General features: G+C 43.8%; 1 protein-coding gene and 1 long non-coding RNA gene across 2 annotated transcripts; both read right to left on the bottom strand.

Annotated features, from left to right (window-relative positions):
* Window positions 1-2612: 2612 nt before the first annotated feature.
* On the bottom strand, window positions 2613-37704 carry LOC138265133 (prosaposin-like). Its single transcript, XM_069212675.1, has 11 exons — window positions 37689-37704; window positions 26151-26278; window positions 23269-23451; window positions 22433-22601; window positions 16953-17098; window positions 10423-10632; window positions 9223-9409; window positions 6643-6800; window positions 5041-5121; window positions 3388-3439; window positions 2613-2798 (listed from the first exon to the last, which is right to left on the bottom strand). Exons 1-11 carry the CDS (start codon window positions 37702-37704, stop codon window positions 2728-2730), a joined length of 1401 nt encoding a protein of 466 aa, XP_069068776.1. The 3' UTR covers window positions 2613-2727.
* An 860-nt stretch (window positions 37705-38564) lies between these two features.
* Window positions 38565-59139, bottom strand: LOC138266669 (uncharacterized). The gene is made up of 3 exons (XR_011199608.1): window positions 59008-59139; window positions 43398-43522; window positions 38565-38700 (listed from the first exon to the last, which is right to left on the bottom strand). It is a non-coding gene; the product is annotated as an uncharacterized lncRNA (long non-coding RNA).
* Between the last annotated feature and the right edge of the window lie 12950 nt (window positions 59140-72089).

A 72089-nucleotide genomic window follows, 5' to 3' on the forward strand; every position in this document is an offset into this window, starting at 1 on the left:
AGAAAGTGACTGCCATAAAGACATAAAGGGCCAGATTACAACCTTGACAGAGGGGATTGCTCTGTCCCAAAAGTGACAGATATCCCATCTGCCGTTTTACAAGTTTCATAGGATGTAATGGAATTTGTAATACCGCAAGCAAGATTCCAGTCACCTTTGGAACGGAGTAATCCCCTCTACCAAGGTCATAATGAGGCGCTAAGTGCCTGATTGCAAGATTGGCAGTCTCCCCAACTTCCCAATTACAGATTGTCCACTTGGCTGACCGGCACAGTGAAAAATGTGCAGTAGCATTGTACTCAGCTCCACATGGAGCCAAGTGCAATGCCGTCGCACAGGGGGCCTCCCTAGTACATTTTGAGGGTGCTGGGGAGAGGGTCCCCTGCACTGCCCATGGCAATGTTTCATATAGAGTTACATAGCTTGGGTCCTCTTCTTTTTAGAGGCAAAGAGCTCCAATTGGAGGGAATTTGTACTGCATTATGATATTACCTGCTTGAGATGATGCGATTCAATGAGAGATTATTTGGATTTTGGAATGGAGCGATTTGAAATTGCCCAGAAATACGTTTGTTGGGGAACAGAGGGTGTTTAGAACCAATCCAGTCATTTGCCCCACAAAGGTTTTTCCCTGCCATGTGTTGCTGTGATTTTTACACATTCCTTCAGTGATGATCTCTCAGACCAAGGAAATATGGCTTGAAGAAAGAAGTTCCAGACAGCAATGTTGCTGCCGAATTTTGAAGGGTTTGAAAAATAGCTTGGGCCTGACATGATTGGCTAAATCATGGCATAGGGTTAATCAATCAAAATTTGGCAATATGAACTTAGTATTGCTATAGGTTTCTAACTACGAACACCTATATATTATTTGCAATGCTCTTGTGTGTAAATCTAACATACATACTCAATTTAGTAGGCACAATCGGGCTGAACTCTGATTACCTCTTTTGCTTCAAGGCTTCAAATATACAAAACACATATTTTAAACACATAAAATTCCTTCGATTTCAATCAATTCGTATTGTCAGTAAAGCACCATTACATCTGAAGAAGAGATCTTCCCGTTCTCAAAAGTAAATGTACTCTTCCATGTTGCTATCAATTTATATCAGTCAAATTTAAAAAACTGTCACTGCATTACACTCTGATGATTAGAGGCAATAGGTACTATTTAGTCTAGTTTTCTAATTTTTCAGCACAATGTGAAATAATCTTGTATATGTTTCATGAAGTTGATCTATAACGTTCAGGAACAGATTACTTTCTATGGATTTCAAGCATAGATTGAATGATTTATCTGCATTTCAGTGAAAGGTTGGTTTTCCCTATTTTGGTTGGAGTGATTTGTATATACCTTTCAGGAAGATTAGATTATTTATATAACCTGCAAGGACGAATGTGGTAATTTCTATAAATTCCAGAGTGATAAAAGGCTATAGATGATCTTCTCAGACTTAGGAAGACATTTATAGACATTGTCGGGCAATTTGTATAGATTTTAGAAAGATAGGTGGCCAGTTCTATACATTTTAGGAAGGCAGTGGGCCCCCTGAATATGTTTCATGTAGTTACTAGGACATTTCTAAATAAATGTTTATTAGCTGTGGGGCACATACTTCCTACATATTGCAAGTACATAACAGTGAAGGGTTCTTAAAATGTTTTGTAATTTGCAAATTCATTTGGATATTAGAAAAATGTGCCGATTCGCTTAACTGAGAAAGAGTTGAGTGTATGCACTGGCTTAAAGTATGTAACCTACCAAATGTAGAAATTTGGGTGTTTAGTTTTTAAGAACATATTTACATTGTTACAAAATAGTGATATTTTTATGAGTAACTTTGATTATTGTCATAAATTATTTTGTTTTGAATTCCCAAATCATGCATTTTTGTACAACTGTGTGAAAAAATGGGGCAATTCACAACTTGCTGAGATCTTAATTTTGAGCTGTTTTCAATACGATTTGCTTTGGGGTGAATTGTCCTACTGACATTTTAGGGATAAATGGTGTCATCTTTATTTAAACGAGAGGGTAAATTCCATGAATTTCAAGGGACGTGGTTGTAATATGTTTGCACTTCAGAACTATGTCAAGTATCTGATCTGTAAGTGGTAGGATAAAAGAAGATATTTAGTGCTTTTTATAAATATCAATAACATGTTGGTAACGATTGTCAAATGCAAAGACGTGGCCATGTATACATATTTCCGTAAAATGTGTCTAACTTATTTGCAATTCAGGAGGATGTGGGCACCTCTATTAATTTCAAGAGATATTTGTGTTAAGATCTAAATGTTCATGAAAAATTGTCTAATTTAGTCATCACTGATCTATGACTATTTCTGTTTAAATTTTTGGAGTATGGGGTGATTTCTGTGTAAATGACAATCATGTTGGTTAATGTTTTTACCAATGTTGGAAATCTGTGGTTAATATAAAAATTTGAAAAGTGTTAAAGGAGGCATGGGCTACTGTATCATTTAAGGAGCTGTCCAACTAGTACTTCTTAGTTCCATTAACTGATGTGCATGATGTATTCCACTGTACCCTCCTCCCACAGACTGCATCAAATAACAGGGACCACAGTACAAGTGCTCAAGAAGAAACTTTATTTCTCTCCATTGTGAAAGCATCAGCAGCACTGCAGGTGATAAGGTGTGTTTCCACTTGCGAAGCTTGAGAGTAGCTGTTCATGAAGCTCATAGAAGGACCAGTTGCCCTCAGTCATTGACAATTGCCAGCTGAGTGGAACGCATATTTTCCAGGCCTTTACGTAGTGAGGCAGCACCAACTGAAGCAGGAGAAATAGATGGCCATCAGTAAGGATCAGGGTCTACAATTGCTACATCAAGGCCGATAATATAACATAACATGTAATCAGGCACCCCTTTTTCCACATCAAGTTTCCCATGTCTACCTCACTGTAATCAAGAACTTTAGTTCAGTTGAGGTGAAGTAGAACTACATGCAGTCCATGCAACCTAATACTGCCTAATCTCCTCTTGGTGATCTATTAACCCAACCAAACAACTACATGAACTTAACCTAACCACCTTTCTCCAATAATGATCACACATAACTCCTATCTCTATAATGCACCCCAAAAGAGCTGGAGTGAATGCATGGAATGGTTTGCTTGAGTGCACTGGACTAACCACTAAACCTTGAGTTCTGGAGCAGTGTGCTGCCCACCTGGTATTAAGTGCTTCAATGCCTCTTCTGGAGTATTAAGCGTATATAAATTCAGATACAATAAAGAATCCTACAATTTACTTCATCATTCATATATTGTGGTGCCCCAGTAGGACGACTGTTTGCCACCTCTGGATAAGCAATGCATTGAAGGCTGTATGTACCAGGTTAAGGCATGTGTTACTCACATTTCACACCAAACTGTGGCTTCGGGATTCTTGCCTCACATGCACCAACCTCCTGTAAAAGCAAAATTCAGGTCATTATTCTGGCAAGTGCACTCCCTCACTAGCAGTCAGTGAGGACAAAAGAGTCTTTGGAGGGGTCAGAAGAAAGGGTGCTTCCACGTCATTCATATTTTATCCACAGCTTTTGAAGTATGAAATGGAGAACTAGTAGATTCATATTTTGTGGTGCTGTAGGGAAAGAACACCCATGGCTGCAATCCATCAATGACAATAACCTCTTTACAAATAATAAACAACGAGTACACTGTTCCAAAGTGACAACTCCTCAATACCAATTCAGAAGAGGGGCAGGGGTCACCAAAGCAGTTGCTTGTTAGGAGCAAGGGCTCTCACCCACCATTAGATGACATGCTTCATCCTGGGTTTGCTCCTCATCGGGTGCGGCACTATAGTGCCTGACGGGACCCGCGAGAGGACTCTTTGCTGGAGATCTTTTGTTGAAAGTTGCCGATAAAAGTGGCATGGCTGTTGAGTGTTCCCTTGTCAATGACTGGTGAGAGACTGGAAGGAGTGTGAGTATAGTTAAAATTGACTATAGATACCAGTGCTGTAACTTTACTCTAAGCTGATGGAACCTATGTCAAGGTTAAAGACAAAGGGTGGGAATTGACAAAAGTGATGATTTGGTAAACTACAGGGATGCAATATAAACACATCAAACTGTATGTAGGATTACCTACACTACAATGATGTGGTCCACATGTTTCACTCCCTAAATAGTCACCAAGGATCTAACGGCGCTGCATCAGGACATACAATTGTGACAACCTAGTCCTCACTTAGAGAGTACAGCTCCTATAAATGTGTATGCAGAGGCTGTGGTCTACTGACCTACCCGTCATCCATAAACCCAGGTATAGGAGCTGTAGCATCGTCGATATCCCAAGGGCTCCTTGTCTGAATCTAGGAGGGTTACTTAAATTAGGCAATACATAACACCTATGTAAGTGCGATAGGTTGTAGGCACACATTACAATGAGAGCACCCTTACTCTCTTAGTGAGGACTAGGTTGTCCCAATTTTAGGTACTGATGAAAAGCTGTTAGGAAATATAAGAATGACTTTGTTGTCACTTCAGAAAAGTGAACATTTAAGCTATCACAATATCTGAAATACATCAGTTCTCAGTCCCACATTAGCCAAGGTACGGTCCTCTGTCCATAAGAAGGGGTGAGCAGAGTAGTTTCTGCTGGTAGATCTATTTCATAGGCTGCAGCCTCTGGTCAGTTAATTGTTGGATTTTGGGGGGCTAATGTTTTGCCATGAACAACCTTTAATCTCAAGCTCCAGGTGCAGTTCATTCCAGCCCAGTGGTCCCCAAAGTCACTAAAGTTTGATGTCTTGATCCAAGCAGCCTGGGAAATGTAACAGGACTCGAATGATGGAAAGATCCTTAAAAGCAGCTTAATAGTGCATTGCTTGGGAAGTGACACCACCATGGGAGCCTCCATAACAGCCCATGGTTCTGAGGCAGGCTTAATCAGTTAAGAGAAGCTCACCGACCATTCCCTCATACTGTTTATCTCTGCACTTCTGGAGGTCTCAAGCATACCACAGTACCCTGATGGTCTCTTTCTGGACACTAGCACTTACCTGACAGGTGGAGACTTTGTCCCAGGGCTTTAGTAGGGCATGCTTCAACATTGTGCCATAGGTTGATAGGAAGTTGTTGCACTGTGGGGGAAATATAAAGTGGCCGAATTAAACTTTAGTAGAGAGTCGAATGAAGAAACCTATATACATAAGAAACACAAGAGGAACATAACATGCAGAGCAAAATATGGAGAGATTAAATGAACAAGTCTAACTGCACACTACAAAATCAGTGAATCTCAATTGGACCACACTTCACACGTTTCATGCCCTGGAATTCTCACAGTGATATTCACGGAGTCTGAGCCCCTCAGCCTGACCATACATCCCAGTCTCTGAGTCACATATTCTGGCCCACACACCCATCTCAGAGCCCCTCACCTTGACCACACAATCAGTATCATAAACCCTTTTTCTGACACCCATACACCCTTCTCAATGCCCCAGAACATGAACATACACCCCAGGCTCAGATCTCTGTATTCAAACTAGTCTCTCCATTCTTAGAAACTGCTTAACCTAGTCCATTCTGCCCATCTTTGGGCCCTTCTTCTGAGTGCACCCCAGAGCCCCTTAATCAAACAACACTCCCTGGTCTCAGGGTGCCTTATTCTGTCCAAGTTCCCGGTACATTACAAGTCCCAAAAATCATTATCTTTGTTCATGGGTTTTATTCCGTACTCCCAGGTTCTTCTTGGCACAAAAAGTTGGAGCTATTCAAAGAGTACACTGGACATTGACTGTGGACATACTTGCCTAGTTTACCAAAACACCTGACTTGGGCATTTTCGCCAGACTCCTTTATGATCTGTATACAAATGAGTTAATGTTCCTCATCGTTTTGATGATGACTTTGCTTATGCTAATACAAGAGCCAAAACTCATTGACATTATGCACAGATTTAGAAGTTATAGTATGACTAGCGGATTAAATGGTAGGACACTGTTTATGATGTCACAACAGTGTTGCACAGAGTGGTAAGAAACACCAACAGAGCATTTATAGATAAATGTGTAATAAAGCATTCATATTTTCTCCCTATTTCTTCCTGCATATATTCTGACTTACGGCTATATTCAGACTTCTTTATTCAATTACAGATGTTCAGATTCATACCTGTAGGTGTTTTTCAGTTTTATAAATGTGTATTATGTACATTTATATATTTATATCTATGTAGAACATATCACTTGTATTCATGAAACGTTTTGGAAGTAAATATATCAGATTTAATGTACATAGCTTGGTTCTCCAACTTATTCAGAAGGAATATGTTTTGAATGAAGCCTATCATACCACACATTTCTTCTGTGAAAAGCTTTTAGATGGCTAGTTAAATTACACCATTCTCAATGGGAAAATCTAACCTTGATGTATGCTACCTGGCCTGAGGTTTATAGGAGTCCCATTGAATCTTTTAGTACTGGCCGCAAGAGCTGAAATATTAAGTAAAAAAGGCAAGGGGCACATGGACACCACGGCTGGCATTCTGTATGTATGAGGAATTATTTCCACATTGAGTCATCAACCCATCACTTCCCACCAACAAGCACATTTTCCCTTGAAATACTGAGAGGGAACACATTTGCAGCAAAACTTACCATAGTCGAATTGCCAAAGTGTCCAATGCAGACATTTTCCAGCACTTGCTCAGTGTCTTTCTTTTGCATGTTGTCAGTAAGCAGAGGTTTCACAAAGCTGATGAATGCTTGACAAAAGATGCAGGTTGGACTAACACTTGGAGCAGGAACAGGGGTAACTGCGACAGGAGACACAAGGACCATTCCAAGTGAAAATACTGTAAACAAAAAAAACGCCCACAAGGCGAGCCCCCACATTGCAGTTGGTCCCATGAAGCGCAACATTATCTATCTATCTATCTATCTATCTATCTATCTATCTATCTATCTATCTATCTATCTATCTATCTATCTATCTGTCTATCTATCTATCTATCTATCTATCTATCTATCTATCTATCTATCTATCTATCTATCTATCCTATCTATCTATCTATCCATCCATCCATCCATCCATCTATGTTTCTATCCACGTATATAGATGGAAGTGTATGTGTGTTTATGCATGTTATTCTATAGATAATTACCTAGCAATAGATAGATAGATAGATAGATAGATAGATAGATAGATAGATAGATAGATAGAGAGATAGATAGATAGACCAATCACCCAGAATCCTAAGTTTTGTTGGCTAAGAGAGCCAGTGCTAACTGAAGGGAACCATCTCAAGGGGGAAATTAGCAGTTATGTGGACCCTAATAAAAGAAACATGTAATATCGACAATAACAGTTCTTTCTGGTACCACTGTGTTCATTTTCACTCAGAGTGGTGGTCCCAGTAACAATAACACTTCAATATACAAATAGTGTAGCTATGTTGAGTACTTGAACCTTAGTTCAGATGGAATCTTCTCTTATATGGCTCCTTAATCTTAAAACAAAATATTCACCAGAATCTTTCAGGAAAACTTTTAATTTGGGCGATAGTCACAAATCTCCACATTTTCCCATTGAGTGTTATTTTTTTATTTGAGCAATAGGTAGGAGTATTTTAAGCAGAAAGGCTTCTTTAAATATTGTGAGTAAACACTAGTGAGGAGAGAGAAACTGAATAGTTTAGCTTTTTAGAGAGTACTGAAGACACTTGAGGAAAGAGCCAAAGATTTGATAATTTGAGAAAAGGAAACTTTTGAGAGGGCAAAGAAAGGTTCTTGGTTTTAAGGATAAGAAAGATCCTGTTAGAGAGTGTGGTGGTGGTGGAGTTCAAGGTGCACGGGGGCCTGGTAAAATGGCAGCGATTAATAGTGCGAACAAAATCTTTCTGATATTGGTGATATTATTAATATTATTAGCAAAAAAATTAAAATGCTGGATGAGGTGATGGTGGTCTGTGGAAGAGGATCCGTCTGGGAGGGTGTGTGAGGGCAAAGAGTGTATTGACTTTGTGGGTCAAATGTATTGTGAGGCTATAAAGAGAGATAATTATGTCTTGGCAGCACCTTGCCCTCATCAAGGGCAGCATTGTTGTTAAGTGCAGATCTGTACAATTCAGAATTAACAGTGGTGAGTGTTATTCTCCACTTACAAAGGCATGTGCCCAGCATGGTTCTTGGCAGGAAAATATAGGAAATCATCAATGGTTAAGGATGGGGTGCATCAGGTGAAAATGAGAAGTGGCTTTAGGGAATTGTGGGTGGAGTGCAGAGTGATTTTGGAATTTTGTTTGGTGTTTTGAACCACCTAGAAACAAAGCCTTGCCAGCCAGAGACTCCTTTTTCAGAAGAATATAGAAGTCCAGGCAACTAGTTTTGTAGTCATTCATAGGTTCTAACTTGCCAAGGAGTCATTTAACACCAGAAAATACCCAGGACAGCAAATGTTAATTAGATAACGTGTCTTAAAAAAACAAGGACCATCTTCACAATAGGCAACTAGATCTTGACATCATGAGAGCATCTTCTTCTCAGAGTAGGCATTGGGCTCCAGCACCGATAGTATCCAACTGGAGGCCCAAGAGGAGAACTTTCCTCTAGGGGCAGAGATTGCAGACCAAGGTGGTAGTCCTATATCCTTATCAGGTCATCATCTACTGGAAGAAGGAACCTAAGGTCAGGGTACCAATCAAAGATCCTTATTGAAGCACTCTCACCCAGAGATCAGACATCATCCGGGAAACCCCAGTTCGACATATAATAGCACCATTCAACCTCCAACAGAAGGAAACAGAGATGATGGAGACATCAGTGATGTTGATGCAAGTACCTGCAACCTAAAACACAGAGGAAGCAGCCTAGGACTAGCTGTCCTTGATTCGTGTGAGCCTCTTCACAAAGTGAAGTGAGCAGAGGCCAGATCAACAATCCTAGATCTAAAAGAACCCTACTCTTTAGAACAAACATTATAGTATAGGCTTACAGTGAGAGACCCATAACAGCACCCATTCCCACGGACAGGAAGCAAATGCCAACATGGTATCAAAAGGCCCATGAGAGCATACTCTCTCTGTAGTAAACGGCTAATCTCAGGAGGCCATGCTCCATAGGTGAAGTGCACAATGATGTGAGAAGATCAGAGCCCACGGGCTCTGACTTATCTCTTTGAGGTCTAGATTTGACATAGCAACTTTGAAATGCTGGATGCGTCCCACCTCATGGCCGTACCTACAATGTCCTCCAACTCTTGGCCTTCACACATCTGAATCTGTGTGCAGACATCTTTAGGGATATCCCCATTCTTCACAGCTTCCATAACATCATCTCTATTGTTCTCCTTCATGGTTGTGCAGATTTCAAGGATACTCTCATACACCTCATCGCACATGGAATCAACAGCTCTATTGATGGTATCCTATAAAAATATAGGATGTGTTAAGCAAAAAAATGAAAAGGAATCTGGAGAGTGTAAAAGACTTTCTATAAGGTGAAGAGTGAAAAAGGGAAACATATAGTGATCAGAAACTGTCAATACCACACATAACATTTCGTCACTGATTCCCACCACCATTGGCTATCGATTATAGATTTACAATTCATGCATGTATATTAGACAGCTGTAGTTTTAGGTCTTCTCAACTACGGCTCAACTAAAAATCACCAGAATTGGAGAACACACTGAATGAGGATAAGCTGTTAGTGCTTTCAGTTTTGGGGGGTTGTCATTCAGCTGTTTCTAGTGAAATCTCACTGTGGAATTTCTCGTTGTGACATTAAAAATAACGTTTTTAGACCCTGCTTATAACTTTGCAAAGTTTGGTACATATATTAGGCTGCATTACTTTGGACATTTTGTAAGCGCTGCGCTGTTTTCAACAGAGAAGGGAAAAAGCATATGCATAGGTAATAGGTATCTTTCTGTGTGTAAGTGAGGTAGCCCATCATAAATTTAGTTTGTGCTATGACAGCGTATTTAATTTTCTGAATTAATGTGTTTGATGGCTAAAGGTAATATGTGATTTCTAGTGATTCGAGGAATTAGTCTGTAAAGAATAAAGGATTTCTCTTCTGTTCTAGCAATCAATTTCTAGGGATCAGCTATTTATCCATTTAACTATGAAATTCCGTAATCCAAACTGCAACTGTTTGTAGACCATCTTTGAGTTGTGGAACAACTTTCCCCTTTAATTCTGCTTGCCCTCCACCTCACCCACCCACAGTTCTGTGTAGTTACTCTGCCTTGAGAAGAATGGAGAAGAAATGGGGTGCCCCTGGTCTCTCGCTAAAGAGAAAAGGGTAGTAGAAGCAGATTGCTGTACCTGGCGAGAGGCTTCCAAACACCAAGGAGATAGTGGTGGAAGTAGAAAGGTATGTTTTTGTGCAGTCCTAGAGCCCAGACCTGTCTGACATCAAGGTTAAGTCACTCACGTCATCAAGATTTTCCCCAACGTAATTCTGTAAGTTTGTCAAAATCTTGGTGCAGCCTGAACATTTCAGGTCACTGTTGTCTTTTCTCTTCTTGTTTTTCTTGCCCTTTTTTCCTTTTTTGTCCTTCTTCCCCTTCTTGTCCTTCTTCTTCTTTTTTTTCTCCTCCTCCTTGGTAGCATCTTCAGGAGCACCATGTGAAGAGGCCTTGTGCTGTGGAGGTGATGGAAAGAAAAGTACAAATCATTGAGACATGGACCTCAATTTAATAAGGGTTTCCTAGGGACTTGCTCTGTGCTGCACAAATTGGCACTGTGCAGTAGATATTTTTAATTGTAAGTTGACCTAATGGTTTACATCATATTCCATTGCTCCTGTCACTTGCTCCACATGCAAAACATTAGTAAATACCTCTAATAGAAAAGTCAGGGGTGAGCTAGAAATGAGGAGCTAGGGTGAAGGGCAAATAAGCAGTATAGTAGGCTTTGAAGAACTCCTAATGACCCTGTGATGCATTAAAAAAAAACAATTTGTACTTGATACACTGGCTTTGTCTTACACACACACACAGACACACAGTCCCCAACCTTGCCCAGCCTGATTGAACTTGTAGCAGGGTCCTTGGTACTAGGGCCTTCTCCTTACAGCCTGACCTGGTTGTAACGAATGATCCAGGCACATAATAGTTTTTTCTCACAGGAATGGTGTAATCCAAACCACCCTAAGATATCTTCAGCACTCAAAGTCCTTCTCTATGATCCCTTTTATGTGTAGGGAGTGGCGGTGAGCACATGCCTCTCTGAAGGGTTTCTCTCAGATCAAATGTAAACCATAAAAAGTCATTTTTGGTCAAAGACATACGTAACTGAAAATGGCTAGATTTATCTGTTACTTAACACAAAAGAGGTATTAATCCATATAGTCTTCTATAACTAACAATAACCAATAAACCTAGACTAACCACTAACCTTAGGTTCTGGAGCAGAATGCTGCCCCGCGTAAAGTGCTTCAACACCTTGTTAGGAGTAGTAAGCACTAGATAAATGCAGTTACAATTACACTATAATTTCAGGTCCACTGCAATAACTCTCCTTTAAGGGGTGGAAAGTGGTCGTTACAAGACATGGTTCAACTTTGTGAATGCCCAAAGACTTCTCGAGACTTTCTCACCTTGGAAATGGTCAGCGATTACTTAAGTCCCATTTAAGGGTATGAAGGGGGCAGAACACCCTTTTATGTCATTGCAAACTTCACGAAGATGGAGGGAAGGGCTTTCTCCACAAAACATAACTAGAAAACAAAGTACAACTGTACATAGATGCTGTTTATCTGTGGGAATACGCAACCTGAAAATGCCTAATTACTGTTTAAGTAATACACTAGTAAAGCTTTAACTGGCACAGCTTTCCAGAAGTACATCTAGGAAATTGTGTATATTCCCAAAAGTTATACATCTGTACCCATGAGAAGAAGTGCATTTAGGGGTTCAGATGTACGACTTGTTTTATGAGTCATAAGTGAGAGTGGAGCTGTTGGAGCTGTGAGCACGTATGCATGTGTCTGCATCTTGCATGGATGTAGACAAAGTGATGCATTCCATAGCTGTCCTTGTCTTGCTAGGAACGTGACTTTGTGGTCTCCACCTTTTCTTACAGGATATGGTGCACCAGCATCCTTTGACTTTAGATCCCTCTCCGGGTGAGATCATAGGTGAACAATGGACGCCGGCATCCCTAATTATATTTTTGGCCCCAACCACTTCTGTTGTTAGACAGAAAGATTTAAGGTGACCATGTGCACAGAGACAAATACAATCCCACGTGTCTTGCTGGTTATGAAGGTACAATACATCTTATCACCATAGAGAGTATTCTCTCTGGGAGTTTTACATGTTACTTTGGTTGTTGGCTGACTTCAAAATGTATGTCCTTTTGTTGACTAACACTTTTTTGTTCTGCAATCTGTATTTTACTGTGCCAGCAACTCCTGCAACATGAAATACAAAGGTTGTATCACTTCAGAAGATGAGTTTCCATAATTCCAGCTGCACTGAAGGTAACTTGGTGGCCCGAACGCTCTTGTTCTATACATGCTTCCATTGTGGAGCAACTTTCAGCCGCCAGTCACTTTTCTGTTGCTCTTCTGGGACCATTTATACTACAAATGTGAGGGAGTAGATATGATTGGATAGTTTGAATGTTAGACAAATCATATTTGAGCAGCCCATAAAACCAGAGCATTCCATAACATTTTCCCTTTCAGGGCTGAGGATGCTTGTGGTTTATATATATAATGGTGACATTTGAATGTGTGTTCTAGTACAGTGTTGATGCATGATGCACCAGGCCCCTCCCAATTGTGGAATCTAATGGCTCACAGAAAGTATTCAGGCTATTTGTGAAAAAACTGCAACGACTACATTCTTGGGAAAGGCACTGTGAACATTGCACTGCTAGGCATCTTGAGTGCCAAGCCTTCAACTCTGTCACTGCGCCATGCTTGCTTGTCCACAAGTGATCAGGCAGAGCTCAATGGAATTGTATGCACCAAATACTACTGCTTCAGTGACCTGTCAACAGGTGTGCACTGTCCAGGCTAGGATTTTAAATAGGCCTGGGCAGAGTTGTGACCCAAAAACTTTTCCGCACTATGTGGAGTTCCTCAAACGGAGGAGTGTGTTGTATCATGCCGTTCGCTCTGATATTTAGCGCCAGGTGTTTATCCCACACTGAAAAATCAGCACAAACTGCACCCCATACAGCGCAAGAGGGCGTTGCTTCTTTTCTGCCGCTCAAGCAGCAATTTCAACACGAAAGGAAGGTTTCTCAACTTAAGAGGTCGCGACCATATGCGGCCGCTTGCATTGAGAAATCTCGTCAAGAGGTGGTCTGGAGTAAAATTTTCTCTACTCTTTAAGTCCACTTCCTTAGTGTGCGTTGTTTTAGCGTCAAGAGGTAAATATGGCGCTGGAGCGCTAGCATCATTTTTAGGAAGGGAACGCCTACCTTGCATATTATTGTCGCTATTCGGCCCAAGGTGGGTTTGCGCTTCCTAAAAATTATGCTAACTCAGATATGTGGACGCTAGCCAGGTCAAAATATAAATCTGGAGTTAAGAGCTGCTTTAACATAAAAAAAATGATGCTAAGGCGGTGCTAACTTTCCATAAATATGGGCCTTGGTGCCTGTGTATATTTATCTCACGGGTAAAGTGCCTTGGGTCCAGATACATGAAAGCATTTATGAGGTTGCAAACAGCCCGATTTGAAAAATCAGGTGACTGCCACCGTAAAATGCTTTTTTGAAAATGTACATAAAGCAAATTGGGATTAACAATTCACAATTTGGGATTGTGAATCAGTATTTAAAAGAGCTGTTTTAGGGTGTCCCTCCTAAATACCATTTGCAGTGGTATGTATGAATGTTTTGCAACCAAAATCCAGTCGCAAAACATTAGTATTTTACCAACACTCCAAGAAGGTGGTAACCCCAAGGGACCACTTCCCTTTTGAGAATGTAAAATAGTCTATTTTTTTAAGAGCAGACAGTCATCCAATGATCCCATGGTCCCAGGGACCACTGCCTATTCTTGAAAAATGAAACTTAAACTTTTCTGGTTTTTAAACACATCCCATTTTCTTTAGGGAAAATGAGATACATTTTTTTTTTAAAATGCATTATTTAAAAAAAATCACAGACATCACTAGGACACTCTTCGGAACATCTGTCGCTCTTTATAAATTCTTGTTGTTGTTGCTGCCCCCAGCAGACCACCATTCCTGTAAAGGCAGCGTTTCCCAGTGGTCACACATTGTGACTGATGTTATTAATATTCAGGAGGTAGGTCGATGTTCAACCCCACTATGAACCACTAAATATGAAATAAAACTTTCATACATTTGGAGTAGTTATTACCAAATAGCGATTCGGAAAAAGTCACTATTTGGAAATCGATATCTTAAAGGTACATACGCCTGGCCCTAGGTTTGTTGTGATCCTACTACGATCTTTGTTTCTATCAAACTTCAGAATTAGAAAAAGCAATATGCCTCATTTGCTACTAAAATATTTCTAAGTATTTGCAAAATTTAATGACAAGTATTTCAATTTTGTGTGTTGAAATCTTTTGACATATTGCTGCCTTCTCCTTTCACACTCTCTGGGCTCCATGAGGATTGCCACTTGGTTGCAAAATTCACTGCTTTGCACTAGGAGAAGGGAAAAGTAAACACCAGTCTCCACATTAGAGAAAAACAAGCAGAAATTTGTCAGAAGACATTACCTGACATGTGACCTTTTTTTGAATGCATAAAAAATTCTACAAGATAAAAACACAAGGCCTCTCTATTGATCATTCTCCTCTGTGAACGGGGCACCATACATAGCCATCACAGCCCTGGTTGACACCGTCAACACGCTAATTAAGCTGCCCCAATCTCACTCAAACTCACTCATACTCACTATCAACATCCTCGGCCTTCTCCACAATGCAATTTCGCAACACATTAGGACACTTTCTCTGCGGTCAAGTCTTCATGCAACCCATACCTAGTTCACTTAATATTACTCTTGCCCTGTATCCCGTCAAACACCGCAAAACATAATCCACACCTCAGTTGTGACACCCGTCTTATTCATACATATTAGCTGTACCCCTTCTTTTCTCTTCCCCCACCTTCGGTTGGGGATTGTCTATACTAGCAATGACATTAATAGCGATTAGCTGCATCTTTAAATGTCAATTAGTTAATACACAGTTTTCAAGCTGAATGTTGCTTTATTTTTTTATTTTTTTGTATTTCCATGTTGTTTTATATTTGCTTTTTTCGTTTTTCCCCGTCCCTTTTGACACCTTATTGTGTAATAATGCTGTGCAAGTTTATATAAGTAAGCAAATGGATCGCAAAATGATTAACAGCCACTGTACTATTGTGTGAATGTTACGATTAATAAACAGATAAAAAAAAAAAGTAAACTTAAAAAAAAAAAAAAAAGTGTTACCTGCCATATACTGGACAAAATACGTTTTGCCCGTGCTGCATATTATTTAGAGAATTTTATCTTTAGAGAATTCGGGCCATCTGTATCAGTTAAAGTTGTGCAACGTTTTACACGTTCAAAGAAACATATCACAGACAACCATTAGCAAAACCACTGTCTGGTTTTGGGTATTAGCCTTTTGACTTTGTCAATGCTATTCTTATAGTCATGGTTTTTACAAAAACCTTATTGTTGGGGATGCTTCTTGGCCCTCGTCAATGTACAAAAGAAAATTGTCTAAATGCTAAAAAATGTTTTGGTCTCAAAAAGAACACATTACCATAGCATTCCCTGGCAATTAAGGGAATTACTATGTTTGAATGGAAGTGCTCTTTGGGAAATGGCAGAATGATGTCACTTCCACTGAAGTTAGCCAATAGATTAACTTGGCTGACCTGCTGCACCATGCTATGTGCTGCAGTGAGCAGGAGGAACACTTGCAAACAAAGCAAATGTATGAAGAGGGCTGGTGGAAAGACCCTATGAGTAAATATATTATACACATGATTTTAGTAAAATTTAAAAGTCATAGCTAGTGCCAGACCTAATGAATTGCCTTAGCAGATGTATCTGTTAATCAGCTACACCATCCTAGAATGGTTTGATGCATCATATGCCAGATACATTGCTGAATGGAAAAAATGAACAGAAAGCAGCTCCATTGAATACTGTTCCGGGGTATAGCAGTGTTCAGCGTATGACAACAGTGGCTTTCAAAATTATATTGCGGTGGCATGCCAAAATTGAACAGTACTAGTTTTGTGGCTGTGAGTTGGAAATGTGAAACTAGCATGCTTTGTTACTTATTTACTATTCCTTTATTGTTTATAGAAGAATAACACATTTTAATCTTTGTGTCAACATTGAATACATTACAGTAAGAAGAAACACCAACGCTTTTTTAGTGAGCATTGTGTACTTCTTACGTACTTCTCACCACATAGATCATAGAAGTTTTGGTCGCCATGTTGAAATAAGCCCCCTTGACAAATAAGAGTGACAGGAGTTCTTTTATATGTCTTTCGTCTTAGTGATACTGCATTTCATTCACAAGCAGTATAGAGTAGACTACAAGTCAGAATCTTGAATCAATCACCATCTTAAATCACACCACACCACAAAATCACAAATGTCACTTTAACAAATTCCACATACCCGTGTAAAATATCAGAAAACAACAGCCCCTTTATAGCTGTGGCAGCAGGTTCAGGGAGAGGTGGGACTGGTCTATGGAAGGGGAGAGAAGGAGGAGTGGAGTCAGTGCACTAAGTGCGCATATCAGTTTGGCCGTTTTTATTAGGCCAGACAATCTGACATGTACACATAGGTTTCTCCAACCTGGCTGTGTTGTACAGCCGGGTTGGAGAAACTGTACAGACTCCCACGTGGTATCTGAGTGGAAGGACAAGCCGCTCAGACAAATCCTAGTGCTGCTCTCATGCTAGGTATAGCATCAGAGCATTTCAAGGTGAGAATTGTTTTGTGAAGGCTTACCTCTGAAGGGACGTTCTGCCAGAGCTCCATGCAGTAATCGTCTTTCATGCATAGTGAGGCTGTCTCTTCACTTTGGCACCAGTATTCGGAGCCTTGCAGGCACAGCTTTGGGTCACCTAGATGGGACAGTTCCAGATCAGGTTCCCCTGCATCAAGACAAGAGGAACACAAATAAGTGATCCACGATTGTGAATTCAGAAATAAACAGCATGATTACCGTAAAACTTAATTTAATTGTTATCTAGCAAGGTAAGATTCTGATCAAAAATGTTTACCTAGCAGAAATAACAGTACATAGATTGGTGAGGGAGGGGTGGCTAGCATAATTTTGTGACTAAGGGCCTGATTAAGAGTGGGTCAGTTAATTGCAACTCATGCAGCAACACTGTTTACAAATGAGTGAAAATTATAAATTTGAAGGTCTTTAACGTATCCGATAATTATCAAATGCATTAAATAACTCAAGCTTTGTTAAATATTGGCAGGTCAATTCTGCTGAAAATTAACATGGGAAATATGTACATTATTTACCATATCATGCGATGTTTGGTGCATTAAACACAAAAATCCACGTTATTCCCCACAAACTCTTAATAGGGGCTATATATTGCACATGAATAAGCACCCCGTGGTATCGTTATTTAACAAGTGTGCTAAATAGCACCTACACTTATAATCAGGGCCTAAGTAGGTCATGTGTGGAATGCTTGCAGCATAATTATATATCATTGAGATCTGCGGCGGCTGCAGCTGGTCCTAAGGTAACTATAACTTGCACCGCCGCCATGCACAGTTATCTTATCAATAATTTTACTGCAGATGTTACACTCACATTATCAATGATGTCATCCAAGATGTCATACGTGCTGTAATTTGTGAGGTAATTTGCAGTCCATGGCAAGGGCTCGAGCTATAGTTACCTTAGGGCACAAGGTGTAGTTACTTGAGATAACTCTAACTAAAACTGAAGAATTTCTATAGGTTGACACATTTAAAATGTGAGTCTAACTATAAGTCCCTGTAACCTTTGTGTTTTTTAAGTGAATTTCTATGTTTTTTAACATCCCTGTATCTTTTGTTTTTTTCAGTGAATTTCTATGGTTTATTTTTACCTAAAGTGGTTTTCATTACTATACGTTAATCCAACCACTGATCCCCATGGCGAAGGCCAGACCCTGCAGCCAATCACGCTAACCACCCAACCCCATGCTGCGCACAGCCCTTTGGTTGTGTTCAGCAGGAGTTGGCCCGGCCTGTCTCTCTAGGTGACAGGGTGTATCTGGGTGTGATAGTGGCTGTGAGAGTGTCTGGGTGTGAGAGTGGGTGCATCAGTGTCTGTGTGTGTCTTTGAGTAGGTGTGTGAGGGTTTCAGTGGGTCTGTGAGTAGGTGTGTGAGAGTGTGAGTGGGTGCGTGAGGGTCTGAGTGGGGCTGTGAGTGGGTATGTGAGTGTCTGAGCGGGTCAGTGAGTGGGTGTCTGAGTGTCTGACTGGGTCTTTCTGTGAGTGTATGAGTATCACTGTGTGTGTGAGTGGGTGCATGAGTGTGTCATCCTGCCTGTGATTGGGTGTATGAGTGACTGAGTGGACCTCTGGGTGGGTGTACAGGTGTCGGTCTGGGTCTTTAAGTGGGTATGGGAGTGTCTGAGTGGGTCTTTCAGGGGGTGTAGGAGTGTTATTGTATCTGTGAGTGGCTGCATGAGTTTTTCAGTGTGTTTGTGAGTGGGTGTATGAATGACTCAGTGGACCTCTGAGTGGGTGTACACGTGTCCTGGTCTGTGGATGGGTGTGTGACTGGGTCTGTGAGTGGGTGCATGACAGTCCGAGTGTGTCTGTCGGCGGGTGCGTGAGTGTCCGAGCGGGTCTGCGAGTGGGAGTCTGAGTGTCTGGGTCTTTCAGCAGGTGTATGAGTGTCACTGTGTCTGTGAGTGGGTGCATGAGTGTGTCATTGGGTCTGTGAGTGGGTGTAAGAGTGACTGAGCGGACTTCTGAGTTGGTGTACAGGTGTCTGTCTGGGTCTGGAAGTGGGTCTATGAGTGTCTGGGTGGGTCAGTGCATGCACCAGTGTGTGAGTAAGTGTGTGAAAGTATATATATATATATATATATATATATATATATATATATATATATATATATATATATTCTTTTTCACTGTTTACAGCCCCTATTTCCATACCCCAGGACTGTGCACTGGTTGATAAGATGGCGGATGCAACTTTCTCCACAGGTTGTGGCCAGCCAATCACAGTACTGCCTTGTGTCGCGAGGAGCCGCAGCGCACTGTGCAGCAGCCACAACAGAACCGGGTCCCTAAATATGCAAATTTGGGTTTTCTTTAAATTCTTAAAAATACTGAATGGATTTACACCAAATAACAAAAAGGGCTCTTTTTGGGCCAACAGCTACCTTTCTACCAAATTTGGTGCAATTCCGTCCAGTAGTTTGGGCGCTATGGCTGTCCAAAATCCCTAAGAAAAAATTAATAGGGAAAACTTGTTTTGTGACCCCCCCTCCTTTTTCTCGGTCCCTGCTTGACAGGTCATCCCAAAACTTTCCAGAAAGCAGCTGAAGTCAGAGTTGTATTTTCTTGGAAAATGTAATTAAGATTGATCAAACAGTGCCAAAGTTATTACCAAAACAAAAAACACTTTTTCTATAGAAACTAGGCCCTAACTATAACTACCTAGTAGCAATCGCCACTACGGAATATCTATATATGTATGTGTATATCTAAAATGTGTGTGTGGGTGTGCGTGTGTGTGTGTGTGGAGAGAGATATATATAGAGAGAATACATTATACATATATGTGCAATATGGTAATATGGTCTAATATTGCAATGGAGGTGTTCTGGTGATATCATAATAACCGAGAAGGCGAAATGATCAGTGGTCTGTAAATGTCACCAGAACCCCATTATGGCAGTATAGAACCATAGTATACATGGGACCAGTAACTTAATTTTTAAATCACATGTTTATTTTGGGATTGGTTAGAATTAAAAATCTGTTTAACAGGGCCCCATACAGATTTTCACTGTCTGCTTTGCAGACAGTGAAAATCGCGACGGGTGCCACTGCACCCGTCGCACCCCTGCAACTCCGCCAGCTCCATTCGGAGCCGGCTTCCTTGTTGCAGGGTCTTTCCCGCTGGGCCGGCGGCCGCCCTTTTGGCAGTCGCCCGCCGGCCCAGCGGGAAAGTTGAAATGACCCCCGCGGTCTTTCGACGGGGGAACTTTGTCGGGCGGCCTCCGCCGCCCGCCAAAGTTGGAATGACCCCCTTAGTGCAGTTGCCTCGTAATTTACCAAACTTGCAGATTTTACCAACAATTTGTATCCCATTTCGAATGGGTACAAATGATACTGACAAAGAATGTAATGCAGATTTGCATTTTTTGCCACACCGTTAAATTACCTTGCTGCATAATTTGATCCTCCACACTGCCTAATCCTAGTAGCTCTGGCAATGTTAAAGCTCTGCGGAGTGGTTTTGGTGATGTCTTGATGATGAAATCTGTATTTCACAGGCGACAGTGAAATGTTTCCCATAATTTTCAGTTCCCTGTAAAATATTGGTTTGAATGGCATATGCAGATGAGCCGAGTGCAACTTATTACCATTGTTGAGTGTGAGGAGGAGTCGGTATTTGTGAGAGGCAAAGCCTCTTCACATCTGCAAAAACGGGTTACTCCAAGATGGGTTTTGATGTGTGCTTATTCTCCCAATTTACATTTTTAACTAATACAATAGGTAATTTTTAATTTTATATCATTTTTTACATAAAAAATATACATTTCAGTTAAAAGTCAAAATAATGTATGTATTTTAACATTATTTCCTATGGTGTGATATTTCAAGTCTCTAACTCCAATAGTTCCTATGGTAGTGTGTTGCAGCACCTGTGAGCGGCCATGTGTGGTGCGAGACCTACCTCAGTGCTGGGCAGCAGTATATTTACACCTTATTTTAAGTCTGTAGTAACTTTAGAAGTGGAGTTTGTGCATAGCGTGACCTTTACTCTTTTATGGGTGCGTGTCTGTAGTATCATGCCACCCCCTAAACCTTGCTTTACGCTTACCTAAACTACTCCTATTTTTGAGTAATTATTTCCCATTTTCCTACCACTCCCCCTTATCAAGCCCACAAATACATGTAAATCACAAACTTATGTGTGGGATCTTTACCTACTTGACACATATGTGAATAGCATCTTGAAGTACATAAGTAGTACTACTTCACATACTTCAAAATGCATTTTGTGATTAGTACCCTCAGCATCTTGAACAAAATGCTGCATGATTCCTCCCTCATTGCCTATGCATGGGTCTTTTAGGGGTTCAGGATTGCACCCCCGGGCTGTGATCTTTCACAGAGCAGTACGTTGATACAGCCAAACACAGGGGTTCTGGAATCATAACATTAATTTAACCAAAAACCCATCATATGAATAAGAGGAAAAGGTTGACATAGTAGCTTCACTGACCCAGCTTCTCACCCACACACACCTACCATGCTCACATTAAGACACTGGCTTTCTCCTCCCAGGAGAGACAAATGTACTCTGTACCCATTTCCCCGAGGCACCCTGAGTGGATCTGTTCAAAATATTGACAAAGCTAAAGTTAAAGAAAATACAGTGCTTATAGGTGAGCGGGTGTGATGGGTGTTTGGACTGGTGACATGAAAGAGATATGAGAAAGTGCATTCAGGATACAGTTCAAAGAGTGTGCAGAAGAAGAAAGGGATGATGTGTAAAAAACGCACATGGTTGACAAGTGGAGACAAGTATGACGTACATGTCTAACATGAGTGAACATAAGGGGAGTGACTTCTACACTCTGAAGCCCATTACCGCTTCCATAGGTCTCAGCAATATTTCATTCACAGTCCCACAATTACAGAATTGAGATATTTGCCATAACAATTATTTATAACAAAATCATTGTTGTTACTCATTTAGCATAACAAACAACTATTGACAAAGCCAATAGCCCTACTTGGTTTTAGATGTATATCCGTTGTTGTGGTATATCTGGAAGCAAAAACTGAAAGCTCAGGAAGGAAACAAAATACCAGCTGGGTGACACACTATGGGAATAAAAGAAATGTAGTTTACGTGTTTTAAACTATGCTCATAATTTCATAGTCCGCACCCCTTATAGAGACAGCCTACTTTTTATCATCCCACTTAAAGCCCTGCATAAACCACATGACCGAAGATCTGGTGGTTTGTGTATTTCATCAGTACCCAGATGTTTTGCAGTTATTAAGATAACTGAGTAGCTATACTTGTGCACACTGCACCTACTTCTGTCATCATCCTTAAGTGGTTGTTACCATGCTTATAAATGAGTGGAGGAATACAAGCACCTGTTGCTTCAGAGTAATCGTTTTGTGACACTACACACCTAGTCAATGTTTTATTTGACACACCCGTGACTCTTGGAGGAGAATCACTTCCAAGTTCCATGAATGATCCTCACCTGGGTTTTTGCACATGTTTATGCTGGCACAGAATGTTGCTGGATCCTTCTTCTTTTCGAAAGCCTGTATAATCTCCTCCCTGAATCTTCTAATCACCTTTTCGCAGGGCCACTTAAAAATAAATGCTAGATTGTTGCACACTTTGTCCAGTGCACTACTGATCTCTTCCTACAGCAGGTGCGAGAGAGTCGGGGAAATAAACAGACAATGAACAAAAAGATGGTTTAATCACATACATGTGCTCATATATGAAACATTCATTTTATTTGTTAAATACTGAAGGGGAGGAGGTTTAAGATTAAATGAAGAGAGGCAGAACCTGTACCCTCCTGGGGTGGATGGCTCATGAGACTGGCAGTGGGATAGAAAGCTAGTCATCTTTAGAACTAGACTGCGCCTATTATTTGATACAAGTGAACAGAGGCAGCCTTCTTAGACTATATGAGCCCAAGGTCTTGGCGTACAGATTGTATGTGCCATATCCTATAGGGCTGACAAGATCGGGACACGGATATTTGGTTCAGTCATCTTTAGAGCTGGACACACACACGCACAGAACCAGTGCTGTTTTAAAGATTTTGGGGCCCTCTGCTCGTAATGTTTCTGCTAATAAAAGCCCTCATGATGTCAAACAAACTTTCAGAAAGAGGTTCACACAGAAACAGTTGAACTATCCCTTTCCACAGCCCACAAAAATCCTTGCATGACTGTAGCAGGAATCCAGAGCTAGTCATCCCCGAGAACTACATGACACGAGGAATTAGACTCATCCTGCTATTCCTATGGTGACATTTTTGAGGGGACTTCACACACAGTTTCACGCTTTAATACTCACATCGTTGTGGTCATCAGCCACTTTTTGTTTCAAAACCATGAATAGAAATTTGCAGGCCTTGCACTTGATTCCCCAGCCGTCACTCATCTGTTTTGTTCCCTGTTTCCTCCTCCACTCCATGTTCTCCCAGAAGGGAGTCTTCAGACTTTCAGAAGACTCTTCAGCACCCGAACCAATCAATGTCTGGGGCAAAACCAAATAGTAGAAGTGAATAAGAGTTCATTCTAAATACCCAGGATTCTGGCCTGCCTTTTACAACCCACCGGGCAGACCAATCTACAGCAAAACTGGGAGATTTACCCGCAGGAGATTGCTACTGAAAGCCCTTTAGGCCTGAGGTAGAGTCAGTCTCGTCTCTAGTGTGCCTCTCAAAGGTTGGCCAAGCAGCATCAGTCAGATATAGGTTGCCCTGCTGGCTCAAAAAAGTGGGTCAATTGGGACAGAATCAGTTATATCATGTCAAGCTGGTGTCAATCAGAGACCTCCAGGACTGGGATCAAGTCAGCCATATGTCATGCCAGTGGCTTAAATAGGCTGGCAGGAGAGGAAAAAGGTAGTGGTATCCTAGGGCTGTGTTGTTTGGAGACTGGATGGGTAGCAATAGAGTTTATCACAAGTCTAATTGGTGCCTCTGAAAAGGTGACAAAGCTGTTGAAAAGCTAATTGAAATCCACGCCAGACAGTAATTCTGCATGGCTATTAGAGCTGGAAAAATGAGGGAAACATTCTGATGGAAATAGCTAATGTACATTTCAAAATAGTGTTTTCACTGTCCCAATATGCATCTGGAGAGGTTTTCTTCCATTGAGTATGTGCCCTACCAGTTTAATGACAGGGCTGAAATTGTCTGAGTAAGGTTAGTCTATTTTACAAGTGGTGCAAGTAAGATACACGTTTATAGAAATGCTGAGCTACCCTACAGAACTACCTTAAACAGCCGAAACTCTGAAATGGAAAATACCACTCTGATGACTCCTGACTAGTTACAATCCATTTTGAAGAAATGCTAGGACTTAGAAAGTCATGCCCACAAAATACAAATGCGTTATTACATTCCACATTTTGCATGGCCACCCCCATGTTTTGAGGACTTATGATCCTCATTTTTTTTAACTCACACAACTTTAACTATGTTCACTAAGGCACTGATGTAACCTCCCCAGTGTATGTGCTCTGACCCCTAAAACATAGTAAAATTGTCCAAGTTAGAAGGTCAAAACATTGACCTTATTCACAGTCAGCCTGAAACTGTGACTAGTTCCCAGTCGACCGAGATCAGTAATTTCTTATTAGCACTTTATTTTTATTTGGTGCTTTTTCTCTTAAAGGATTTAACAATTCATATCTCCTCCCCCTTGTAGGATTTTAGTGGTTTTAGTGTACTTTTCTTTATTATTGTTTTCATAATCCTTAGAAATTGGTTGTGGGATTTTAATTACGTTGTGTTTAGACTTTTTGACTGTTGCAGTGTTGCTAAATGCGTGCATAATTTTCACAATTAAGCCTTCCTGCTCTGTGCCACAGCAACAGTGGTTGAGGTCAGGTTTAAATCATTGAAAGTTCGACCTGACAGGATTTGGGAACTTATTACTTGGGAATGACTCACATCCTCCTCAGCTAATAACCAATTTTCTTACAAAATGATTTCGATGGGCAAACCATTTTCAAGATAACTAACTAATTAAAGGGAAAAATCATACCTGACATAGGGTGAAATCCCAAGTTAGCTATACAATAATTTCAAAACATATTGTAATCCATAAAATAATATGAATTGTAACAACAATTAGGCCGAAATAAATAAAAGACGGGGTGTCCTATACAAGGTACTAACCATTGCTGTTGTGTGTTTTCTGTGTCAACTGTTTTTCAGCCCAGACAGGGACCATTAAGTGAAAAGTTAAGTGCAAAAAAAACAGATGAGGGAGGTACAAAGTGAGGGTGAAAGGAGCAACACCAGATTCCTTTGTTAGGAATCCCCACAATAAAACAAGAAAAAGAAATCTAAGTAGCAGGGGAAAGGAAAGATTTAAGATGGTCTGGGGACAGAAAAAGTGTGTTTTTTCACCTCCACTTTAATTTGGAGTCATTAACTTACTGCAGTCCTGAATGGAATGCTGACGATTACATATAGATTTATATATGGGTAACAATGAATAACCGATGAGTTCTGAGTGATATCAAATAGAAAACAAGAGCAAAGAAACTTGTTTTTTTGGTTTGATCTCTCCTATCTCTTTCTAGTTTTACAAATTTTTAATTTGAAAATATATTTTTCATTTTTGTTAAAGTATAATTTATTTATCGATTGTTAGTAACGTTAGTAATGTTTAAATGAGTTGTATCCAATTAGCAATGCTAATGAACTTGACCAAAGCAGTTTGTGGGGAGGGCAGTCCGCAAGTATCCATTCATATCTTCACCAACACGAAGCCTGTGTTAAGTTTCTGAGGCTCGTTTCTGGCTCCTTCTGATATTTGGTATATTTGTCCACCCTAAAATAAATTGGGAGTACACAGGCCACGTCACATATTTCAGAGTTGCACCAAATGTGGGATAAAAGCTTCCACTTGCTAGGAGGAAGATAGACATAAAATCTGAAATCAGCCACCCTCAACTCCAGCTGCTTGAAGCCTCAGCCACTGTTTCCTAGTTTCCTGCAGTGCTGTAAAGTAAGCCAGCATGATTAAAGGATCACTAGTGTGCATCATGATTTTGTATTAGTTTAAAAAATCAATTCGATATATAGCGAAAGCCTTCTCCAGGTCACACCTAAAAATCAAAAAGAAAGGCCCCTGTTCCATTTCTCTGCTTCCTTTTTAAGTCAATACAAGTACTAACAAAAAACATTTCACAGAGATAATCCTTTTTGGAACACTTACCCAGAGCTCCATGCAGTAATCTTCTTTCATGCACAGTGAGGCAGTCTTTTCCCTCTGGCACCAGTATTCAGGGCCTTGCAGACACAGCTTAGGGATCTCCAGATGAACCTGCTCCACACTAGCCCCTGCTGCACCAAAGCACAGACAAGAAGACTACTAAGTGATGCACAAATGTGGTTTAGAATATACAGGAAAATATTACAAACTCAATTTTCATTGGTCCCAGAAAAGGAAAGCTTAGGAAGCCCTGATAGGGTTCGACTCAACATGTTGAATTCATAATTATAATTGCATATTAGATAGGACCTCTGAGGCTACTTCAAGAGACCTAAATTTTAGGCCTCATCTACCTGGTCCTCACCAATTTTTCCAAATGAAAAAATTGTGCATTTCCAAATGTATTGGGGAAGTTCTAGGGTGCATGGTCAAAAGGGTTCCAAAAACTGACTTTCTTATTCAGCACGTTTTGGCTCACAGCTTGTAAAAACATGCTAACCTATCTTCATGAAATGTTCACAAAACTTTCCCAAAAAGGTGTGCCCAAGAATCTTATTTTGCATGGGAAGTTTTAGGGTGATCCGTAAAGTGGGGCAGTGAAAAAGGGGGGTGAGGGGTAAAAAAAAGTGCATTTCCCATGATAATTCCCATTTAAGCTTTTAACACGACTACAGCCCGAAACGCTGGACGGAATTGAACCAAATTTGGCAGAAAGGTAGCTTTTGGTATGCAGATTATGCTTTTTCTTATTTGGTGTAAACCTGTTCAGTAGTTTACGAGAAAATAAAGAAAAAATAAATTTGTATAGCTAGAGGTGCCAAGGATTGGCAAATCCTTCCAATCTCATGCAGAGATCTGATTGGCTGCCAACACTTCAACCAGGAAGCATTTGGCAGCCATTTAAAAAACAAATGTTAAAAAAAGAAAAGGGGGCAGGGTATCCCTGACCCTGTAGCTTTGGTGCAGTGGCCCTCCTGGGACCTCGACCAGGGCAAAAAAGCATTTTTTTAAAAAAATCATGGCAACTTTTTCAAATATTCACAAATTTTACTGTGATTGTGTTTTTTTTAAATTGTATTGTATTGTAATCGTATTTATATAGCGCTTACTACCCCTGACGAGGCGTCGAAGCGCTTTTCGATGAGTAGCACGCTCCTCTGGAACCCAACAAGAATTAGTGATGGATTAGTATCGGGAAATAATGAGTACAGTTTTAGTATTATTACGAGTTAATTTGAGCCGCGGACATGGGAGTTTGTTAGTTAGATTGACTGCAGTAATGGAGGGGTGGAGGAGGAAAGAAATCCAGAAGTGTTAATTGGGAGTATATCCTTTATTTGCTCAACCCAAAGGCTTGGGATGAGTAAATGGGGGTGGAGGAGGGAAGAGTATGTGGAAGGGTTATGGAGAGCATAGTAGCAGGGTGAGATAAATGCGGGAGAATTTAGTACGGTTGTGTGGGAGGTCACAGTAGTAGAGTGAGGTTTGGTGAGTTAGATGTGGAAGCGGAAGGAAGAGCTTAGGCAGAGTTATTTAGGAGATGAAAGTAGTAGAAGGGATTTGGAATGAGTCAGAGTGAGAATGGAGGATAGTTTGATAGAGACATGACATATGATGATGAGTAGATAAGTGTGATAAGATGAGAGCAGGAATTCATTGATATCTAGTATAACAACCCACCCAGGAGCCATGCAATGATCCACGAACATGCCAAGCACAGAAACAACATATACACATACACACATATATATACACACACACACACACACACACATGAATACATGCACATACAATACATAATTAGAACCATGGGTAAAAAATACTTAGTCAAACAGGTTTAAAGAGTTTAAAGAGTGTGTGTGTATTTTATTGTTATGACATAGTAGCGATGCATATTTTCTAAAGAAAATATAAATAAATAGAAATATACACATAATCTGAAAAAATATTTATCAACATAGGCATATGCAGTTCATAGTTGTTTGAATATGGTGGTTATGAAGGAAAGAGCCAACTCTTGAGTAGTTTTCTGAAGATGAGAAAGTTATCAGTGGCTCTTATAGTTGGGGGTAATGAATTCCATAGTTTGGCTGCTTGGACGGAGAAGGATGTACCACCTACAGTCTTGTATGGTGGTGTTCTAAGGCGGGGTGCCAATCTTGAGTGGAGGTTTCTTTGTTGGATGTATTTGGTAATTTTGTTTCTGATAAAAAGCATCCTGTTCCATGTATAGCTTTGTGGGTGATACAAAGCAGCTTGAAAGTGCATCTTCGGGCAACGGGTATCCAGTGTAGTGCTCTCAAGGCCGGGGAGATGTGGGCTTGCGGCTTTACATGTAATAGTAGCCTGGCTGCGGAATTCTTGATATGTTGTAGATTTTTCATAACAGATAGAGATGATCCATGGTAGAGGCCATTGGCATAATCCAGTTTGGATAGTACAAGCGAGATAGTAGCTTGCACCTTGTGTGGAAATCTGAGGTGGGGAAGATGCGTCATAAAGTCTTCAAGGTGATGAAGCTTGTTCGTGCTAATTTGTCCACGTGGGCATTCAAAGTTAACTTGGAATCCATGGTGATTCCTAGGTTTTTAAATTCCTTGGATAATTAAGGAGGTGGTCCAAGATCGTCAGGCCAGACGTACAGAGGGTCATAATTTTTCCAGTCACCACATATGAGTATTTCTGTTTTGGAGGTATTTAGTTTGAGATGGCTCCAGGTCATCCACTGATCAACGGCTCTGAGGCAACTGAAGATTTGTGAGTTTTCAATGTTTTTGGGGCATTCTAATTTAAGTAGTATTTGTGTGTCACCTGCATAGTTGTAGCATGTGAGATGGAAATCATTGATCAGTAATGGTAAAGATATCATGTAGATGTTGAAAAGCAAAGGTGAGATGATTGACCCTTGGGGGACCCCTGCTTTTGTGAGGTAGGGTTCGGACGAGAAGGGGGCCAAGTGGATGATATTCGATCTTTTTTGAAGATAGGAAGTAATCTAGTCGAGAGCAATCCCTTGTATGCCGGCTTTGTGGAGTCTTTGAGTTAGGGTGTCATGGTCAACCGTATCAAAGGCAGTTGAGAGGTCCTAGAGAAGTAGTGCAGCAACTCCATTGCGGTCGACTGTGTTTTTAAGATTATCCGAGATTGCTATGAGTGCTGATTCAGTGCTTCTTCCTGGGCGGAATCCAGTTTGGAAGTCTGAAAGTATAAAATTGTCTTCAATGAATTGTGACATCTGGGCAAATGCTGCTCTTTCTATCAATTTGCCCAGGAAAGGTCCATTTGTGATTGGTCTGTAGTTGTTGGGGTCTTGCGGGTCTAGGTTTGTTTTCTTTAATAAAGGTCGTATGTATGCCTTTTTCAGGTCTACAGGAAAAGTTCCTGAAGTTAAAGAGTTGTTGATGATTCTTCTTACAGGTGTGGCAGCAGAAGTAGATAGAAGAATGTTTTTGAAGATTTGTGGTGAGCAAGGGTCAGAAGGGCAACCAGAAGGTCTGCTTGCTTTGACCAAATCCATAAATTCATTCTGGGATATTTGTTTGAAGGACTGTAGAGGTTGGGTTGGTTTATTCTTAGAGGGTATTTTAGGAAAGGGGTTGGTGCTGATGGTTTTCTTCTGTTTTAAATAGGAGTCCAATATGTCTGCCTTGGTTGTGTAGTGAGTTGCCAATTTGTTTGTGAAATCTTGAGTAGTGGGATGACTTCCTTCCATGCATGTAGGTTTTCGAAATTCATTGAGAATTTTATAAAATTCCTTGGTTGTAGATTGAGCATTTTGAATTCTGTCTTAGTAGTATGTTTTTTTTAGCTTTTTTGATTGCTGATTTGTATATCCTGTTAAGTTTGTGTAGCTGCAGTTTGTCTTGACTGTTGTTTGTTTTGAGCCAGGTCCGCTTCAACTTTCTGATTTGTTGCTTTATCTTTTTAAGTTCTGTGTTTCTCCAAGGTGTTGGTTTTCTTTTGTTGTGTTTAGTTTTTCTGAGTGGTATCAGGATATCAAAAGCTTCCTGTAGCCACTCATAAAGTTTTGGCACAGAATTAATTATATCTAGATCTGTGTTTGCTGTTAGTTGTGTTTCTAAGTGATTCAAATTAAGTTTGCTCCATGGTCGATAGGTGTATGTATGTAAGTAGTTGTGGGGGGTGTTGATTTGTGGAGTTGTATGTCGGAAAGTTATCATATGGTGGTCTGACCAAGTGATTGGCGTGATGCTATGAATAGTAACTAGTTCAGGCTTAGCAAAAATTACATCTAGGATGTGACCAGCGATGTGTGTGGGATTGTGTACAATCTGATGTAGGTTCAATGCAACTAGGCCAGTGGTGATAGCTTTTGGATGGGGCATATTGGGTTTGTCAAACCAAATGTTTAGATCCCCAAGAATGCATAGATTGGAGTATAGTGTAATAAGGTTTGAGACTATGCCTAGAAAAGCATCTGGGAATGTGGAGTTGTTAGGTGGAGGTCTGTAAAGGAGGAGAAAGTTACAGGAGGAAGTTGGAGTAGGGTGGCATCTGGTAAGGAGGGCTTCACAACCTTGTATGGAGATGTTGTCTGTTTTACTGAGGTTCATTGCCTGTTTGAATATAATAGCTAGTCCACCTCCTCTCTTGCCTATATGGTTTTGAATGATGGTTTGATAGCCCGGAGGAACGGCTTCGTGCAACACTGGTGCCATGTCATCTCCCAACCAGGATTCAGTTATGAATAGTAAGACAGGTTGTGTGTCTGTGAGCAGGTCGTAGATGTGGTGCTTGTTTTTTTAGAGTGATCGAGCATTTATGACCTGGCAGTTTAGAAAAGGTGTGTTAGTGGTAGTGTTGTTTTGTTTAGGAGAAGGGTAAGTAGTATAATGTGAGCTTGAAGCAGGAGTGTTGCTAGTTGTGATAACTGTTTGAGGCTCACAATAGTCTTGCTATTCAATATAGTGTTCCTCTTCCAGCAGGTTAAGGAGGCATTTTCTTGGGTCTGTGTGTGTGGGTGGTGGACTTGGTGGGTGAGAGAGCCATGAGGAGTGTACTGTTTTTTGTAGGGTAGTTTTATTATGTAACAGACAAGGGGATGCGAGGTTGCTATGAGTGGCATGTTTTTTATTTTGTTTGCGTTTGTTTAGTGTGGATGGATTATGGGTTAGGGGTGGTGGAGGAGCATGTGGATCATGATGTAAGGCTCTAAATTGTGCAATGGAGGAGAGGCGAGTGAATGAAAGTTGCTGGGTTAGGGTGCTTGTGGTAGGTGTTTGTGAAGAGTGAGAAAGTAGGGGTGGAGATAGGATGGAATTTGTATTCTTTGTGTAGTCCTGAGGGTGGGAGTGGGTATGACGATAAGTGTAATGTAAGTTTGTGTTGCTTTGATGTGCTGATCTTTGTGGTCGGTATTGTTTTTGTGGAATAGTGAGAGGGGATATCGGTGTACTTGTTTTTGGTGAGGGATTTGTATGTGAGTTAGTGCTGGTAAGTGGAATTTGAGTGTTAGATGGGGTGTTGATTTGTTTTGGAGATGAATGTACGAGGTGTGTAAGAGGTGATGGGTGTGTGTCAGGGCAGTTAGTATTAGTTGTGATGGTAAAGCACGGTCTCCAGCACTTGCTTTTAATGTTGCCCTTTGGGGAGCCAGGTCCAGGGGACATGCAGACTTAAATAAAAAGAGGAGGGGGGCACGGGCCCCCATCCTAGGGTTTACAAAAACCCCGGGGACCACCACCTCCCTGGGACAATAATACTTCATGGTCGAGCCAGAGAGAAACAGTTTAGAGAGCCAACAGCCCATTCCGATCACTGGTAGACAATGCAGCGCCCACTCCCTTCCTTCTGGGTCTTTGCACACCTCTCCTGCCCAATGTGCTCAGGGACATATTGGATTGCTGCTGGGGCCCTGCGCATTTGGATTGTGTTTACCTTTCTCTGCGCTTTAGGTGCCGGCAGCAGTGACATGTTACCCCCATTCCATTGCTCACTGAAAGCATTTGCATTATACGTTGTGTTTTTTTCACAGTTGTTTGCAGCTGGCTTCAAGTTATCTTAACTGTGGCAGAAAAGACACAGCTGAACACACGACACATCAGTTACTTAGCCTGTGTGAAATGGGGGTTATTGTACTATAGATTTTGGAGAGCTTAAAACTCCTTAAACAGCTTTGAGGAGTTAGAAATGAAATAGGAAGACCTAGATACGTCTTGACACGGTGTGTTTAAAACTTGTCCTAAGACAGCAGCGTGCCCTTTGCTCTGGGAGTTACCTTTGGTGTACAGTGTGTGCAGTTATCTCACGGAGAAGTTCAGTGCAGTGCTTAATTTGTAAATAAAGAGGTGCCGGTGCCCAAAGCCCTCCTCTTAAACACGCAGCTGCTGCATTTAAATGTGTGAACACAGAATACTGGGGCAGCGTAATCCTAAAGCCATCTCGGGCCTCCTCAATCCATTTAAAGCCACTCCCTGCCCCTCCAGCTCACTCTTGCAGCTTTCTGCTTTCTCCCATTGTGACGCTTTTTTGTTTTTCCCTTCCTCCGTCTTTCCCATATGTGTCTTTTGCTTGCAGCAAATGCTTAAGGCAGAAGAGCAAGCCCCAGCACTCAAAAATAAGTGCTGGTGCTCAGCACCGGAAACAACAAGCACAAATTAAGCACTGGTTCAGTGGCGCTTAAAAAACACAATATTAACATGAAATGTGGGCTCTTCGCTAGTGCCCGGCAGGGGACACAGTCGACCTCTAAGACTTTATTTGAGTGAACGTCCCCCTGTGCACCTTGACGTCTGAGTGCTGACAGGACTGTGTGCACGGGTTGCTGGAGGTCTACATCCTTTGCACAACAAATCCCCTGTGATCACTGCGCAGACCCGTCAATTAATTGCAACTCATGCAGCAACACTGTTTACAAATGAGTGAAAATTATAAATTTGAAGGTCTTTAAAGTATCCAATAATTATCAAATGCATTAAATAACTCAAGCTTTGTTAAATATTGCCAGGTCAATTCGGCTGAAAATTAACATGGGAAAGATGCACATTATTTACCATATCATGCGATGTTTGGTGCATTAAACACAAAAATCCACGTCATTCCCCACAAACTCTTGATAGGGGCTATAGATTGCACATGATTAAGCACCCCGTGGTATTGTTATTTAACAAGTGTGCTAAATAGCACCTACACTTATAATCAGGGCCTAAGTAGGTAAGGTGTGGAATGCTTGCAGCATAATTATATATCATTGAGATCTGCCGTGGCTGCAGCTGGTCCTAAGGTAATTATAACTTGCACCGCCGCCATGGACAGTTATCTTATCAATAATTTTACTGCAGATGTTACACTCACATTATCAATGATGTCATCAAAGATGTCATGAGTGCTGTAATTTGTGAGGTAATTAGCAGTCCATGGCAAGGGCTCGAGCTATAGTTACCTTAGGGCACGAGGTGTAGTTACTTGAGATAACTCTAACTAAAACTGAGACATTTCTATAGGTTGGCACATTTAAAATGTGAGTCTAACTCTAAGTCCCTGTAACCTTTGTGTTTTTAAGTGAATTTCTATGTTTTTTTAATGTCCCTGTAACTTTTGTTTTTTTCAGTGAATTTCTATGGTTTATTTTTACCTAAAGTGGTTTTCATTACTATACGTTAATCCAACCACCGCTCCCCATGGCCGAAGGTCAGACCCTGCATCCAATCACGCTAACCACCCAACCCCACGCTGCGCACAGCCCTTTGGTTGTGTTCAGCAGGAGTTGGCCCCGGCCTGTCTCTCTAGGTGACAGGGTGTATCTGGGTGTGATAGTGGCTGTGAGAGTGTCTGGGTGTGAGAATGGGTGCATCAGTGTCTATGTGTGTCTTTGAGTGGGTGTGTGAGGGTTTCAGTGGGTCTGTGAGTAGGTGTGTGAGAGTGTGAGTGGGTCTGTGAGTGGGTGCATGAGGGTCTGAGTGGGGCTGTGATTGGGTGCGTGAGTGTCTGAGCGGGTCTGTGAGTGGGTGTCTGAGTGTCTGACTGGGTCTTTCTGTGAGTGTATGAGTGTCACCATGTCTGTGAGTGGGTGCATGAGTGTGTCATCCTGCCTGTGACTGGGTGTATGAGTGACTGAGTGGACTTCTGGGTGGGTGTACATGTGTCTGTCTGGGTCTTTAAGTTGGTATGGGAGTGTCTGAGTGGGTCTTTCAGGGGGTTTAGGAGTGTCATTGTATCTGTGAGTGGGTGCATGAGTTTGTCAGTGTGTTTGTGAGTGGGTGTATGAGTGATTCAATGGACCTCTGAGTGGGTGCACAAGTGTCCGGGTCTGTGGATGGGTGTGTGACTGGGTCTGTGAGTGGGTGCATGACAGTCCGAGTGTGCCTGTCAGCGTGTGCGTGAGTGTCCGAGTGGGTCTGCGAGTGGGAGTCTGAGTGTCTTGGTCCTTCAGCAGGTGTTTCAGTGTCACTGTGTCTGTGAGTGGGTGCATGAGTGTGTCATTGGGTCTGTGAGTGGGTGTATGAGTGACTGAGCGGACCTCTGAGTGGGTGTACAATTGTCTGTCTTTGTCTAGAAGTGGGACTGTGAGTGTCTGAGTGGGTCAGTGCATGCACCAGTGTGCGAGTGACTGTGTGAAAGCATATATATATATTCTATTTCACTGTTTACAGCCCCTATTTCCATACCCCGGGACCGTGCACTGGTTGATAAGATGGCGGATGCAACTTTTTCCACAGGTTGTGGCCAGCCAATCACAGTACTGTCTTGTGTCGCGAGGAGCCGCAGCGCACTGTGCAGCAGCCACAACAGAACCGCGTCCCTAAATATGCAAATTTGGGTTTTCTTTAAATTATTAAAAATACTGAATGGATTTACACCAAAGAACAAAAAGGGCTCTTTTTGGGCCAAGAGCTACCTCCCTGCCAAATTTGGTGCAATTCCGTCCAGTAGTTTGGGCGCTATGGCTGTTCAAAATCCCTAAGGAAACATTTATAGGGAAAACTTGTTTTGTGACCCCCCCCCCCTCCTTTTTCTCGGTCCCCACTTGACAGGTCATCCCAAAACTTTCCAGAAAGCAGCTAAAGTCAGAGTTGTATTTTCTTGGAAAATGTCATAAAGATTGATCAAACAGTGCCAAAGTTATTACCAAAACAAAAAACACTTTTTCTGTAGAAACTAGGCCCTAACTATAACTACCGAGTGGCAATCGCCACTACGGAATATCTATATATGTATGTGCATATCTAAATATGTGTGTGTGGGTGTGCGCGTGTACATTATACATATATTGGCAATATGGTCTAATATTGCAATGGAGGTGTTCTGGTGATATCATAATAACCGAGAAGGCGAAATGATCAGTGGTCTGTAAATGTCACCAGAACCCCATTATGGAAGTATAGAACCATAGTATACATGGGACCAGTAACTTAATTTTTAAATCACATGTTTATTTTGGGATTGGTTAGAATTAAAAATCTGTTTTCTTCAAAGTGCAGCTAACAATTGGCACTTATTGGAATCAGAATGTCCTGGCTTTGTTTTCCTTTCTTGAATAAACTGTTAATACATCAGAGGAAACAGTGAGGGTCAGTGAATGTAAGTGATTCTGTGGCTGCAGCTTTTACCATGTAATTATGAATTTAGTGCAGTTGCCTCGTAATTTACCAAACTTGCATATTTTACCAACAATTTGTATCCCATTTTGAATGGGTACAAATGATACTGACAAAGAATGTAATGCAGATTTGCATTTCTTGCCACACCGTTTAAATGACCTTGCTGCATAATTTGATCCTCCACACTGCCTAATCCTAGTAGCTCTGGCAATGTTAAAGCTCTGCAGAGTGGTTTTGGTGATGTCTTGATGATGAAATCTGTATTTCACAGACGACAGTGAAATGTTTCCCATAATTTTCAGTTCCCTGTAAAATATTGGTTTAAATGGCATATGCAGATGAGCAGAGTGCTACTTATTACCATTGTCGAGTGTGAGGAGGAGTCGGTATTTGTGAGAGGTAAAGCCTCATCACATCTGCAAAAACGGGTTACTCCATGATGGGTGTTGATGTGTGCTGAATTTCACAATTTACATCTTTAATTAATACAATAGGTAATTTTTTATCATTTTTTACACTAAAAATATACATTTCAGTTAAAAGTCAAAATAATGTATGTATTTTAACATTATTTCCTATGGTGTGATATTTCAAGTCTCCAACTCCAATAGTTCCTATGGTAGTGTGTTGCAGCACCTGTGAGCGGCCATGTGTGGTGCGAGACCTACCTCAGTGCTGGGCAGCAGTATATTTACACCTTATTTTAAGTCTGTAGTAACTTTAGAAGTGGAGTTTGTGCATAGCGTGACCTTTACTCTTTTATGGGTGCGTGTCTGTAGTATCATGCCACCCCCTAAACCTTGCTTTACGCTTACCTAAACTACTCCTATTTTTGAGTAATTATTTCCCATTTTCCTACCACTCCCCCTTATCAAGCCCACAAATACATGTAAATCACAAACTTATGTGTGGGATCTTTACCTACTTGACACATATGTGAATAGCATCTTGAAGTACATAAGTAGTACTACTTCACATACTTCAAAATGCATTTTGTGATTAGTACCCTCAGCAGCTTGAACAAAATGCTGCATGATCCCTCTCTCATTACCTATACATGGGTCTTTTAGGGGTTCAGGATTGCACCCCCGGGCTGTGATCTTTCACAGAGCAGTACATTGATACAGCCAAACACAGGGGTTCGGAATCATAACATTAATTTAACTAAAAACCCATAAGATGAATAAGAAGAAAAGGTTTACATAGTAGCTTCACTGACCCAGCTTCTCACCCACACACACCTACCATGCTCACATTAAGACACTGGCTTTCTCCTCCCAGGAGAGACAAATGTACTCTGTGCCCATTTCCCCGAGGCACCCTGAGTGCATCTGTTCAAAATATTGACAAAGCGAAAGTAAAAGAAAATACAGTGCTTATAGGTGAGCGGGTGTGTTGGGTGTTTGGACTGGTGACATGAAAGAGATATGAGAAAGTGCATTCAGGATACAGTTCAAAGAGTGTGCAGAAGAAGAAAGGGATGAGGTGTGAGATATGCTCATGGATGACAAGTGGAGACAAGTATGACGTACATGTCTAACATGAGTGAACATAAGGGGAGTGACTTCTACACTTTGAATCCCACTACCGCTTCCATAGGTCTCAGCAATATTTCATTCACAGTCCCACAATTACAGAATTGAGACATTTGCCATAACAATTATTTATAACAAAATCATTGTTGTTACTCATTTAGCATAACAAACAACTATTGACAAAGCCAATAGCACTACTTGGTTTTAGATGTATATAATTTGTTGTGGTATATCTGGAAGCAAAAACTGAAAGCTCAGGAAGGAAACAAAATACAAGCTGGGTGACACACTATGGGAATAACAGAAATTTTGTTTACTTGTTTTAAACTATGCTCATAATTTCATAGTCCGCACCCCTTATAGAGACAGCCTACTTTTTATCATCCCACTTAAAGCCCTGCATAAACCACATGACCGAAGATCTGGTGGTTTGTGTATTTCCTCACCTGTGTTTTTGCACATGTTTATGCTGGCACAGAATGTTGCTGGATTCTTCTTCTCTTCGAAAGCCTGTATAATCTCAGCCCTGAATCTTCTAATCACCTTTTCGCAGGGCCACCTAAAAATAAATGCTAGATTGTTGCACACTTTGTCCAGTGCACTACTGATCTCTTCCTACAGCAGGTGCGAGAGAGTCGGGGAATTAAACAGAAAATGAACAAAAAGATGGTTTAATCACATACATGTGCTCATATATGAAACATTCATTTTATTTATTGAATACTGAAGGGGAGGAGGTTTAAGATTAAATGAAGAGAGGCAGAACCTGTACCCTCCTGGGCTGGACGGCTCACGAGACTGGCAGTGGGATAGAAAGCTAGTCACCTTTAGAACTAGACTGCCCCTGGTATTGATTCAAGTGAACAGAGCCAGCCTTCTTAGACTATATGAGCCCAAGGTCTTGTCGTACAGATTGTATGTGCCATATCCTATAGGGCTGACAAGATCGGGACACAGATATTTGGTTCAGTCATCTTTAGAGCTGGACACACACAGAACCAGTGTTGTTTTAAAGATTTTGGGGCCCTCTGTTCATAATTTTTCTGCTAATCAAAGCCCTCATGATGTCAAACAAACTTTCAGATAGAGGTTCACACAGAAACAGTTGAACTATCCCTTTCCACAGCCCACATAAATCCTTGCATGACTGTAGCAGGAATCCTGAGCTAGTCATCCCCGAGAACTACATGACACGAAGAATTAGACTCATCCTGCTATTCCTATGGTGACATCTTTGAGGGGACTTCACACACAGTTTCACACTTTAATACTCACATCATTGTGGTCATCAGCCACTTTTTGTTTCAAAACCATGAATAGAAATTTGCAGGCATGGCACTTGATTCCCCAGCCGTCACTCATCTGTTTTGTTCCCTGTTTCCTCCTCCACTCCATGTTCTCCCAGAAGGGAGTCTTCAGACTTTCAGAAGACTCTTCAGCACCCGAACCAATCAATGTCTGAGGCAAAACCAAATAGTAAAAGCTGAGCTACCCTACAGAACTACCTTAAACAGCCAAAACTCTGCAATGGAAAATACCACTCTGATGACTCCTGACTAGTTACAATCCATTTTGAAGAAATGCTAAGACTTAGAAAGTCATGTCCACAAAATACAAATGTGTTGTTACATTCCACGTTTTGCATGGCCACCCCCATGTTTTGAGGACTTATGATCCTCATTTTTTTAACTCACACAACTTTAACTCTGTTCACTAAGGCACTGCTGTACCCTCCCCAGTGAATGTGCTCTGACCCCTAAAACATAGTAAAATTGTCCAAGTTAGAAGGTCAAAACGTTGACCTTATTGGCTTCATCACAGTCAGCCTGAAACTGCGACTAGTTCCCAGTCAACCGAGATCAGTAATTTCATATTAGCACTATATTTTTATTTGGTGCTTTTTCTCTTAAAGGATTTAAAAATTCATATCTCCTCCCCCTTGTAGGATTTTAGTGGTTTTGGTGTACTTTTCTTTATTATTGTTTTCATAATCCTTAGAAATTGGTTGTGGGATTTTAATTACGTTGTGTTTAGACTTTTTGACTGTTGCAGTGTTGGTAAATGCGTGCATAATTTTCAAAATTAAGCCTGCCTACTCTGTGCCACAGCAACAGTGGTTGAGGTCAGGTTTAAATCATTGAAAGTTCGACCTGACAGGATTTGGGAACTTATTACTTGGGAATGACTCACATCCTCCTCAGCTAATAACCAATTTTCTTACAAAATGATTTCCATGGGCAAACCATTTTCATGATTGTTAGACCTGACAGCCTTAGGGTGGTCACCCCTAACTTTTTGCCTGCCTCCCTCCACTTTTTGGACACTGTTTTTGCTGGCTTTTAGACTCTGCGCACTTTACCACTGCTAACCAGTGCTAAAGTGCATATGCTCTCTCCCTTAAAACATGGTAACCTTGAATCATACCTGATTGGACTATTAATTTACTTATAAGTCCCTAGTAATGTGCACTCTATGTGCATAGGGCCGGTAGATTAAATGCTACTAGTGGGCCTGAAGCACTGGTTGTGCCACCCACTTAAGTAGCCACTTTCCCTTCTCTCAGGCCTGCCATTGCAAGGCCTGTGTGTGCAGTTTCACTGTCACCTCGACTTGGCATTTAAAAGTACTTGCCAAGCCTAAACCTCCCTTTCTCCACATATAAGTCACCTCTAATGTGTGCCCTGGGTAACCCCTAGAGCAGGGTGCTGTGTGGGTGAAAGGCAGGACATGTACCTGTGTAGTTTACATGTCCTGGTAGTGTACAACTCCTAAATTCGTTTTTGCACTACTGTGAGGCCTGCTCCCTTCATAGGCTAACATTGGGGCTGCCCTCATACAGTATTGAAGTGGTAGCTGCTGATCTGAAAGGAGTAGGAAGGTCATATTTAGTACGGCCAGAATGGTAATATAAAATCCTGCTGACTGGTGAAGTTGGATTTAATATTACTATTCTAGAAATGCCACTTTTAGAAAGTGAGCATTTCTTTGCACTTAAATCTTTCTGTGCCTTACAATCCACGTCTGGCTGGGCTTAGTTGACAGCTCCTTGTGCATTCACTCAGACACACCCCAAACACAGGGTACTCAACCTCACTTGCATACATCTGCATTTTGAATGGGTCTTCCTGGGCTGGGAGGGTGGAGGGCCTGGTCTCACACAAAGGACTGCCACACCCCCTACTGGGACCCTGGCAGACAGGATTGAACTGAAAGGGGACCTGGTGCACTTCTTAGCCACTCTTTGAAGTCTCCCCCACTTCAAAGGCACATTTGGGTATAAAACAGGGCCTCTGCCCTACCTCATCAGACACTTGCTGGAGAAGAAACCTGAACCAGAACCTACATCCTGCCAAGAAGAACTGCCTGGCTGCTCAAAGGACTCACCTGTCTGCTTTCTACAAAGGACTGCTGCCTTGCTGTTGGCCTGCTGCCTTGCTAAACTCTTGTCTGGCTGTGAAAGTGCTCTCCAAGGGCTTGGATAGAGCTTGCCTCCTGTTCCCTGAAGTCTCAGGACCAAAAAGACTTCTTTTTTTCACTTGGACGCTCCGTGCGCCGAACATTTTGACGCACAGCTTGTTCCACAGCGAGAAAAACACCGCACACCGACGCTGATCGACGCGACGCCTTCGGGACGACCGGAACTTCGACGCACGGCTTCGCAAGGACAACGCCGCCCGACCTCTAGAGGAGAAATCGCTGCGACGCCTGCCGTGAGATCGTAATTTCGACGCGCAGCCCCACAGAACGACACGCAGCCGGAAAACAAGCAGGAAAATCCACGCACAGACCCGGGACATCTGGTAATCCCCGCGATCCACAGAAAGAGACTGTCCGCGTGCCGGAAAACGACGCACGACTTCCCCGCGTGAAAAATAACGACGCATGGGGAGAAATCGACGCACACACCCTTTTTCCACGTATCTCTTCTTCTGTGGCCCTCTGAGGAGATTTTCCACTCCAAACCAGGTACTTTGTGCGTGAAAGAGACTTTGTTTGCTTTTTAAAGACTTAAGAAACTTTATATCACTTTCCAGTGATATCTCTACAAATTCACATTGCAACTTTATTCCTTTTGACCTACAATTATCCTGATAAATATTACATATTTTTCTAAACACTGTGTGGTGTATTTTTGTGGTGCTATATGGTGGTATTGTATGATTTATTGCACAAATACTTTACACATTGCCTTCTAAGTTAAGCCTGACTGCTCGTGCCAAGCTACCAGAGGGTGGGCACAGGATAATCTTGGATTGTGTGTGACTTACCCTGACTAGAGTGAGGGCTTTTGCTTGGACAGGGGGTAACCTGACTGCCAACCAAAAACCCCATTTCTAACAATGATAAATAACTAACTAAAGGGAAAAATGATACCAGACATAGGGTGAAATCCCAAGTTAGCTATACAATAATTTCAAAACATATTGTAATCCATAAAATAATATGAATTGTAACAACAATTAGGCCGAAATAAATAAAAGACAGGGGGGGTCATTCTGACCCCGGCGGTCTAAGACCGCCGGGGCCAGGGTCGGCGGTGCCCCGCAGGGCATTCTGACCGCGGCGGTTCGGCCGCGGTCAGAAGAGGCAAACCGGCGGTCTCCCGCCGGTTTACCGCTGCCCTTAGAATCCCCCATGGCGGCGCAGCTTGCTGCGCCGCCATGGGGGATTCTGACACCCCCTACCGCCATCCTGTTCCTGGCGGTTCGCCCGCCAGGAACAGGATGGCGGTAGGGGGTGCCGCGGGGCCCCTGGGGGCCCCTGCCGTGCCCATGCCAATGGCATGGGCACGGCAGGGGCCCCCGAAAAGTATTTCAGTGTCTGCTAAGCAGACACTGAAATACGCGACGGGTGCAACTGCACCCGTCGCACCCCTGCAACTACGCCGGCTCAATTCTGAGCCGCGTCCTCGTTGCAGGGGCATTTCCTCTGGGCCGGCGGGCGCTCTTTTGGAGAGCGCCCGCCGGCCCAGAGGAAATGTCTGAATGGCCGCCGCGGTCTTTTGACCGCGGTGCGGTCATTCAGCGGCGGTACCCTGGCGGACGGCCTCCGCCGTCCGCCAGGGTCAGAATGAGGCCCAGGGTGTCCTATATAAGGTACTAACCATTGCTGTTGTGTGTTTTCTGTGTCAACTGTTTTTCAGCCCAGACAGGGACCATTAAATGAAAAGTTAAGTACAAAAAAAAACTGATGAAGGAGGTACAAAGTGAGGGTGAAAGGAGCAACACCAGACTCCTTTGTCAGGAATCCCCACGATAAAACAAGAAACAAAAATCTAAATAGCAGGGGAAAGGAAAGATTTAAGATGGTCAGGGAACAAAGAAAGTTTTTTTGTTTACCTCCTTTTTAATTTGGAGTCATTAACTTACTGCAGTGCTGAACAGAATGCTGACGATTACATATAGAATTATATATGGGTAACAATGAATAACCGATGAGTTCTGAGTGATATCAAATAGAAAACAAGAGCAAAGAAACTTGTTTTTTTTGTTTGATCTCTCTTATCTCTTTCTAGTTTTACAAATTTTTAATTTGAAAATATATTTTTCATTTTTGTTAAAGTATAATTTATTTATCGATTGTTAGTAACGTTAGTAATGTTTGAAATGAGTTGTATCCAATTAGCAATGTTAATGAACTTGGCCAAAGCAGTTTGTTGGGGAGGGCAGTCCGCAAGTATCCATTCATATCTTCACCAACACGAAGCCTGTGTTAAGTTTCTGAGGCTCATTTCTGGCTCCTTCTGATATTTGGTATATTTGTCCACCCTAAAATAAATTGGGAGTAGACAGGCCACGTCACATATTTCAGAGTTGCACCAAATGTGGGATAAAAGCTTTCACTTGCTAGGAGGAAGACAGACATAAAATCTGAAGTCAGCCACCCTCAACTCCAGCTGCTTGAAGCCTCAGCCACTGTTTCCTAGTTTCCTGCAGTGCTGTAAAGTAAGCCAGCATGATTAAAGGATCACTAGTGTGCATCATGATTTTGTATTAGTTTAAAAAATCAATCTGATATATAGCGAAAGCCTTCTCCAGGTCACACCTAAAAATCAAAAAGAAAGGTCCCTGTTCCATTTCTCTGCTTCCTTTTTAAGTCAATACAAGTACTAACAAAAAACATTCCACAGAGATAATCCTTTTTGGAAGACTTACCCAGCGCTCCATGCAGTAATCTTCTTTCATGCACAGTGAGGCAGTCTTTTCACTCTGGCACCAGTATTCAGGGCCTTGCAGACACAGCTTAGGGATCTCCAGATGAACCTGCTCCACACTAGCCCCTGCTCCACCAAAGCACAGACAAGAAGACTACTAAGTGATGCACAAATGTGGTTTAGAATATACAGGAAAATATTACAAACTCAATTTTCATTGGTCCCAGAAAAGGAAAGCTTAGGAAGCCCTGATAGGGTTCGACTCAACATGTTGAATTCATAATTATAATTGCATATTAGATAGGACCTCTGAGGCTACTTCAAGAGACCTAAATGTTAGGCCTCATCTACCTGGTCCTCCTCAATTTTTCCAAAGAAAAAATTGTGCATTTCCAAATGTACTGGGGAAGTTCTAGGGTGCATGGTCAAAAGGGGACAATGAGTTCCAAAAACTGACTTTCTTATTCAGCACGTTTTGGCTCACAGCTTGTAAAAAAATGCTAAACTATCTTCATGAAATTTTCACAAAATTTCCCCAAAAAGGTGTGCCCAAGAATCTTATTGTGCATGGGAAGTTTCAGGGTGATCCGTCAAGTGCGACAGAGAAAAAGGGGGGGAAGGGTAAAAAAAAAAGTGCATTTCCCATGATAATTCCCATATAAGCTTTTAACACAACTACAGCCTGAACCGCTGGACGGAATTGAACCAAATTTGGCAGAAAGGTAGCTTTTGGTATGCAGATTACGCTTTTTCTTATTTGGTGTAAATCTGTTCGGTAGTTTAAGAGAAAATAAAGACAAAAGAAATTTGTATATCTGGAGGTGCAAAGTATTGGCAAATCCTTCCAATCTCATGCAGAGATCTGATTGGCTGCCAACACTTCGACCAGGAAGCATTTGGCAGCCATTTAAAAAACAAATGTTAAAAAGAGAAAAGGGGGCAGGGTATCCCTGACCCTGTAGCCTTGGTGCAGCGGCCCTCCTGGGACCTCGCCAGGGCAAAAAAGCATATATTTTTTTAAATCACGGCAACATTTTCGAATATTCACAAATTTCACTGTGATTTTTTAAAAAAAATAGTAAGCACAGTCTCCTGCACTTGCTTTTAATGTTGCCCTTTGGGGAGCCAGGTCCCGGGGACATGCAGACTTAAATAAAAAGAGGAGGGTGGCACGGACCCCATCCTAGGGTTTACAAAAACACCAGGGACCACCACCTCCCTGGGGCAATAATACTTAATGGTTGGGCCAGAGAGAAACAGTTTAGAGAGCCAAGAGCCCATTCCCATCACTGGTAGTCAATGCAGCGTCCCACTCCCTTCCTTCTGGGTCTTTGCACACCTCTCCTGCCCAATGTGCTCAGGGACATATTGGATTGCTGCTGGGGGCCTGCGCATTTGTATTGTGTTTATCTTTCTCTGCGCTTTAGGTGCCGGCAGCAGTGACATGTTACCCCCCTTTCCATTGCTCACTGAAAGCATTTGCATTATACGTTGCGTTTTTTTCACAGTTGTTTGCAGCTGGCTTCAAGTTATCTTTACTGTGGCAGAAAAGACACAGCTGAACACACGACACATCAGTTACTTAGCCTGTGTGAAATGGGGGTTATTGTACTATAGATTTCTGAGAGCTAAAAACTCCTTAAACAGCTTTGAGGAGTTAGAAATGAAATAGGAAGACCTTGATACGTCTTGACACGATGTGTTAAAACTTGTCCTAAGACACCAGTGTGCCCTTTGCTTTGGGAGTTACCTTTGGTGTACAGTGTGTGCGGTTATCTCACAGGGAAGTTCAGTGCAGTGCTTAATTTGTAAATAAAGAGGTGCCGGTGCCCAAAGCCCTCCTCTTAAACACGCAGCTGCTGCATTTAAATGTGTGAACACGGAATACTGAGGCAGCGTAATCCTAAAGCCATCTCGGGCCTCCTCAATCCATTTAAAGCCACTCCCTGCCCCTCCAGCTCACTCTTGCAGCTTTCTGCTTTCTCCCATTGTGACGCTTTTTCGTTTTTCCCTTCCTCCGTCTTTCCCATATGTGTCTTTTGCTTGCAGCAAATGCTTGAGGCAGAGGAGCAAGCCCCGGCCCTCAAAAATAAGTGCCTTTGCTCAGCACCGGAAACAACAAGCACAAATTAAGCACCGGTTCAGTGGCGCTTAAAAAACACAATATTAACATGAAATGTGGGCTCTTCGCTTGTGCCAGGCAGGGGACACAGTCGACCTCTAAGACTTTATTTGGGTGAACGTCCCCCTGTGCACCTTGACCTCTGAGTGCTGACAGGACTGTGTGCACAGGTTGCTGGAGGTTTACATCCTTTGCACAACAAATTCCCCGTGATCACTGCGCAAACCCGTAATTACAGAGAACAACGCTGAACTCCGATGTAATAAAACGAATTACATAACAGTTGCATCTCATTCGCTACCTTTAAGCGAACGTTGAAGAAAATGCATATTTTCTTGCCCCATCTTTTCCTGGCCGCTAACCGTGCAGCAGGTGATACGTTGAAAGTGGAAGCAACTTATTTAACTTTGTGAAAAAGCTGCAATGAATGGAAATGACTTTAAAAGCAGTTTTGATGCCTCTTTCAGGAGCTTGCAGCAACACCTAAGGGAGGATGGTGTGTGTCTGTACGCGCACCAGAGAAGTGGTTGCTGCCCTCACATCCGTGAGTTCTTTTCAACAGGATCTTGTGAGTGTCTTAGTGCCCAGTGCCTGACTTTAAACTCCTCCATGCAGCCTACTCCCGAAAACATAATGATACCTGAGACCTTTATGTGGTTTTGGGAAATATTGGCCGCAGTTTATTAACACTGATTTATAGCAAGACCACCCTTATATTCTTTATAAGGACCATAAATCATTTTGTCAAACCCCTTTCAACATGTATGATAATTACGGACCTTGAATTGTTTGCCTGTCATAAATCACTTTTGACATTTACATGTCACAAGTCATTGTTGACAGGCTTACCATGAATCATTCGACATTTGCAGATCACATGCCCATAAATCAATCAGTTTTTTGAGTACATTGTGCCTTGGCGTTTGTCCTTTCGTGTAGGGGCTATTCTTTTTACTTTTTAGGCTTAACTCGCTATCTTTGGTTACTCCTTGCGTCCAGCCCTATGGCGGACCTGGGCTGCGAGTACCGTGTTTCATGTACCTCCTCCACTGACTTGCCTTACCCTGCCGTAAGGCATCCTATGGTAAGTAGTCCTGCCACCCTGGCGTGTTCGGTGCGACCTCCCATCATCCTTAATGTTCCTTTCTGCCACGCCACCTTTGGGTTACAGCCCACAGGCGGCTCCCCTCAATTCCATCCCTTTTTATTCACAGCCCACTAGCTGCATGGCTGCCCAATGGTTGGCCCAGAAGACCTCCCTCCCCTCTGTGGACAGATGTATCCCATCGTCACTGAAATACTCCAGCCTCTGGTAGGTTGATCAGGCCATGCTGGTTGCTGTCCCAGCAGTTAGCAATGCAAAACATTTAACTGTCACGTTCAGTTTCTCTAATGGCTCTCGCCGACTTGGTCCCCTCCAATTCAGCCTTGTATAAGTCATGATTATCCAAACACGACTTGTCTTGGACCTCCTCAGTAGTATTTGCATCTACCTTGTGTTTACCTGCACATCCTGATTCTGTAGGCATGTGTGAGCACCCCCTAGAGTAAAGGGGGCGAGGGCCACTAGCTCGCTTACCCAAAAAGCCTCAAATAATGCTAGTGTGAATGCTGCTTTGAACAGTGTGCTTTTAAAAACTGTGTAGGCATATCAAGTCAATCACCCCCACCAGCTGCTTCAGAGTGTGGAATTCGATTGGGGGCCTCGCATCCTTTGTGTGTCCCTCTAGTTTGCGCCTCCCTTTCATTGCTGCCCTTATATAATGTGAGCTGGTGGGGTCCTGTCTTGATGCGAGTTTGCTGAAATGTGCTACCATTGTTAGGTGTGCTTGCACCCATGACTCTGACTTCTTTTGGGTGAATTCACACTGTGTCATTTTTTTTTTATCGCCCTACCGATTCCTCGTGGCTCTCAACGCCCTTAACTCTATTGCATTCTGTACTGTTCTTTCATAGGTTGCATATTGTCTTGCTGTCTTTGTGGCTAACGCATGTTCTATTACATGAGACAGTTCACCTCCTGCAGGCCCCACACACTGCTCGGGAACTGTGACATCTCCTGCTTTGCTCCTGGCGGCAAACTCCTGAATCTCTTCACCTGGAAGCGAGAGAGTGCATCTGCTCTAGCATTATTTACTCCTGGGACATGCTTTGCCCTAACATCCATAATGCTTGTCAGTTGCATTTTTACCAAGTACCACAGCAACTTTAACACTCTTGGGCACTGGGCAGCTCCCTTGTTAATCGCTTGAACCACCGCTTGGTTTTCTGACCACAGCGTGATCTTCATGTTCTTCAGCTGCTCCTGTCATGTAGTTGGAGCCACCACAATGGGGAATAGCTCGAGGAGCCTGATACTTTTGATGAGGCTTGCTGCAGTGCATTCCCTGCGCCACTTTTCGGCACACCATTTGCTCTTAATGATCGCCCCGAAGCCTATGCTGCCAGATGCATCAGTGTATTGCTCAATTTGTTTTGCTGACACCCAGCCTTCTCTCCCGATCAAGGTCCCGTTAAACTCTTCTAGAATTGTTAGCCATGTCTTTAGGTCCTATTTTACCCCTGAGCCCAGCCTAGTGTGGTGGTGCTTCTTCTGAAGCCCCTTTGTCAAGTGTATGAGTCGCCTAGCGAACACCCTCCCTGCTGGGATGGCTTGTGCTGCAAAATTTTGCTTACTGATTAGCCCTTGTAGCTCCCCTAGGGTGACTTTCTGTTGCCCAATAGCTTTTGAATGTCCTTTCTTATGTTCTACACCTTTCTCGGGACATGCTGGATGTGCATGCTCTGGAGTCCAGCTCTATGCCTAAGAATACCAATCTAGTAGTTGGACCCGCTGTCATGTCGTCTGCCAGCGGTACTCCCAGCTCTGCTGCTAACGTTTGGAAAGTCCTTAGTAAATCTCTGAACTCTGGCCTGCCGGGATGCCCTACAAATAGAAAATCATCTAGGCTGTGCAGCTTTTCACCTATATGTGTTTAAGGGGGATCTAGCCAACCACTTCTCTCCCCAGCCAGGCTTTGCTCTCACTACTACTACTACTTCTTCTTCTCTTTGTCCCTCTTGTGGCTGCCTCCCCTGCTTTTCCTGCACTCTGCTGCTGGGTGCCCTCCCCCACATGTGGAGCACACATGCCTGATTTTGCACGCTGCTCCCCAGGTACATTCATCTTTGCCATATTTGAAACATATGGACGATGCCCCTTTGCCTTACTGTGTTCCTTTCCAGTTTGTGTAGTGCTGCTGCTTGTAGTTGGGCCTCAGCTTCTCTTGCCTCCCTTTCTGATAGCTCCTACAAAAGGAGTGCTCTCTTTTTCCTGACCAGCTCTTGGTCTCCCTTGCTGTCATCATTTTGTGCCTGTAGCCTGCCACGTCCTCCTTGTCCCATTCTATTTCTGGGTGGGCCTGCATTTTTACCTTGAAACCTTTTTCATAATCTAGTCATGCGTCACCCACAAAACTGTCTCTGTGCTTCATGTATCTTTGACTCATAACTCATAAGTCTTTTGCACCATGCGGAAGCTTCTCTATGATACAAACCATAATCCTAAATGTGTCACACCAGTTACCAAAATTCCTCTCCATTCTTATCCTATTCCTCTCTCTTTTCTCCTCTTCTTTCTTGTCTACCATGGTCAAATCAAGGCCCTCCACTTGTATCTCCAGGTATGAGAATATATCAATGAATTCTCTGTGCCAAATACGCTACTTGACCGCTAACGGTATCATAATGGCTAAGCCAGGTGATCTAGCGATCATGTAAGGCCTCCCTAGGCTGCCTCTTTTGTACGCCTCCAGTGCCTACACCCCCTGTAGCTGAGCTGACCTGCTTCAGCGCTTTTGCCCCCAAGTTGTTGCCCCATACCTGTGTAGGCAGTGCACCAGTCATTGTGGATGCTGGTGTGCACTCCCCTCAGTGTGCATGTGTGTTTGGCCGGCTGTCTCAGGACGGCCAAACACATATGTACTCTGAGCTCTCTCCAACACAGCAGGCACAGGCTCCCAGTCTGCCTGGGAGTGCCAAGACAGGGCGCTCAGTCTAATCCCAACACTGCCCTCATGCTGCCAGCAGCCTGAGAGTAGCATTAGGATTGGCGACAGGGTAAGCTGTGAGCTTGTGCCTGTAGTGAGTGAGGACAAAGGAGTGGCGGCAGCGAGTCAGGTAAGTTATTTTTTTACTTGTAATGTTGTTTGTTTTGTGCCCCCGCACCTTTGCCCCAGTAGGAGCTGCCCCTGCACGGTATGCATACCAAGAAGCACACACATTCTGCTTTCTTATCTACATGAAAGGCGTCTTTCAGCCAGAGAGCCACAACCCGGGTCCTCCCTGCCTCCTCGTGGGAAAGTTGCTAAAAGTGGGGCTGAACGGAGCATCAATGAGATCAAAGCTCCAGGTGGCACTGTTGTCACATCAGGAGCCGCTGAAGTCCTTGGAGGATGCGTTGCACAAAATGCTTGAATACTGCATGTGCAGAAGGTAAATATAATCAGGGCTTCCACAAAACAGATTATTTTTGAAGAAATTAAAATGCTACTTTACTGCAGTGAGTTTGGATTAAAAAAAAATATTTCAGGGAGATCATGACAGGAACTAGGTGAAGTCCACTTTAGTTTATGGAACCCATGATAATTTTCTCCTTCACAGTATGGTCGCTAAATCATTGGATATCTCTCTCCAACGTCTCTCTCTCTCTTTATCTTTGTCAATATCTTTCTCTGAGCGTCTCTCTCTCTCTCTCTCTCTCTCAATCTCTCACTCAAAGAGACAGAGAGACTCTGTTATTGTAATGTTAGGTTTGACTGTCATAGTTATGTTTTACTGCACCACAGCAGTATAATGTTGCTTGTGGCCTGCTAGTAAAGTGCATAAACTGGAACTCAATAGATTGAAGGTTAAAATCCTGGCATTGCATGGTGGCATGTCTATTTATTTACTAGGCTTTTTAATATTTAACACGCCTAGTGATGGGACATTCATGTCTTTTTCTCATCAAAATCGTTGCTTCGAATGTCATAGCTATCTCTGAACAGTGGATAGTAGGGAGGCACTTTTGGCCTGGTGGTTAAGGTCTCAGACCTCCACCTTGAAAATTGAGTGTTCCAGTGTAGGTGCATCAGTGGTCATCTCCCTGCTTTATTTTCTTTTTAACTTCAAATATTTAAGATGCATACCAAAAGGTGATCTCACTCTTTTTACATCACAAATAATTTTTTCTTTACAATTTGTCCGGAAATATCTCACACTAAGCATATCATTGATCAAAGCCTAAAAATTATCTCTCTCTCTGTCTCTCTCTCTCTCAATTTCTCTGTCAATCTATTTTTCTAAATCTCTCTCTTTCTCAATCTCTCACTTTCTCTCTCTCTCTTTCTTCCATCCCATAATGGGATGAAAGAGAGAGAGAGATTGGTATTGCAATGGTCTCACCATACAGTGACTTCAAAGTGTCACACTAGCAAGCTGTTTGATTCAAATGTTATATTTAGGTTTTAATGTAGCGCATAACAGAGGCACATCTGGCCTAATGGTAAAGCTTTTTGACTCTCACCCAGTAGGTTGATAGTTCAAATCCTAGTATTTCATGGTAGTGTGTTTGCTTATTTACTAATATTTCGAATAATAAACATTCCTAGTGATAGAACATTTGTCTTCTTCTATTCACAATCGTTGGGTTGAATGTCATAGTTATGTGTGGACATTGTCGTCTCAGGAGTCATCTGTAGCCTAGTGGTTAACAGCTCACGTCCTCACACTGAAGGTTGACGGCCTAAGTCTAGGTGTGTCAGTGGTCAGTTCTTTGTTTAAATTTATTTTAAAGTTTAAATATTTCAAGTACATACTGAAAGGGCATCATAATCTATGTATACGACAAATGCATTTTTCTTTTCAATTTGTCCAATAATATTTCATTTTAAGTATATCATTCATCAAAGCCTAAAAAAAAAATCTCTCTCTCAATTTATCTTTCAATCACTTTCTCTAAATCTCTCTCACGCTCTCAATTTCTCTCTCTCTCTCTCTCTCTCTCTCTCTCTCTCTTTCCCTCTCTCTCTCCCTCTCTGGTCCATCTCATAATGGCGGGTTTGAGTGCTTATATGGGGTTTTCCACAGGTCCAGGCCAAAGGACATGCACAGTGCAGGGTTTAGTGTTTATAGGGAGTTGGGAGCAGAGTCTGGCCACAGGCCAGGCATTGCAACCGACCCCCACTGTGCACGGCCACATGGTGGTTGTATTAACGTAACGTAATTAAAATTACTTACGTTTAAAAAAAACATAAAAATCCACTGGAAAAAAACAAAGATAACAGTGATGTGACAGTTAGAAAATCAAATTTAAAAAAACAGAGAAAGTCACTTAAAGGACGTTATAGTTAGGTTCTGAATTTACCCGCACAAAACCATAAAAAAATCAGCAGTTATAATTATGGTTAACTTAACCAACTATACTTGCTCCCTAAGGTAATTGTAACTCACACCCTCGCCATGTACTGCTAATTACCATACATATTACATCAGTGATAACATCTTATATGACATCAGAATATTTTCAAAAAAATATTGATCAGAAAACTGTGCATGGCGAAGCAGGGTAAAACTGGACACACTGAAGCTCCTTTGGAGGGATGACGGCCTTTAGCTACCAGATCTCTTATACTATGGGGCCACACAACTCCAATATGTAGTGCAGTGGCTCTATGAGGACCCAACTGGGGAATAACTCTGTTTTCAGATATGTATGACCTGTATGCCCTACTAGAGGTACTCATGATTGGGAAATTGGTTCCAAACTCCCTCCAATACTTATTGCAACAGGCAGGGCAAGTGTAACATAGGGTGGTGGCCACGGTCCTGTGAAGAGCACCCTGCACAGAAGGTATGGGCCTTGAGGTCATCCTCCACCTTCCTCAAAAATACGTCCTTCACTAAACGACATGAGGGAGGCTGCACAAATGCAGAAGATCTCTATCTTAATAAGCTGTTTCTCTCCTTTGAGTAGGCTCAGGAGCCGTTTGGGGTGGGCCAGGGACAATTCCTGCAGTTTACGAGGCTGGCTCATATGGGCCTAGGGCTCTGGACCTCATTCCTGGAGGAGCCTAAGGAGCATGCATTGATGACTCAGCTGGTGGGTTTGGTAGGGTGTAGGAGACTCATTACACACCTCCAGGTGTCTCTACTCGCAGATATAGGGGGGGAGGAGACAATGTGTGTGAAGGATAGGTGAAACACAGTTTGCCCAGATGGGTTGACAGATCCAAAGTGGTAGAGGGCATGCGCTCAGGTCTAACTGGTATCACCCAACACCCATTTCAAGCTTATTCAGTTTAAATTTCTACATCGAACCTATATGACGCTAAGAAACTCACTAAAATGTATCCCACGACTCTGGCCAAGTGTGGTAGGTGCTGCCAGCCTTCAGCAGACATTTTGCACCCGTATCTTGGAGTTTTGGACAGAAGTGGTCACTATACTGTTGCATGTAGTTGGAGTTACCTTGATGGGAATGCTGAAAATTTGCTTTCTAGGAATGGGGTACCGAAAATGCCAACGTGGTGCTAGTGTTTAAGGTAATTTTGGCACGATGATGAATTGCTATCTGATGAAATGTGTCTGAGGCGCCAGAGATCTGGGTTTGGAAGCACAGTATACTTGAATGAGTAATTGGAGATGAGCAGCACATCAAACATGCCCGCAGAGATGACATGGTTGTTGAGGATTTAGAGATCTAGGGGGAGATGCTTGTAAAGGTAATAGAACCCCCACATGCCAGACCTACGTAAATGCTGCAGCAGAAATGACTACACTGGTTATAGATGAATAAATGGTTGGCTACATTGTGGGCTGGATTGTGGGGGGTGAGGGTTTTTGGGCAAGCCCTACTACAACAATTTGTAAAGATAAAAATTGTAACTTGGTTGCACTTGTGACACTGATTTGATATGTCTTTTTTTTTATAAAAAATGTTAATAAAATATCTTTAAAAAACAAGCCTGCAAACTTTAAGCTCCAAAGAAAGCCAGAGCTCAGCTAAACTCATTTGCAAGACCTTATGAATGTATTTACTAAAGTGCGGGGAGCAAACAATGTAAATATGTTAGACGCTCTGGACAAAATGTTGCCCCTAAATTGCCACTCTGACAATAGGAACAATACAGCTGTGTAGGGCCTTTCCTTGTTATTTGGCACCACCTAGTGTTTGCACCCTGAGGCTGCTAGTTTACATCGCCTTATAAATACATCAGCACTACAGGAAAGTCAAGATATGGGAAACAGACTCATCTCCACTACTGCCCTTCTACAACCCCATTTACTGCCAATCCTTCACATAACCAATGCTTGCTCTAATGTTCAAAGTTCTAGAACAGTAGTTAGAATAGTATATATGTCCTGTTTCTGCAATATTAAGTCGAAGTAAAGGCCAAAGACTATATAGTAGGAATGGAGGAAGTCGCTGGCAGCTGACGTAATTGCCAGTGAATTGATGGCTTTCATCCCAGGTGAAGACTGAGTTAAAATAATTGGAACCCTAAACAGGTAGTGCTTTCTAGACAAACTACAAATCATTACCAGGAGCACTAATATTTGGAAATTATTTTAAAAAATATCAAATGGACGCGTCTATTTCTGAAAATTACAACTAGGGTCGTTTTTGAATACTAGCGGAATTTGCATCAAACACAAGAGTAGTCCTAGTGGTGCAAATGAACCCATGCAGGCGTTCAATTAGCTCATCAAAATTCAGAACACATACAGTCAGACTCTTAAATAAGGGAATTGAAAATAAAGGCTGTTTATGCATGATAAGGTGGCCCAGTGTGTCCCTTTTTCTGCAGGTTTGGTCCCCCTTTTGGATGTTCAGTCCTGTGGCCCATCCTGAGCCGCTACAGGGCGCCAAATGCTTTTGTGCTTTGTGGGACAAAGAGGACAAAGGCTCTCTGGAAGGATTGGGCTGCCCGACTGCACACCTTGAGTGACCTGGCTGAATGTCCCACTATCAGCCTTTCAGCTGATAAAGAGGTACCTATCGGTGGCTAGTATTTGTTTACTGCATGACTGGAGGGAGGGGCTGCCAGCAGGTGAAGCCCTGCACAATGCAGCTTCAGAAACATGTTCACTTCAGCAACGCTGATACAGAATGTGGACATCTGCAGTTACAGGGTCCTGGAAGTGTGAATGAAAACCATGAAGACTGTTTCAAAGCCCTCAGTTCTCCTCAGAGTAGAGGCAAGGAGCATGATATTTGCCCAAAATCGAATGGATTGAATACATTCTGAGATGACAACGCAGTACTGCTTGCTCCAAAGACTATAACTGTATCCTCTAATTACATTTTGGCTAATAAACCATGAAACTGGAGGCTGCCAACTCCGGAATAATACAGTAAATGTTCTTTTTATCACACACCTACTCACAGGTTTTAGAATAGATATACAAATTCTCAATCTTGACAAAGTATGGTAGTTGAGAAGTACGTTTAAAAGGGGATTGGGCAAGAGCACATGTCATCAAATGGAAAGGCCAGGATGAAAGTCCATGTCTCCAGACCTAGATCGAGAGTTGCTTTTCTGTGTCCTAAGGTAATATGTGACTACCACCTTCTGGGCATTATCTGTGGTGTATACTGTTCACATTGGCTTTTCAGGGCCTTCTACGATTTCATAACATTTTTATGACAGATTTATTTAGTGTGTTAACTTAAATATCAAGAGATGGCAGTAAGAGAAAGTCAACCTTTACTCAAGGGGTGGTAAGGAAAATGGAACTCAAATACATAGTGACACGGTAATCACACTCTATACGCTAAATTTCCAGCTGAGGTATATCATATAAAAGAGCCTGATTTAGAGAAAAGGAGGTTAAGGAACGAAACACAAAAAACGTGCTCCCCGATTCATAGGCCCCTTACTCCACAACCAACATCTTCTCAAGCCTCCATGTATTTAAAGTGTCTCCACGCGCAAAGGTCCATGCAAAGTAATAACGGAAAGTTGCCCACTCTATGGACCAGGCAATGACTCACTGGTCACAGCAGCGTAAGAAAGGTGTGCGCTCACCACTGAAGGTGTCATGCTTATCAGCATCCTCATAGAGATCTGCATGTGACTGCAAACTATGACCCCATTCTACCCACAGCTAGCCGTGAAGGGTGTTAGCAGGGGGGTAAATAAATGTAAATAAAAAATGGAAAAAAAAATAAACTTACATCCGCGCCACTCCTCTCCTCTCTTCCATCTCCTCACACTGCAGGCAGGCACAGGCTCCCAGCCTACCCTGCAGCCAATCCTGACGCTGCACAGAGCAGCATCAGGATTGGCTGGGAGCGCCCTGGCTGGGTGCTCCCAGGCAGGCTGGGATCCTGCGCAGGCTCTCGCTGTTGCCGGGCTGGAGAGAGCCTACTGTGCATGTGTATTTGGCTGGCCCGAGCCAGCCGGCCAAACATACATGCGCAGTGAGGGGATTGTACAATGCACTCCCCTCACTGCTAGTCACCCCATGACCCGCCCCTTTCACAAGGAAGGGACAATAAACATATTGTTCCTTCCTTGTGAAAGGTTTGTGGCTTCTGCTGCTGGTGGGGGGGGCAACGCTACTCCGCCCAAGCGGAAGAGCCGCTACTGAAAAAACAGAATTTTCTCCAACAGCCCCTTGAGTTTTGGTGTTCAAGTTGTACCCGTGCTATAACTTCTGCTGCAAAAGAGGCATCAATATGTGACTATTCCTCAAAGTTTAAATTTGGGAATTTTGTGTAACATACTTAATGTAAAATTGCCATAATTATATGAATTATGCTGGCATAATTCAAATTTGCCCTGAAGAAGACATACAACATCTTAAACAAAGCGTTCCGCGATAAGAGCACCTCTCCACAGCTAAAACCTGCCCACAATAAGTAGTTACTTATCTCATAAGAGCATTCAAGTGACAGGAATATATCCCAATATTCAGGGGCATGTATTTCCATTAAACCCCACCTACCTGCACGGTCCGCCTGACCAAGCTGAGATGCATTCCCTTGTTTTACCTGCGGCAGTGTGTAGCATCAGTGGCAAGATGAGGAGAGTTGCCATTGGTCCAGACATTCTCTACTCTTCTGACCCACAGTACAAAAAGCTTCCCTGTCTGTCTGATTCGAACTGACTGTGCTGGTTTCAGATAACGTGCTTAAAACCCTTCACTCCATATTCTCGTTTAATTATTTATTCACAATTCTGTTTCGTTGTTGAGAGGGGCAGATCTTCTCCTCACCAATCGGTTGCTTTTAGCACATTCTCATGCCATTGGTACAAGAAACCTCAGACCACCTTGCTAGACTCTTCGACCATCATCTTTTCTACAGAGCTCAGGCTGTCAGCACAATAGCTCAAAAGGTGAATGTACCTGCTGCTGAAATTCAAGTGAAATCTGTCCCTGTGATACCTCCAGGGCTTAATGTTTGTTTAACCTTCTGCTGATAGGATAAATACCAATAACAAAGCGCAAAGAGATAATTTGCCCGCTTTATCTAATCCTGAGTAGTGTCTCCCTCATATGTTCAGAAGTTAGAATGTGCCCAGTGCAAAGGGAACCACATGCATGAATGCACCTGTTCTAGGTGGAATGGGTGTGCGTCTGTGAATGCTTGTGTGTGCGCAATGTTGGTTGAGTCCTGCTGAGGTCATTGTGTTATCTGAAGGACACCTTTCTCAATCAATCAATCAATCAATGTATTTGTAGAGCGTTCTACTCACCCGTGAGGGTCTCAAGGTGTTTTGGGGGGTGGAGGGGCTGCTACTGCTCGAACAGCCAGGTCTTGAGAGTCTCCTGAAGGTCACTAGGTCCTTGGTCTGCCGTAGGTGGATGGGGAGGGTGTTCCAGGTCCTGGTCTCTAGGGAGGAGAAGGATCTGCCGCCGGTTGTCGTCTTGCAGATGTGTGGGACGGTGGCGAGGGCGAGGTTGGTGGAGCGGAGCTGAGGATTCGGGGTTTTTTGATCCCATGGAGCTAGCCCAGCGGTTTATTGCCTGCCTGTCTACGTAATCTTCAGCTCATGAACTTAGGCCCTTGTTAGGAGTGGCCCTTAAATCTGATAGCCCCGGTAACAGGAGTTACAGGCCTATCCGAATTGCAAGTTATGTTTTTTCACAAGGATATTTTGTTGCCTTCTGGCTGTTATTTTCCTGCCCAAGATTTACTAGGATACCCAGAAAAGGTAATTAGGTGGCAGGGGAATTCTTTCAAATGCACTACTTTCCTCGCTCAATTTTTATCTGCAACCTTTTTCACAGACACTGAATGTGATATTTTGAGTAACCTGTTAGTACTTATTCTGTTAGAAGCAAATAATATGGTTCAATCACCTTGATTCCTCATCAGCCTTGCATCCCCTTCAAGCCAATGAAATTAGAAATGTCAAGTTTGGTAATATCTACCAATAAGATAATAAGACAATTCAGTTTGTTGTGTAGTCTGCATATTATTATGTTATTAATTATTTATGTAGAATACTCGATAATTGCAGTCCTGACTCACCAGGATGATTATAATCACAAATGTATATTAAAAACTATTTTCATTTCAGTACATGGGACATTAGATGGACTATGTGAGAGTACAAAACCAAGTGTGGTGATAGAGGTATATATGGCGTTACGTCAGAGCAAGAACACAGCAAGTGCTAACAGATAGGTCGTCATGTGACAGCAAGAAAACAGCAAGTACTAACAGATATCTGTATAGGGTACAATACAAAGCATATACAATACAGTGCACTGTGCACTCCCCTCACTGCTCATCACCCGATAGCCCCGCCCCTTTCATAAAGGAAGGAACAATAAACATATTGGGGGTTATTACAACTTTGTAGGAGGTGTTAATCCGTCCCAAAAGTGACGGTAAAGTGACGGATATACCACCAGCCGTATTACGAGGCCATTATATCCTATGGAACTCGTAATACAGCTGGTGGTATATCCGTCACTTTACCGTCACTTTTGGGATGGATTAACACCTCCTCCAAAGTTGTAATAACCCCCATTGTCCCTTTCTTGTGAAAGGTTTGCAGCTGCTGCTGCTGGCGGCGAAGGGCAATGCTTGGGCGGAGGAGCCGCCACTGACAAAACAGAATTACCTCCAACAGCTCCTTGAGTTTTGGTGTTCAAGTTGTACCCGAGCTATAACTTCTGCTTCAAAAAGAGGCATCAATATGTGACTGTCGTCAAGGTGTGAGTTTGGAAATATTGTGTAACAAGCTTAACGTAAAATTGCCAAAATTATATGAATTATGCTGCCGTGATTTAAATTTTGTCCTGAAGAAGATATGCAACATCTTAAACAAAGCGTTCCCCAATGAGAGAATCTCTCCACAGCTAAAACCTGCCCACACTGGTAGTTACTTACATCATGAGAGCATTCAAGTGCCAGGAATATATCCCATTATTCAGAGGCATGTATTTCCATTAAACCCCACCTATCTCCACAGTCTGCCTGACCAAGCAGAGATGCATTCCCTTGTTTTACCTGTGGCAGTGTGCAGCATCAGCGGCAAGATGAGGAGAGCTGCCATTGGTCCAGCCATTCTCCACTCTTCTGGCCCACAGTACAAAAGGCTGCTCTGGCTGTCTGATTCGATCTGACTGTGGTGGTTTCAGATACCAGGCTTAAAACCCTTCACTCCATATTCTGTTTGAATTATTTATTCACAATTCTGTTTCCTTGTTGAGAGGGGCAGATCTTCCCCTCACCAATCGGTTGCTCTTAGCACATTCTCATGCCATTACTACAGGAAACCTCAAACCACCTTGCTAGACTCTTCCACCATCATCTTTTTTTTACAGATCTCAGGCTGTCAGCACAATAGCTCGAAAGGTGAATGTACCTGCTGCTGAAATTCAAGTGAAATCTGCCCATGTGATACCTCCAGGGCTTAATGTTTGTTTAACCTTCTGCTGATAGGATAAATACCAATAACAAAGCGCAAAGAGATAATTTGCCCGCTTTATCTAATCCTGAGTAGTGTCTCCCTCATATGTTTAGAGGTTAGAATGTGCCCAGTGCAAAGGGAACCACATGCATGAATGCACCTGTTCTAGGTTGAATGGGTGTGCGTCTGTGAATGCTTGTGTGTGTGCACGGTGTTGGTTGAGTCCTGCTGAGGTCATTGTGTTATCTGAAGGACACCTTTTACAATCAATCACTCAATCAATGTATTTGTAGAGCGTGCTACTCACCCGTGAGGGTCTCAAGGCGCTTTGAGGGGAGGGGGGGGCTGATACTGCTCGAACAGCCAGGTCTTGAGGAGCCTCCTGAAGGTCAGTAAGTCCTTGGTCTGCCGTAGGTGGATGGGGAGGGTGTTCCAGGTCTTGGCCACTAGGTAGGAGAAGGATCTGCCGCCGGTTGTCATCTTGCAGATGCGTGGGACGGTGGCGAGGGCGAGGTTGGTGGAGCAGAGCTGAAGATTCGGGGTTTTTGATCCCATGGAGCTAGCCCAGTGGCTTAATGCCTGCTTGTCTGCGTAATCTTTAGCTCATGCACTTAGGCCCTTGTTTCGAGTGGCCCTTAAATCTGATAGTCCCGGTAACAGGAGTTACAGGCCCATCCGAATTGCAAGTTATGTTTTTTCACTAGGATATTTGGTTGCCTTCTGGCTGTTATTTCCGTGCCCAAGATTTACTAGGATACCCAGAAAAGGTAATTAGGTGGCAGGGGAATTCTTTCAAATGCACTAGTTTCCTCGCTCTATTTTTATCTGCAACATTTTTCACAGACACTGAATGTGGTATTTTGAGTAACCTGTTAGTACTTTTTCTGTTATAAGCAAATAATATGGTTCAGTCACATTGAATCCTCATCAGCCTTTCATCCTCTTCAAGCCAATTAAAGTAGAAATGTCAAGTTTGGTAATATCTACCTATAAGATAATAAGACAATTCAGTTTGTTGTATAGTCTGCATATTATTATGTTATTAATTATTTATGTAGACTACTCTATAATTGCAGTCCTGACTCACCAGGATGATTATAATCACAAATGTACATTAAAAACTATTTTCATTTCAGTACATGGGACATTAGATGGACTATGTGATAGTACAAAACCAAGTATGGTTATAGAGATATATATGGCGTTACGTCAGAGCAAGAACACAGCAAGTGCTAACAGATAGGTCGTCATGTGACAGCAAGAACGCAGCAAGTACTAACAGATATCTGTATAGGGTACAATACAAAGCATATACAATAGACTGAAGAAAGTTGCAAATGCCTACTGCCTTGACAAACAAATGATAGATTTTCAATGTATGGTCATAGTGAGATTATTTAGCTTCCATGGCTTCAAGTTTTCAGGTGGTTAATGTTGGACTAACTCTGATTTTCAGTGGGAGAATGTTGCAATGTGAGGGTCGAAGAAAGTGAAATGACTAGAATGTGGACGGTGCACAGGATAATTTAGGTGCAGTAAGTGGGTGCCAATTGGGTGATGTGAAGTAGCTTAAGACGTTGCATTGGGATATAGGGCCGGATTTAGAGTTTGGCAAATAGGGTACACGGTTGCAACAGCAATAGAGTACCCTGTCCACCAAACTATCCGATCATCTGCCTAATTTTGACTCTGATGGATTACCAGGTTTATGCTGCCAGAATAACATTTACTTAATTGGCGTGAACCTTCTTCTGATGGCCAAAGGGAAACAGTTTGTCAGAAGTAATCCAGCTGACCATCCACCCTATTTAGAGTGGGCAGTCGTGTGACTTTTGTTTTCTATAACCACCAGGAAAATCTGGCAGTGGGGGACAGTTAAAATAAAAAAAGACTCCCCCACACTAGCCTAATGGTGTTGGGGCCATTAGTTCTTACTTTTCCAGAAACAAACGCTTTCTATGGGAATTTGTTTTTGGGAAATTAAAACTTTTAAAATATTGGTGTAAGCGTCCATCACCAACAATGGACGCACACCAAACTTTTCAATGTTTTTTTATGAACTGCTGTGATAACGGTTCATACAAACTTGGGCTCTCATTACAACCCTGGCAGTCGGTGTTAAAGCGCAAACAGGCCGGCGGAAAAAAAAATGGGATTACGACCGTGGCGGAAACCGCCAACATAGACAGCCACTTTAACACTCCGACGGCGGTACAAACAAACAGCGTGGCAGACACCGCCAACAGACAGGCGGAAGACATTGTACCGGCCACCCTATCACAAGATGCCTATCCGCCACCTTTTCCGGGGCAGAACCAACGCGAACAAAAACACGGTGGAAACAGTACACAGAAGGGAAAACACTCACCTCTCCACACCCCACGAGGAGCCAGGACTCCATGGACCCCGAATTGCAGATACTGCAGATGATGGTCTACCTTCTCTTCTATCAGGAGCTCCAAACGACAGAGGCGACGATCACGGTGAGTACTGCACCTACAACACAGGGGAGGGAAAAGAGAGTGACACACACACGCAACATGCAACACCCCCACCCTCACCTTCACCCACAACACCATACACACAAATACATGCAGCAACAGTACACATACACCCCCCACCCTCTGGAAGAACGCAAGGACAAAAGGAATTGATTTGAACAAATGTAATCATGGAAAATCTCATTATCAAAGTTCAAAATCCAGTAAACGCAATTATGTACATCAACTACACACGTCCGGATAGGTCACCAATCATTGTCCGTGGACCACTGGGACCAAAATGCATGGGCCAAGCCCACACAAGACACCTGACTGGAAACAGAGAGAACACTGCAGGGGCATCAGATCGAAATAAAATAGGCACCTCAGGAGGAGGGGGAGGCGGGCACCTCAGTCAGATGCACGTACAACACCACTGCTGCACGAGGGGGCTCCATGCCCATTGATGTGTCCTGGGGAGTACAAAGCCACAGTCTCTCAAGTCTTTTCAGTGGGTGGTTTGCCCACTGCTTTATCCTGGGGAGTGCAAAGCCACAGTCTCTCAAGTCTCTCCAGTGGGTGGTTTGCCCACTGCTTTATCCTCGGGAGTGCAAAGCCACAATCTCTCAAGTCTCTCCAGTGGGTGGCTTGCCCACTGCTTGGTCCTGGGGAGTGCAAAGCCACAGTCTCTCAAGTCTCTCCAGTGGGTTTTTTGTCCACTGCTTGATCCTGGGGAGCGCAAAGCCACAATCTCTCAAGTCTCTTCAGTGGGTGGTTTGCCCACTGCTTTATCCTGGGGAGTGCAAAGCTACAGTCTCTCAAGTGGAGAACAGTTTCCACTGGTTCTGGAGGGGGCCCGGTGCCCAGAGTGCTTCATTCTGCCAAGGTCGGGGTTAGTGGATTCCTTTCTCCGCTGGTTCTGGAGGGGGCTTTGTGCCCAGAGTGCTCCATGTGCAGTGTGGCCGGTACAATTCCCTCACCTGGGTGTGTGTGCCCCGAGATAGCCGAGGTACAGGTAGCATGATACACCATGGAGGCAGAGACATACCCCACACTGCTGCGGCTTCGCATTCCATATGCAGGTGACAACTGTGATGATAGTGATGCTTCATGGAAGCTGCCCAGGGTCCTGGAACTCACCACCAGCCTCGGACGACTGACCACTGGGGATGGTAGGCATGTCTGCGGTGGTGCCACTGTCCGAGGACGTTGCGGTGCCTCTGGCGATGCTTGCGGTGGTGTCAGTTGTGGCGGTGCTGGCTGCGGGGTCCGTCGTGGCAGTGCTGGCTGCAGGGTCTGTGGCAGCGCTGCTGGCTGCGGGGTCGGTAGCGGTGGTGCTGGCTGCGGGGTCTGTGGCGGCGGTGCTGGCTGCAGGGTCTGTGGCGGCGGTGCTGGCTGCGGTGTCTGTGGCGGTGGTGCTGACTGCAGGGTCTGTGGCGGCGGGGCATGTGTCAGCATCTACTGAGGGAGAAAGCAGGATGTCTCCTGCAGCCTCGGATGGCTGCCCACCAGGGAAGAAGCTGGGGGCTGTCGCAGCGGCTGTAGACGTGCTGGAGGCGGTGCAGGTGGCGGTGCAGGTTTTCACCGCCGTACAGGCTGGCGTGGAAGTGGACAGAAGGTGTGACACTCGTCCCTCTGTAGGTGCCACCATGCCCTCTCCTGACCTGCCCTTAATTTTTTTGCCCTTCCCCACCTTTGATGGTGGTGCAGTTGTCTTGCCACTATCCCCTTTCGTTTTCGCTGACCCCTTGGTGGTAGGTGTTTTCGGCTTCTCCCTCTGGGATGTGGGCACCTTTTTGACCTTGGCAGGTGGCGGAATGTCCTTGCCCTTGCTCGGTGGCACACTGGCAGCCCTGATGGTTGGCGCACTCCATGACCCCGCAGTTGCTGGCACCACTGTGCCTGGGGATGTGGTGGCTGAGGTGCTGGGCTGGGACCTGGAAAGCCTGGCCCTAGGGGAAGGACGGGGGGGGTGAAGGGAAGAGGTCAAGGTTTGACAGGAAAAGTTTTTTAGACACACTCGGGGGGTAGATGGAGGGGGTTTGGGAGTGGAGGAAGAGGTAGTGGTTGTAGGAGGTGTATGTCTGCTAAATTTGAGTGAAGGTGCATGGGCTGGAGGCTGTTGTGAGGTGGAGGGCTGTTGGGTGGGTGTGTGCCTGCTTTTGTGTACTTTGGGAGGAGGGCTCACTGACACACTGAGAGAGGACACTGGGGATGTGTGAATGGTAGTGGGGGTGGTGATTGCACGTGAGCGGTGTGTGGTGATGGGTGTGCTGGTGATGGAGGCAGTGGCTGAGGATGTAGTGCATGCAGGTGTGAGTGGAGATGAGACTGGGAGGGAGGAGGGAGATGTGGAGGAGGGTGACACTGTGGAGGAAGTGGATGTTGGTGTGTGTGAATGGGTATGATGCTTGTGTAGTGCCTGTGGGATGTGTGGTGCTTATGTTTGCCTGAGCCAATCTTGTGTGTTGATGTGTGTGCATGCTGGTCTGATGGTGTGCCTGGGATAGGCTGAGGTACGGGGGATTGGGTCTGGGTTGAGGAGGTTGGAGGGGGAGGCTGGACAAAGGGACAATGGCTGCCATCAGTGCTGATGCTCTCTGTTCAGCTGCCTGGCCGGAATAAATGCCCTCCAGGTATGCATTTGTTTGTTGCAAATGCCTCTCAACACCCTGGTTGGCATTCAGAATGGTAGACTGCCCAACAGTGAGGGATCTCAGGAGGTCAATAGCCTCCTCACTGAGGGCAGCAGGGCTGACTAGGGTAGGGCCTGAGGTGCCTGGGGTGAAGGAGATGCCCACCCTCCTGGGTGAGCGGGCACGGGACACATGCTGAGGGGCTTCTGGGAGGGCGGTGCTGGTAGGGGGGGTGGCGGCTGTGCCTGTTGATGCGGTGGGCACAGAGGGTGCTATTGCACACAAGAACAGGGAGACCACAAAAAGGGGGGGGGGCAGAAGAAAGACATGTTAAGTGCATGCAACACCACTACCGTTGGCGGGCACAAAAGACAGTCAGCAGCCCTCTGCACTACGCCATGCACTTATAGTTCCTAGATTAATCACATGCCCATGGGGTACAAGGCCTAAGCCCAATTGCTGCACACCGGGAAGTCACAGGAGCCTGACTAGGTGTAGATGGCTCTAACCACTTGTTGGGGTGGGGAGCCACATTGCCTGCCTCACAAGGGACCTTGCTTACCAAGATCGCCCTGGCCTAGGGGAACCCACTAAACACCTCTCCCGCCCAGACACCTCGTAATGCGCTCAAAGTCAGCTGAATGAGAGTGTACTCACCCTCTTGTGGCTGCTGTGATGCCCTCAAGCGCCCATCCAACTCCAGATACACCACCGCCAGGATCCGGAACATCAGGGGGGTCATGGTGCGACGGGCACCCCTCCCATGTTGGGAGGCCATCCCCACCTGGGCCTCCGTCGTCTTCTTGCTCCAGCTGCGCAGTTCCTCCCACCTTTTACAGCAGTGGGTGCTCCGTCTGTGGTGGATCCCCAGGGTCCGAACGTCCTTGGCGATAGCACGCCAAATACCCTTCTTCTGGTGGGCGCTGACCTAGAGGAATGGTACAGGGGGGAAGGAAATTCATTAACCGTCCAGACCGTCAGACTCATTGCCCCCGTTCCCACCCTTGCCCTGACGCACATACACTCACCATCCGCACATGCAGGCCTCAGCCCCCCCATGTATCTTCCATCCACACCACTCAAAACAGGCATTGCCCATGCAGTATGCTCACAGTGTACTCACCTGTTTGTCTGGAGGACCATACAGTTGTGTGTACTAGGGTAGGACCCCATCCACTAGTTTCTCCAACTCCTCCGAAGTGAAGGCAGGGGCCCTTTCCCCAGACACATGAGCCATCTTCGCTTCCAGACACAGGCCACAGCAGCACTTGCAGTGTAGGTCCTTTCCTGTTGAAGGTCAGGTATCAAGTGAGGGAACAGACAGAAAATGGCGGTTACGTCCACGGTGGTGCGTACCGTCACCACCGGCTTACATCGTCATTGGCTCCTCGGACCCATAGGGCCCAATGTTAACCAATGCAGAATTGTGCCGCGGTCTTCAACCACCCACTGCAACGGTGTACAACGCCAGTGCAGTTACCTCATATCCCCTTGTCCCACCTTACAGGTCAAGCAGCCGCCATTTCAGGGGGCCACATGGAATTAATAAAAACTGCGTCACACCTATGTAGGCCTGGAATACACACAGTTACAGGCACATTGGGGCTCAATAAATTTGTGCCAATGACATTTTGGGATACCTCAGTGTTGGCTGACTCTCTGCTCGCTGTTCTCCTCCATAAGGCACGTCTGCTGGGGCAGGTGATGAGATGGCAGCATCCTCCGGTGTACAGACCGCTGTTGGACCTGTCTACAATGGAAGAGAGACACATAATAGTCACATACAGACTTGATCGTGCAACAATCCAGGAACTGTGTGCCCAGTTGGAGCCAGACCTGATGTCAGCTATCCGCCATCCCACAGGGATACCCCCTCTAGTGCAGGTCCTGTCAGTACTCCATTTCCTGGCAAGTGGTTCCTTTCAAACAACAGTGGCCATTGCATCAGGGATGTCCCAGCCAATGTTCTCTAACGTGTTGTCCAGAGTGTTGTCTGCCCTGCTGAAACACATGCGCAGCTACATCGTGTTCCCTCAGGTGGAGGATTTGCCCACAGTGAAAGGTGACTTTTATGCTCGGGGACATATCCCCAACATCATTGGTGCCATGTGGCATTGGTACCCCCCTCAGGAGTGAACAGGTGTACAGAAACCAGAAGAGCTACCATTCAATGAATGTGCAGATGGTGTGTTTGGCAGACCAGTACATCTCCCATGTGAATGCCAGGTTTCCTGGCTCAGTGCATGATGCTTACATTTTGAGTAATAGCAGCATCCCTTATGTGATGGGGCAACTCCAGAGGCACCGTGTGTGACTAATAGGTGAGGCCAAAGACCCAATACAGTGTGAATAGGTGTCTGGGTATTAGGTTTTCCCTAAGGGTTAGTGTGTGTCTAACAGTTTTCCCTCGATATTTTCAGGTGACTCTGGTTACCCCAACCTGTCATGGCTACTGACTCCAGTGAGGAATCCCAGGACAAGGGCAGAGGATAGCTACAATGAGGCACATGGGCGAACTAGGAGGGTGATCGAACGAACCTTCGGCCTCCTGAAGGCCACATTCCAGTGCCTCCATATGACAGGTGGTTCCCTATACTACTCACCAAAGAAGGTGTGCCAGATCATCGTGGCCTGCTGTATGCTGCACAACCTGGCTTTGCGACGCAGGTGCCTTTTCTGCAGGAGGATGGTCCAGCTGGTGGCCTTGTGGCAGCTGTGGAGCCTGTGGACAGTGAAGATGAGAAGGCAGAAGAAGAGGATATCGACAACCGAAACAACATAATCATGCAATACTTCCAGTGAGACACAGGTAAGAAGATGTCACTGCCTCCCACACCTCATACTATTGTTGGAGCTAGCAGAAGTCTGTAATTTTCACTCAGTGAATGGACCCTGACTTGTCACTTTGCCTTTCCATTTCACAGATGTGGGTCCCACTTTGTGCCCTCTGCTATATTTCCTCCAGGCTTACAGCTGTGTTAGATCGGTATGTGCACAAGTAAATTGACATTGCTATATTCCATGGTTATTGCAATTACACATTTGTGAAAGCACAGACTGACTCCAGATTGTTTTGTGATTGAAGTGTGTTTATTTCTGTGCAAATAAGTGGAGGGGGTTGTAAAATGGGCTGGGGGGATGGTGGAGGAATGTCCATTGCAGAGTCCAGTCTATTTGTTTCACAGGTGCATCGTCCAAAGGGACATAGGAAGTGGGGCAATGGCAGTTGAAGGATGGACAGGGTGACAAAGTGGGACAAAAGGGTGACATTCAGGGGGATCTCATTTCCTGGCGGGGGTCTTGGCAATGTTCTCTGTCTTGTTCCTGGATCTCAGGGACCGTTTGCGGGGTGGTTCTCCATCTGCCAGGGGTGGGGTGCTGGTGTCGTGTTCCTGTGGCAGTGCCTCCTGTCCACAAGCGCCGGCGGAGGTGGAGGGCTGTTCATCGTCCAGGCTAGAGTCAGGGGCCCCTTGTTGTGCCACAGTGTCCCTCCTGGTGTTGACAAGGTCTTGCAGCACCCCTGCAATGGTGACAAGGGTGTTATTAATGGACTTCAGGTCCTCCCTGATCCCCAGATAGTGTTCCTCCTGCAGCCGCTGGGTCTCCTGAAACTTGGCCAGTACTGTTCCCATCGTCTCCTGGGAACGATTGTAAGCTCCCATGATGTTGGAGAGTGCCTCGTGGAGAGTGGGTTCCCTGGGCCTGTCCTCCCTTGTCGCACAGCAGTCCTCCCAGCTTCCCTGTTTTCCTGTGCCTCTGTCCCCTGAACCCTGTGCCCACTGCCCCTGATCGTCCGGTGTTAGTGGAGTTGCCTGGGTTCGAGTAGTGGTGGACACACTGCTGATTTACGTGTCCTGGGGTCAGAGGGATGGGCCCTCTGGGTGGGTGCTGTGCTGGTGTTTCCTGCGGGGGAGGCTCTGTGGTGGCTTGTGCCAGTGTCAGGGGAACCGACTGTCCTGAGGTCCCTGATGGGCCAGGTTGGTCATCTTGATCCAGTTGTGCAGAGCTGTTGTCATCACTGTGGGTCTCTTCTGTGGGGGGAGTGGATATGTCTGGCACCTCCTGTCCAGCGACGTTGGATAGGGGTCCTATTGGGGTGTAAAGGCATGATTATTGCATCTGTGTGTGTCATCGTGTGCAATGGGTGAGTGACCCTGTACTCCAGTGCATGCATTCTTGGCTTGGTCCTTGTGTGATAGTTGGTTTGGGGTCTGTGTGGGTATCTGTACTGGACATGCTTTGGTAATGGGTGTCCATGCTTTCGTGTTGCATGCAGGGCTTGGGATTGGGATGTCTGGGTTGTGATAGTGGGGCATATATGAGGTGTTGGAGTGATGGGGGTGAGGGTGTGGGTATGTGATGGCATGCAGGTGGGGTGGGGGATATGGTAATAAAGATTTGCCTTACCAGAGTCCAGTCTTCCTGCTACTCCTGCGAGGCCCTCAGGATGCAGTATTGCCAAGACTTGCTCCTCCCATGTTGTTAGTTGTGAGGGAGGAGGTGTGGGTCCACCGCCAGTCCTCTGTACAGCAATCTGGTGTCTGGAGACCACGGAACACGCCTTCCCCCGTAGGTCGTTCCACCTCTTCCTGATGTCATCCCGTGTTCTTGGATGCTGTCCCACTGCGTTGACCCTGTCGACTATTCTGCGCCATAGCTCCATTTTCCTTGCAATGGAAGTCTGCTGCACCTGTGATCCGAGTAGCTGTGGCTCTACCCGGACGATTTCCTTCACCATGACCCTGAGCTCCTCCTCAGAGAACCTGGGGTGTTGTTGAGGTGCCATGATGTGGTGTGGGTGATGTGTGAGGTGGTGTGTGTTGTGATGTGTGAGGGGATGTGTTGTTGTGTGTTGTTTGAGGTGCGTGGATGTTGTGTAAGTGATGGTGTTGTGTGTCTGTGGATTCTGGTGTTGTTTTAGGTAGTGTCTCTCTCTGGCGTGGTTTTCAAAATTCTGGTAGTAAGGGTTTGTGGGTAATGTGAGTGTGTGCTTTATATTGGATTGGGTGTGTGGGTGTGGTGTGTGTATGTGTATCAGGTGTGTGTATTCGAATTGTCCAATGTGGTTGTGTTTTGTAAATGTGTGTGTATTTTGAGCTTGGCGGTGAGTACCGCAAATGGGTTACCGTGGTTGAAAGACCGCCGCATTGATTCGTGATAGCGTGGGCATGTTCCTGTTGGCGTGACGGTGGAGGTTTTGTTATCGCCAGTTTATCACTGACCTTTGGTGTGGCGGACTTGTGTGGGTGTCTGTATTGTGGCGGATTCCGAGCTGTGGGTCGTAATGCCTGTAGCGGAATTCTGCGGCCGCAGCAGTATGTTGGCGGTCTTCTGCACGGCAGTACATGGCATTTACTGCCAGAGTTGTAATGAGGGCCTTAGTGTTAAGCACAGGGCTGGAGGTGAACTCTAAATTTGCTGAGCGTTGCAAAGGTAGGATAGCAGACGTATTGTCCACCATCACCCTGACTCCGTTTACTCCGTCAGCCAAACCCTAAATCGGGCTCTCAGTAGCTGTACACTGGGATGGTCCAGGAATGGCTTTGAATTCTAGCATTTGAAATCTATAAAGATCTATGCTTTAATGAAGAGACAAGTGCCTTGATGGTAATAGTGTGAAAAAAGGGGATTTCATCTAAATTTTGTTATTATTATGCTCAAATGGCAAAGTATAAGACTTTGGGCCTGATTTAGATCTTGACGGTGTCACAGCCAAGCTGTGTTGGCAGCGCACCGAAAAAGACCGTCAATCCAACTGCATTCTGCCCGCCGTATTTAGATGTTTCAGCTTGGAAACTGGTGGACCTGCAACGGATTACTGATGGAATGAGACGGCTGCAAGATCCAATGGACTTCGTACCATGGCAGTAGCTATGGACTAGAGGTAAGTGACACACACCCAAACTGTCTCTTAGTCCCTTATGTGTACCTCTGCTCAACACACTACGCAATACACCACATTTGCACTACAACCCATTGCCATTTTGACACAACACATCCCATACATGCCAAAAACATCAATTGACATACATCCATGGCACAACATACACACACCATTGACACAGCACCCACAAACGTATATGCCTGTAGTGGTCCTGACCTCCCATGCAGTGCTCACCCAATGTATCCTTGCAATGCATCATCCCTACCTTCGAGTCTGGCGAGTGAGGGGTCATGTTTTCTCAGTGGATCAGTGGCTGCAGTGATGGCAAGTGCTGTCCAGTTGTGTCCAGTTGAAGATGTGGGTGGAATGGGGAAACCCTCCCCCACCCAATCTGCCAACTCAGAAATGGATGTTGTATCACTATTTTTTCCTTAGCGGTAAGGCACATTCAAATGTGGGAAATGTGTCTGGGGTCCCACCGGCATCCACTGTTTTTTGGCGGAGACTGTGGTTCTGATGGGGGGTTTTGTCTATGGGATTGTTAACACCTAAATCCGTCAGGCAGACCGTCATGGCGATGAACAGGTTTTCAGTTGAAAAGTCGATGGAAGGACCATTGCCGCTAAGATCTAAATCAGGCCCTTTGTCTAGCGGTGCAATGGCATGAGAAGGGAGGTTTTTTAAAACACTACTGCAAAGTTGCTGATAACCACGAGTTAATCTGCTCTGTATCGAATTGCAGTTTTTTTTTTGTACATACCTAAAAGCATTTTTGCAGTCAGGAAAATGTTTCCTACATGTGGCCCATAGTTGTCTGAGGCAGAGGAAGAAGAATGTTAATTCTGTTTGCCAGTTGTTGTGGGTGTAGATGAACAGAGGTTCTGAAGTTTTGGAAGTAGACCGATTTAGCATTTATGAGGGATGTGGGTAGTGTGTTTCATTACTTATTTGTGTGTATTAAAATTTTCTTTGATCTTATTCTTGCACCATTTATAAATAAGTGAGTGCATCAGCATTTTGGGTGAAAAAATGCATAATATAATTCTTGGTTATGAGCAAGAGTCTTTTGGGGTCAATGTGTCCATAAGACAGTCAGAGTTGAAAGCATATTGTTGAGTCTGCTTGAATTTTTCAAATGTTGTGTGCTGTTGTAAGGGTGTGAGGTGGTTTGGGATTTGGTCTAAGAATGCCGGAAGAGTGTTGTTTTTTGGCCAAGGAGGAAGTAGGAACGAAGACGATGGTAGAAGAGGACTGATATGTTAACAATGGCATGATCAGGAGCAGAGGGATCGATGATGCTTAAGGTGGCCACCTCACTCTAGATTAGTGCAGTCACTACCTCTAGGCCTGAACTTTCACTAAAAAATAATTGATTCCACGTAGGTGTTTTGAAGTATTAAGCAGTATGTTCTTGGAGAGACAGGCTGTATAAAGAGTGTGTACTCTAGTTGTTTGCCCAAATCCAGGTTTCAGACTTCCACAGTGATGAGGGGAGGATTGGGAATTATCTATTTGAGGACATAGTCAAGGTCTTCAAAGAGGAAAGATGCAGCACTTGGAGGTAAAAGGCCAGAACCATACCCTTGAAGGGGATGATTATATGGTATTCAAAGGTGGATAGGGGCAAGAATAGTGAAAGCTGTCTGGACAGGGGAAGCCATGAGTGGTTTGTGGCAGAG

Source organism: Pleurodeles waltl, chromosome 11, assembly GCF_031143425.1.
Source record: "Pleurodeles waltl isolate 20211129_DDA chromosome 11, aPleWal1.hap1.20221129, whole genome shotgun sequence".
NCBI lineage: Eukaryota > Metazoa > Chordata > Amphibia > Caudata > Salamandridae > Pleurodeles > Pleurodeles waltl.

Bases quoted from the DNA above. Each gene is read 5' to 3' on its own strand.
- LOC138265133 (XM_069212675.1), bottom strand. The intron at 23,452-26,150 runs GTAAGTGTTCCA...GTTTTGCCCCAG, and splicing joins ATTACTGCATGGAGCTCTGG to ACATTGATTGGTTCGGGTGC. The intron at 3,440-5,040 runs GTAAGTGCTAGT...TTGCTTTTACAG, and splicing joins ACAAAGTCTCCACCTGTCAG to GAGGTTGGTGCATGTGAGGC.